The 72,089-nt window shown below is 48.8% G+C and overlaps 1 protein-coding gene across 1 annotated transcript; it reads right to left on the reverse strand.

Annotated features, from left to right (window-relative positions):
• Positions 1 to 14,397: 14,397 nt before the first annotated feature.
• Positions 14,398 to 40,579, reverse strand: NUP35 (nucleoporin 35). The gene is made up of 8 exons (XM_038751893.1): positions 40,332 to 40,579; positions 39,091 to 39,224; positions 37,580 to 37,640; positions 35,708 to 35,849; positions 24,950 to 25,019; positions 24,720 to 24,848; positions 18,289 to 18,453; positions 14,398 to 14,979 (listed from the first exon to the last, which is right to left on the reverse strand). The coding sequence occupies exons 1-8, from the start codon at positions 40,489 to 40,491 to the stop codon at positions 14,902 to 14,904; spliced, it is 939 nt and encodes a 312-aa protein (XP_038607821.1). The 5' UTR covers positions 40,492 to 40,579; the 3' UTR covers positions 14,398 to 14,901.
• Positions 40,580 to 72,089: the final 31,510 nt, after the last annotated feature.

Raw genomic sequence — 72,089 nt, forward strand, 5'->3', positions numbered from 1 at the left:
GCAGCCTCCAAGCCATGGGAGACAAAAGCACCGGGCTAATTTCCGAGACAAACCTCTACTCCATCTGAGCCAGCGGGTTCATTCATTCATACGTTCATTCAGTTGTATTTATTGAGCGCTTACTGTGTGCAGAGCACTGTACTAAGCGCTTGGGAGGTACAGTTCAGCAACAAATAGGGACGATCCCAGCCCACAACGGGCTTGCGGTCTAGAAGCGGGGAGAGACGTCAAAACAAGCAAACGGGCATCAGTAGCGTCATCATAAATAGGATTATAGCGGGTAATCAGTAATAATAATAATAATGACGATGGTATTTATTAAGGGCTTATTAAGAAGCAGCGCGGCTCAGTGGAAACAGTCCGGGCTTTGGAGCCAGAGGTCGTGGGTTCAAATTCCGGCTCCGCCGACCGTCAGCTGTGTGACTTCGGGCAACTCTGGGCCTCTGTAAAATGGGGATGAAGACCGTGAGCCCCCCGTGGGACAACCTGATCACCTTGTAACCTCCGCAGCGCTTAGGACAGTGCTTCGCACATAGTAGGCGCTTAATAAATACCATCATTATTATTATCAATCAGGTCCCACAGAGGGCTCACATTCTAAGTAGGAAGAAATACAGGTAGCGAATGGTCTCAAGATCATTGTGGGTAGGGAATATGTCTACTAATTCCGTTGTACTCGCCCAAGGATTTGGTACAGTGCTCGACGCATAGTAAGTACTCAATAAATACATACCATTGATTGATTGAGGGAACTGAGGCACAGAAAAGCTAAGTTAAGGACTTATCCAAGGTCATACAGCAGATAAGTAGTACGGTGCTCTGCACAAAGTAAGCAGCGTGGCTCAGTGGAAAGAGCCCGGGCTTTGAAGTCAGAGGTCGTGGGTTCTAATCCCGGCTCCGCCAATTGTCAGCTGTGTGACTTTGGGCAAGTCACTTCGCTTCTCTGTGCCTCAGTGACCTCATCTGGAAAATGGGGATGAAGACTGTGAGCCCCCCGTGGGACAACCTGATCACCTTGTAACCTCCCCAGCGCTTAGAACTCCTTTCGCTTCTCTGTGCCTCAGTTACCTCATCTGGAAAATGGGGATTAAGACTGTGCGCGCCTCATGGGACAACCTGATCACCTTGTAACCTCCCCAGCACTTAGAACAGTGCTTTGCACATAGCACTTAATAAATGCCATTCTTATTATTATTATTAAGGCAGGAAACCTGGGTTCTAATACCAGCCCTGCCACCTCCTGTTGCATAAATTGGGGAAGTTACTTAACTTCTCTCTGCCTCAGTTTCTTCATCCGGTCTCCCTTCCCTTTATCCTTTTTTAAATGGTAATTGTTAGGCACTTACTATGTGCCCGGCACTGTACTAAGTGATGGGGTAGCTACAAGCTAATCAGGTTCGACACAATCCCGGTCCCACACGGGGCTCACGATCTTAATCACAGCTTTACAGATGAGGTAACCGAGGCCCGGAGAAGCGAAGCGACTAGCCCAAGGTCACGCGGCGGACAAGGGGCGGAGGCGGAATTCGAACCCAGGTCTTCCTGACACCTCGGCCGCTGCTCTCTCTACTGGACCACCCTGCTTTTCGAGCCGCACCGCCTTGATGATTTTGTATCTACCCTAGCATTTAGTACCTTAGCACACAGCAGTTGGCAAATTCCATTATTATTATCGTTCTTTTTATTATTTCTGTGACCTAGATCATAATCTTGCAGAATTTTCTATAGCACCCAGAGGCTAGCCTCCAACCTCTTTCCCTTTTCCCGGAAAAGCCATTTCCCTTTTCCGCTTTCTTTATTTTCGGCGGCGATCCGAACAACTCAAAACAGCCTCAGACCTGATCCTCTCTGATGAAACCGCGCACTTGTAGAAAACGAAAAATGAAATCAAGCATCCAAGGTGGTTAGCAAGCATTTTTCTGTGGGCAGAGAGTCCTAACCAGGCTTTCGGGAGATATACGTTAGAAATTCATTCATCCAATCGTATTTATTGAGCGCTTACTGTGTGCGGGGCACTGTACTAAGCGCTTGGAAAGTACAATTCAGCAATAGAGAGATGATCCCTGCCCAGGTGCCGCCCCGTCCTCGAGGAGATTATAGTCAAAATGGAAAACCTTTCTCTTTTCAGGATGTTGTGAATTCAAAAGGAAAACAGTACGGCATTAATTGAGCTTTTCATCTTCCGGCCTTCATGCACTGAGCTATTATACGGTTCGAGAACTGGCGTCGTTATTCAATACCCTTCAAAACTTCATTTAAAATTCCCCACGGAGAAGACAATCTCGGCTATTAAATGGCAGGGGGTTACCCGCTTCGGTTTTCAGAAGACTGGCTATTAATATAAAGGCCGAGAACGATGAAAAACATTTTCGACTAAGTACTGGGTAACAGAGCAATTACGCACTAATAAAATGCCTCTGAATTACTTCTTTACTGGAAAGAATTAGATTTTTTTCCCCCGGTTAGAAAATCTTCAAAAAAAAAAAAAAAAAAACTTTCCAAATTCTTAAAAGTGTCTTTACACTTCCCTGTAATAATAATGATAATAATAATAATTGTAGCATTTGTTAAGCACTTACTACGTGCCAAGCACTGCACTAAGCAATGGAGAAGATATAAGAGAATAAGGTCCCACATGGGACATAGGAGGGGTGACGGATATTGAATTCCCATCTTAAATATGAGGGAACTGAGGCACAGAGAAGTTAAATGACTCGCCCAAGGTCACAGCAGACCAGTGGCAGAGCCGGGATTAGAACCCAGGTCCTCTGACTCCCAAGCTCACGATCTTTCCACAGGGTTGCACTGCTTTAAAGCGACCATTTCTGATGGCCTATTTAACCCACAAAAACTATTTAACCCACAAAACTGTAGAAAGATTTCGTTCTGAAAAAATACAGAAACGCAACATTCTTTCTCCTCTTCAGGAATCTCTCAGTTCTGACTGCAAACTGGTCCTCCAGACTGTAAACTCCTCGTGGGTAGGGAACGTGTCTACGAACTTCATTATCATCATCAATCGTATTTATTGAGCGCTTACTGTGTGCAGAGCACTGTACTAAGCGCTTGGGAAGTACAAGTTGGCAACATCTAGAGACGGTCCCTACCCAACAGTGGGCTCACAGTCTAAAAGGGGGAGACAGAGAAGAAAACCAAACATACTGACAAAATAAAATAAATAGAATAGATATGTACAAGTAAAATAAATAAATAAATAAATAAATAAATAAATAAATAAATAAATAAATAAATAGAGTAACAAATATAGCGTGGCTCAGAGGAAAGAGCCTGGGATTTGGAGTCAGAGGCCATGGGTTCAAATCCCGGCTCCGCCAATTGCCAGCTGTGTGACTTTGGGCAAGTCACTTCACTTCTCTGGGCCTCAGTTGCCTCATCTGGAAAACGGGGATTAAGACTGTGAGCCCCCCGTGAGACAACCTGATCACCTTGTAACCTCCCCAGCGCTTAGAACAGTGCTTGGCACATAGTAAACGCTTAATAAATACCACCATAATTATTATTATTATTGTATTGTACTCTCCCAAGTATTTAGTACAGTCCTCTGCCCACAAGAAGCGTTCAATAAATATCATGAATTGATTATTGACTTGACAGCTCATTCATTCAATCGTATTTATTGAGCGCTTACTGTGTGCAGAGCACTGTACTAAGCGCTTGGGAAGTACAAGACGGTTGTTTGAAACACCGTACCAAATACCCTGTGAAGGCTGAAATACCAGTAACGAGAGTTACCATCCATTTTAATCTGAGAAGGCTGAAATACTAATAACGAGAGTTACGGGGAAGTCAAAAGAATTCCAAATTTCAAAATTTAGTGCCTTGGCTCAAACTATCGACTTTAGTGTTTTGCCTGGAGGAACGAGTAAAATGGCATTAAAAATTGATCACAATCCACAATGTGACTTTTTTAAATTTTGCAGTTGGCATCATTGTCTCCTTCCAGAGTGCCTTCCCTTAGATCCAAGGACTGACGATCTAACGCATTCACTTTGAGAAGTAGAACTCACTTCATAATTAATCGTGGTATTTGTTAAGCGCTTACTGAGTGCCACGCACTATACTAAGCGCAGGGGTGGATATGAGCAAATCGGGGTGGACACAGTCCCTGTCCCACGTGGGGCTCGCAGTCTCAATCCCCATTGTACAGATGAGGAAACTGAGGCACAGAGAAGTGAAGTGACTGGCCCAAGGTCACACAGCAGACAAGTGGTAGAGCTGGGATTAGAACCCATGACCTTCGGACTCTCAGGCCTACGATGACGATGATGACGGCATTCGTTCTGATCTATCCTCTCTACGCATCTAAGCGTGGCTCAGTGGGTAGAGCCCGGGCTTGGGAGTCAGAGGTCATGGGTTCAAATCCCGGCTCCGCCACTTGTCCGCTGTGTGACTTTGGGCAAGCCACTTCACTTCTCTGGGCCTCAGTTCCCTCATCTGGAAAATGGGGATGAAGACTGTGAGCCCCCCGTGGGACAACCTGATCACCTGGTATCCTCCCCAGCGCTTAGAACAGTGCTTGGTAGATAGTAAGCACTTAAATGTCATTATTATTATTATTATTATTATTATTCTGCACCTTTCACATTATTCTTTCTAGTCATCAATCCCTTGCCCACATCCCACAGAGAAGCAGCGAGGTTCAGTGGAAAGAGCCCGGGTTTTGGAGTCAGAGGTCATGGGTTCAAATCCCGGCTCCGCCACTTGTCAGCTGTGTGACTTTGGGCAAGTCACTTCACTTCTCTGGGCCTCAGTTCCCTCATCTGGAAAATGGGGAATAAGACTGTGAGCCCCATGTGGGACAATGTGATCACCTTGTATCCCCCCAGCGCTTAGAACAGTGCTTGGAACATAGTAAGTACTTAACAAATGTTATTATTATTATTATTATTATTATTATCCTGCACCTTTCACATTCTTCCATCTAGTCATCAATCCCTTGTCCACATCCTCCCACGGGTCCAGAATTCCCACTCCCATCTTATTTTAACAGATCATCACCATTCTCTCCGCACCTTCCAATCCTCCTAAAATCAAATCTCCTCCAAGAGGCCCTCATTCTATGTCCTCTTCTTCTGCATTACGTATATATGTGGCTCTGTAATAAAAATAATGATGGCATTTGTTCATTCATTCTTTCATTCAGTCGTATTTATTGAGCGCTTACTGGGTGCGGAGCACTGGACTAAGCGCTTGGGAAGTAGAAGTTGGCAACATCTAGAGAACGGGCTCACAGTCTAGGAGGGGGAGACGGACAACAAAACAGAACATGTGGTTGGGTGTCAAGTCATCAGAATAAATAGAAATAAAGCTAGATGCATTCATTCATTCAATCGTATTTATTGAGCGCTTACTGTGTGCGGAGCACTGGACTAAGCGCTTCCCAAGCGCTTAGTCCAGTGCTCCGCACACAGTAAGCGCTCAATAAATACGATTGATTGATTGATTGACTGATTAACCCACAGCCCTGAATCGCCTCCACCATCCACTCTGTTCACTCCTGGGCAAGAACTGCAGAGGGCTGCTGACAGAAATGTGGATGTAATAATAATAATAATAATAATAATAATAATAATAATATTAATAATGGCATTTGTTAGGTGCTTACTATGTGCAACGCACTGTTCTAAGCACTGGGAGATACAATAATAATAATAATAATAATAATAATGGCATTTATTAAGCGCTTACTATGGGCAACGCAATGTTCTAAGCACTGGGGGATACAATAACAATAATAATAATAATGGCATTTATTAAGCGCTTACTATGTGCAAAGCACTGTTCTAAGCGTGGGGAGGTTACAAGGAGATCAGGTTGTCCCACGGGGGCTCACAGTCTTCATCCCCATTTTCCAAATGAGGGAACTGAGGCACAGAGAAGTGACTTGCCCAAAGCCACACAGTTCTTCCTTGCCTGCTTTAATTCTGTCCTCGCCTCGGAAGAATTATTTCTCCATCCTTATTGGCACCCGCACAGACTGCCCACCCCTGTTAATAATAATAATAACGGTATGTGTTAAGCACTTGCTATGGGCAAAGCACTGTTCTAAGCACTGGGGGATACGAGGTGATGAGGTCCCACTGGGGGCTCACAGTCTTAATCCCCATTTTCCAGATGAGGGAACTGAGGCCCAGAGAAGTTAAGTGGCTTGCCCGAGGTCACAGAGCTGACAAGTGGGGGAGCTGGGATTCGAACCAGTGACCTCTGAGTCCCAATAATAATAATAATAATGGCATTTATTTAGCGCTTACTACGTGCAAAGCACTGTTCTAAGCACTGGGGAGGTTACAAGGTGATCAGGTTGTCCCATGGGGGGGCTCACAGTTTTCATCCCCATTTTACAGATGAGGGAACTGAGGCCCAGAGAAGTGAAGTGACTTGCCCAAAGTCACACAGCTGACAATTGGCGGAGTCGGGATTCGAACCAATGACCTCTGAGTCCCAAGCCCGGGCTCCTTCCACTGAGCCACGCTGCCCGTTGTTTCGGATGTTTAATTCCTCCTCAAACCCTTCGCCTCCCCATCTCTTGCCCCTAATGCCCAGGCCGGTATTTCATCGAGAACCCTGACTCCATCAGGGGGGATCTCTCGAAAATCTCCTCTGCTCCTCCAAAGCCCCTCCACTTTCCTGCCCCTTCTTCAACTTTCCCATCTTTCCCGGCAGGATCTGAAGAGGAGCTCTTCTGCCTTCTCTCAAAATCCATCTCCTCTAACCCTTTATCAAAGCTCTGGCCCCTTCCCGTCTTCCCTCCCTGACGGCCATCTTCAAACGTTCGCTCTCCGATGGTTTTTTCTCCGCTGCTTTCAAACACGCTCGTGTCTCTACTGTCCAAAAAAAAAAACCCTCCCATGACTACACAAGTGCTTAGTACAGTGCTCTGCACACAGTAAGCGCTCAATAAATACGATTGAATGAATGAATGAATGAATACCCATCTCCCTCCTACCATTTCCCTCCAAATTCCTACATTTACTTCCTCCTCTTCCCTTCCTCCCTTCCCTAACCTTGACTTCCTTCGATCTGGCTTCTGCCCCCTTCACTCCACAGAAACTGCCCTCTCGAAGGTCACCAATGATTCCAGGAGCAGCGTGGCTCAGTGGAAGGAGCCCCCGCTTCGGAGCCAGGGGTCCTGGGTTCGAATCCCGGCTCCGCCACACGTCTGCTGGGTGACCGTGGGCAAGTCACTCCATTTCTCTGTGCCTCAGTTACCTCATCTGTACAATGGGGATTAAGATTATGAGCCCAACGTGGGACAACCTGATTACCTTGTATCCCCCCCGCCGGTGATTAGCACATAGTAAGCGCTTAACAACTATCATTATTATCAACAAATATCATTTTTAAAAATCAGCAGCATCGCGATTAGGCACGTTTTCTCCTTAAAGTAGAGCAGTACTCTATATGTTGCCAACTTGTACTTCCCAAGCGCTTAGATCAATGCTCTGCACACATTAAGAGCTCAATAAATATGATTGACTGAATGAATGAAAACGATACCTTCTTGTGAGCCCCGCAATTATAAAAATGTTCTCTGAGAATACCCGCGTGAGGTGATCTCGAAATGTCTGCCTGAACCTGAATTAAGAGCGATAATTTAGCGGTACGGAGAGGAAAATAAAATCTCGTTCCACAAGTCCGTACGTTCTGGGGACATTTGGAAATTTCGTAGCACACCGAGGTCTCCATCGAGCAGACGATAAACTTGAGTGAATATGTGCTTTCGGTCCAGAGCTCATTTCAATCACAGAGAAATTGAAAATACTTTAGAGTGGGCAGTTTCAATTCCCTTCCCTCTATTAAAGTGTGGAGATCTCTTTTTATACGCTTGGAAATGCCTAGGTGAGGAATGCCACACCTCTGATTAGACTTCAGTAGAATACAGAGGAAACCGAGTCATAGAAACGCAAAAAACTCCACAACTGTTCTAAGCCCTGGGGAGGTTACAGGGTGATCAGGTTGTCTCACGGGGGCTCACAGTCTTCATCCCCATTTTACAGATGATAATAATGATGATGACACTTATGAAGTGCTTACTATGTGCAAAGCGCTGTTCTAGGCACTGGGGAGGTTATAGGGTGATCAGGTTGTCCCACGGGGGGCTCACAGTCTTCATCCCCATTTTACAGATAATAATAATATTAATGATGGCATTTGTTAAGCACTTAGTATGTGCCCAGCACTGTCTAAGCGCTGGGGAGGTTACAAGGTGATCAAGTTGTCCCCCGGGGGGCTCACGGTCTTCATCCCCATTTTACAGATAATAATAATGATGCATTTGTTAAGCGCTTACTATGTGCAAAGCCCTGTTCTAAGCGCTGGGGAGGTTACAAGGTGATCAAGTTGTCCCCCGGGGGGCTCCCGGTCTTCATCCCCATTTTACAGAGGAGGGAACTGAGGCCCAGAGAAGTGAAGTGACTTGCCCTGAGTCACACAGCCGACAGTTGGCGGAGCCAGGATTTGAACCCATGACTCCAAAGCCCGGGCTGTTTCCACTGAGCCACGCCGCTTCTCTGCCTTCCTCCTCATATCCGATAATCTCTCCCCAACTTCAAAGCCTTATTGAAGGCCCATCTCCTCCAAGAGGCCTTCCCTGATTCAGCCCTCCTTTCCTCCTCTCCCGCTCCCTCCTCCGTCGCCCTGACTCACTCCCTTTCCTCACGCCCCACCCCGCTTACGTCCGCATCTGTCATTTCTTTAGATTAATGTCACTCCATCCCTATAGTAATAATAATAATAATAATAATAATCCTGGCATTTATTAAGCACTTACTATGTGCAAAGCACTGTTCTAAGCGCTGGGGAGGGGGGGATACAAGGTGACCAGGTTGTCCCATGAGGGGCTCAGTCTTTAGGGGAAGCACTGTGGCTCAGTGGAAAGAGCCCGGGTTTGGGAGTCCGAGGTCATGAGTTCGAATCCCGGCTCCGCCACTTGTCAGCTGGGTGACCTTGGGCAAGCCACTTAACATCTCTGGGCCTCAGTGACCTCATCTGGAAAATGGGGATGAAGACTGTGAGCCCCAAGTGGGACAACCTGATCACCTTGTAGCCCCCGCAGCGCTTAGAACAGTGCTTGGCACATAGTAAGCGCTTAACAAATGCCATCATTATTATTGCTTTGCACATAATGAGCGCTTAACAAATGCCATCATTATTATTATTATTATCATTATTATCATTATTAATAAGCATTTTTGACAAACTACCACCAGGTGGCGATATTAATCTAAAGTCGAAGCTGGATGTGTTTTAAAGTAGTCATTCATTCATTCATTCATTCCATCGTATTTATTGAGCGCTTACTGTGTGCAGAGCACTGTACTAAGCGCTTGGAAAGCACAAGTCGGCAACAGATAGAGCCGGTCCCTACCCAACAACGGGCTCACAGTCTAGAAGTCAAGGAAAAATATTCACTTTTAGTAAAAAAGACACAACATTCCATTTAAGATCCCAGTGTTTCAATTAACGCTCAAAAATTCCGGCCTTAACTCCTCTAACTGGCTGCATATGAGCCCGTTGTTGGGTTATAATAATAGTAATAATAATAATGTTGGTATTTGTTCATTCATTCATTCATTCAATCGTATTTATTGAGCGCTTACTGTGCGCAGAGCACTGTACTAAGTGCTTGGGAAGTACAAGACGGCAACAGATAGGGACGGTCCCTACCCAACAACAGGCTCACAGTCTAGAAGTCAAGGAAATAATATTCTTTTTTTAGTAAAAAAGAAATTTAACATTTCATTTGTTAAGATCCCAGTGTTCCAACTAACGCTCTTAATTTGTGCCACAAAAATTCCAGCCTTAACTCCTCTAATGGGCTGCACGTGAGCCTGCTGTTGGGTAATAATAATAATAATGTTGGTATTTGTTCATTCATTCACTCAATCATATTTATTGAGTGCTTACTGTGTGCAGAGCACTGTACTAAGCGCTTGGGAAGTACAAGCCGACAATATCTAGAGATGGTCCCTACCCACCAATGGACTCACAGTCCACTGGCAAAGCTCTCTCCACAGCCTCCAACGCCCTCCCGCCTATCAAATCATTCAATCAACAAATCATATTTATTGAGTGCTTACTACCTGCAAAGCACTACTCCAAAAAACTGCCCCCACTCCACCTCACTGCTCTCCTCCTCCTCCTAGAGAAGCAGCGTGGCTCGGTGGAAAGAGCCTGGGCTTTAGAGTCAGAGGTCCTGGGTTCAAATCCCGGCTCTGCCGCTTGTCCGCTGGGTGACTGGGCAAGTCGCTTCACTTCTCTGGGCTGAGGTTCCCTCATCTGGAAAATGGGGATGAAGACTGGGAGCCCCCCGTGGGACAACCTGATCACCTTTTATCCTCCCCGGCGCTTAGAACAGTGTTTGGCACATAGTAAGCACTTAACAAATACCATCATCATTATTATAATTATTATTCTCTGGGCCTCAGTTCCCTCATCTGGAAAATGGGGATGAAGACTGTGAGCCCCCCGTGGGACAACCTGATCGCCTTTTATCCTCCCCGGCGCTTAGAACAGTGCTTGGCACATAGTAAGCGCTTAACAAATACCACCATTATTATTATAATTATTATTCTCTGGGCCTCAGTTCCCTCATCTGGAAATTGGGGATGAAGACTGGGAGCCTCCCGTGGGACAACCTGATCTCCTTGTATCCTCCCCGGCGCTTAGAACAGTGCTTGGCACATAGTAAGCGCTTAACAAATACCATTATTATTTTTATTATTCTCTGGGCCTCAGTTCCCTCATCTGGAAAATGGGGATGAAGACTGTGAGCCCCCCGTGGGACTACCTGGTCACCTCCCCGGCGCTTAGAACAGTGCCTGGCACATAGTAAGCGCTTAATAAATGCCATCATCATTATTATGATGATGATTACAACCCAGACCACACAGTTCGCTCCAACACTAACCATCTCACTGTACCTCAATCTTCTCTATCTCGCCCCCATCCCGCCTCTGGACTGGACGCCTCCCACCCTCCTCCTATTTGATAGACAATTATTCTCCCCCTCTTTCCAAGGCTTATTGAAGGCCCACCTCCTTCAGGTGGCCTTCCCTAAGTAAGCCCTCCTTTCTTCTCCCCCGACACCCTCCTCCATCGCCTTCGCTCCCTCCATTCATCCCCTCTCCCAGCCCCACAGCGCTTCAGTAAATAAATCTAAAACGGATTTATTTATTGTGCGCCTCCCCCTCTAGACGTTAAACTCATAGTGAGCGAAGAGGGTGTGTTTACTGTTGTATCATCAGGCTCTCCCGAGTGATTAATCCAGTGCTCTGCACACAGTAAAGCGTGGCTCAGTGGAAAGAGCCCGGGCTTTGGAGTCCGAGGTCACGGGTTCCAATCCCGGCTCCGCCGCTTGTCAGCTGTGTGACTTTGGACAAGTCGCTTCACATCTCTGGGCCTCAGTTCCCTCAACTGGAAAATGGGGATTAAAACTGTGAGCCCCTCGTGGGACAACCTGATCACCTCGTAAACTCCCCAGCGCTTAGAACAGTGCTTGGCACATAGTAAGCGCTTAATAAATGCCATCATTATTATTATTATTATTATTCTCTGGGCCTCAGTTACCTCATCTGGAAAATGGGGATTAAAACTGTGAGCCTCTCGTGGGACAAGCTGATCACCTTGTAACCTCCCCAGTGCTTAGAACAGTGCTTGGCACATAGTAAGTGCTTAATAAATGCCATCATCATTATTATTATTATTATTCTCTGGGCCTCAGTTACCTCATCTGGAAAATAGGGATGAAGATTTTGAGCCCCTCATGGGACAACCTGATCACCTTGTAACCTCCCCAGTGCTTAGAACTAGTGCTTTGCACATAGTAAGCGCTTAATAAACGCCATCATAATTATTATCATTCTCTGGGCCTCAGTTACCTCATCTGGAAAATGGGGATGAAGACTGTGAGCCCCCCGTGGGACAACCTGATTGCCTTGTAGCCTCCCCAGAGCTTAGAACAGTGCTTTGCACAGAGTAAGCGCTTAATAAATTCCATTATTAGTATTATTATTATTCATTAAATATGATTGACTGACTACAAAGCCCTAGTGGGAGCTCACCTCCTCCAAGAGGCCTTCCCAGACTGAGCCCCCTCCTTTCTCTCCCCCTTCTCCCCACCTCCTTCCCCTCCCCACAGTACCTGCATATATGTATATATGTTTGTACAGATTTATTACTCTATTTTATTTGTACATATTTATTCTATTTATTTTATTTTGTCGATACGTTTTATTTTGATCTCTGTCTCCCCCTTCTAGACTGTGAGCCCGCTGTTGGGTACATATTCATTACTCTATTTATTTATTTTACTTGTACATTTCTATCCTATTTATTTTATTTTGTTGGTATGTTTGGTTTTGTTCTCTGTCTCCCCCTTTTAGACTGTGAGCCCACTGTTGGGTAGGGACTGTCTCTATGTGTTGCCAATTTGTACTTCCCAAGCGCTTAGTACAGTGCTCTGCACATAGTAAGCGCTCAATAAATACGACTGATTGATTGATTGATTGGGTAGGCTCTGCACACAGTAAGCGCTCAATAAATACAATGGAATGAATGAATGGGTGGCCCTAGACTGTGAGTCCACTGTTGGGTAGGGACCGTCTCTATATGTTGCCAATTTGTTTTTCCCAAGCGCTTAGTACAGTGCTCTGCACACAGTAAGCGCTCAATAAATACGACTGAATGAATGAATGAATGAATGAGCGCGCTTTTTCCTCTCCTCCTCCCCACCCACCTGCCCTATCTCCTTCCCCTCCCCACAGCACCTGTATATATGTTGTACAGATTTATGACTATTTATTTTACTTGTCCACATTTACTATTCTATTTATTTTGTTAATGATGTGCGTCTAGCTTTACTTCTATTTATTCTGATGACTTGACGCCCATCCACGTGTCTTGTTTTGTCGTCCGCCTCCCCCTTCTAGACCGTGAGCCCGTTGTTGGGTAGGGACCGGCTCTCGATGTTGCCGACTTGGACTTCCCAAGCGCTTAGTCCAGTGCAGAGTAAGCGCTCAATAAATACGATTGAATGGATACAATATAGCAGAGTTGGTAGACGCATTCCCTGCCCGTAAGGAGCTGACAACCTAGAGGGGGAAGCAGACAGTAACCTATAGTTTGGCTACGTATATCCGTGCTATGGGGCTGAGCATTGGGTGAATAAAAGGAGCAAATCCAAACACAAGCCTGGATTTGCCAACTTGTACTTCCCCAGCGCTTAGTACAGTGCTCTGCACACAGTAAGCGCTCAATAAATACAATTGACACGATTGACTGAATGAATACCTCTTTCCCCTCCCTACAGCACCTGTATATATGTCCAGATTATTTTACTTGTCCGTATTTACTATTCTATTTATTTTGTTAATGATGCACATTTAGCTTTAATTCTATTTGTTCGGACGACTTGACACCCGTCTCCATGTTTGGTTTTGTCGTCTGTCTCCCCCTTCTAGCCTGTGAGCCCGCTTTTGGGTAGGGACCGTCTCTAGATGTTGCCAAGCGCGGAGTCCAGTGCTCCGCACACAGTAAGCACTCAATAAATACGATTGAATGAATAAATTCAACCTTATCAACCCCTCGCGAGCCCGTCCCCTCAAGGTTATCGACTCTCCCCTCTCTCATTCGGCCCACGTACCCAATCCCGTCGGTTCCACCTTCCCAGCGCGGCTAAAATCCACGCTTTCCTCTCCAACCGAACTGCTCCCGCACGAATCCAAGCGCTCATCCGTGTCCGGCCTTGATTCCCACTCCGGCTTCCTCCCTGCTCCCGTCTCCACTGGGGTCCGTACTTGGCTCCGCTGCCTGGATCGGTCTTCCAGGAAACCGTCCCGTCCGCGTCACCCCGCTCCCCGGGAACCTCCGAGGGTCGCCGGCTCATCTGTGCTTCCATCAGAAACTCCTTACCGTGTCGCTCACAAACACACTGGTCCCCTCCTAACTCACCTCGCCATTCTTCTCACGACGCACCGCGCTCGTCTAACGCCAACGGGCCGCTGTCCTCTCCCCCGTGTCCCGTCTCTGGCCTGGAATACCCTCCCTTTTCAACAACAAACCATCGCTCTCCCCACCTTCGCGGCGCGGGGTGTGCTTTTGGGTGGGGGGACGGGGAGAAAACCGATGTTTCTGGGCTTCAATCTTCAGGGGTGGCGAGTTTCGCACTACTTAACCACTTTGAAAGCCCCTAACTTGGGACAAAAGCGCGATTCTTCGGCCAACGGGCGACCACTCATTCATATCACAAGCGCTTAGTGCAGTGCTCTGCACACCGTAAGCGCTCAATAAATACGACTGAACGAATGAATGACCGGTTGCCCCGCCACGGAGCGCTGTACGAGGGACTGAACCGCGTCTCCAAAAGAGGCCAAGAGCCCACCTTCGAAAGTTTATTGGGAAATCTGAATAAAACGTTTTGAAAAAGAGCCGTTCCCCCTCTCGCGGGAATGAGAATTCGCGCCGAGAGAGGCGGGATACCGAGTCTCGGAGTGACGCCTCTTAATTTGGCGACATTCAGGACGGACGGTTTTCATTCTGCACAGACAGAAGCCGTTCGGACGTCTCGCTAGAAACTCCGTTTCAGGAGGCGCGGAAGTCTGGGACGCGTCTTTCGTGCTTAGAGAGCACGCGCCACCGGAGCGCAGAACGCACCGGAACCGTTCTTACTTAAGATTTCTGCGGTTTCTTCCAAACCTGGTACGGTCCGTCGTTTAAAGCGTTTGTGCTTTAAAAAGGCATCGATGGGGATGTCGAGTCCGAACGCCGCCCAGAACGGTTATACAACTAACCAAGGGAAGCGGGGGGGATATTCCGGGCGGGACCGCGTCCTGGCGGCAACGCCCGTCTCTTTCCGCCGATTCCCGTTTTCTCGACTCGACGCTACCAGCCGAACACGTACTCCATCGCTTTAGAGATGAGACTTTCATCCTTCCGCGGGGTCTGTCTGTCTGAAACCACCTGAAAGGAAGAAAGGGAAAACTCAACAACGGACCGTATCTTCGGGACCGGACTTCGGTTCTCTGGCCTAGATGTGGCCAACTTGGACTTCCCAAGCGCTTAGTACAGTGCTCTGCACACAGTAAGCGCTCAATAAATACGATTGAATGAATGAATGGAGACTATGTAGTGAATTGGAACGAGCCCGGCCAAAATGCCACTTCCCCTTCTGCCAGCCCCACGGCGATTACTCACATATCAGTAATTTATTTCTATTAAGGCCCGCGTCCCACCCCTCGGACTGTAAGCTCGTTGTGGGCAGGGAATATGTCCGTTTACTGTTACAGCCCACTCTCCCGAGCACTTAGAACAGTGCTCTGCCCACAGCAAATGCAAAATAATCATTAATGATAAACGTGGTATTTGATAAGCGCTTACTATGTGCAAGGCACCGTACTAAGCACCGGGGTAACCGGGTTGGACACAGCGCTCGCCGTCTTAATCCCCGTTTTCCAGATGAGGCCACCGAGGCACAAAGAATCAATCAATCAATCAGTCGTATTTATTGAGCGCTTACTGTGTGCAGAGCACTGTACTAAGCGCTTGGGAAGTCCAAGTTGGCAACATATAGAGACAGTCCCTACCCAACCGTGGGCTCACAGTCTAGAAGGGGGAGACAGAGAACAAAACCAAACATATTAACAAAATAAAATAAAAATTAAATTAAATTAAAATAAAAAAAATAAATTAAATTAAATCAAAATAAAATTAAATTAAAACGAAATAAAATTAAAATTAAATTAAATTAAATTAAATTAAAATAAAATAAAATAAAATAAAATAAAATAAAAATGAAAATAAAAGAAAAGAAAAGAAGAAACGTGACTTGCCCACGGTCCCGCAGCGGAGCCGAGATGAGAAGCCGGGTCATTTGCTGTTATTATTCCTGTTACTCCGGCTTAAGATTCGTTCCCTTGCCTCAGAATCATTTATCCATGGCCAGATACGAATTTAGACAAATGATTCTCCTCCCGCTCCCCAGGGCTTCCACCATTTACCCGAAAACCAGACTGAACAATCGTTCCCGTTGGTATACTGAGCGTTGATGAAGATTCCTTCCTAGAGAGCTCGGCCCCTCGACGATAATTTGCTGCCGTGGGACCCACAGTGCCGGACTACAAGGCCTAGCTACTCGAGAAGCAGCGTGGCCTACTATTGTGTGACTTTGGGCAAGTCACCTAACTTTTCTGGGCCTCGGTTACCTCATCTGCAAAATGGGGATTAAGACTGTGAGCCCCCCGTGGGACAACCTGATCATCTTGTAACCTCCCCAGCGCTTAGAATGGTGCTTTGCACATAGTAAGCGCTTAATAAATGCCATTATTATTATCATCATTATTACTATGGGTTCAAATCCCAGCTCCGCCAACTGTCAGCTGTGTGACTTTGGGCAAGTCACTTAACTTTTCTGGGCCTCAGTTCCCTAACCTGGAAAATGGGGGTGAAGAGTGGGAGCCCCCCTGGGGACAACCTAATCACCTTGTAACCTCCCCAGCGCTTAGAACAGTGCTTTGCACATAGTATGCGCTTAATAAATGCCATTATGGGTTCAAATCCCGGCTCCGCCAACTGTCAGCTGTGTGACTTTGGGCAAGTCACTTAACTTTTCTGGGCCTCAGTTATCTCATCTGTCAAATGGGGATTACGACTGTGAGCCCCGTGTGGGACAACCTGATCACCTTGTAACCTCCCCAGCGTTTGGAATGGTGCTTTGCACATAGTAAGCACTTAATAAATGCCATTATTATTATCATTATTATTACTATGGGTTCAAATCCCAGCTCCGCCAACTGTTGGCTGTGTGACTTTGGGCAAGTCACCTAACTTTTCTGGGCCTCAGTTATCTCATCTGTAAAATGGGGGTTATGACTGGGAGCCCCCCAGGGGACAACCTGATCACCTTGTAACCTCCCCGGCGCTTAGAACAGTGCTTTGCACATAGTATGCGCTTAATAAATGCCATTATCATTATGGGTTCAAATCCCGGCTCCGCCAACTGTCAGCTGTGTGACTTTGGGCAAGTCACTTAACTTTTCTGGGCCACAGTTATCTCATCTGTAAAATGGGGGTTACGACTGGGAGCCCCCCAGGGGACAACCTGATCACCTTGTAACCTCCCCAGCGCTTAGAACGGCGCTTTGCACATAGTAAGTGCTTAATAAATGCCATCATTATTATCATTATTATTACTACGGGTTCAAATCCCGGCTCCGCCAACTGTCAGCTGTGTGACTTTGGGCAAGTCACTTCACTTTTCTGGGCCTCAGTTCCCTCCTCTGTAAAATGGGGATTAAGATTGGGAGCCCCCCTGGGGACAACCTGATCACCTTGTAACCTCCCCGGAGCTTAGAACGGTGCTTTGCACATAGTAAGCGCTTAATAAATGCCATCATTATCAATATTATTACTATGGGTTCAAATCCCGGCTCCGCCAACTGTCAGCTGTGTGACTTTGGGCAAGTCACTTCACTTTTCTGGGCCTCAGTTATCTCATCTGTAAAATGGGGGTTATGACTGGGAGCCCCCCATGGGACAACCTGATCACCTTGAACTTCCCCAGCACTTAGAACGGTGCTTTGCACATAGTAAGTGCTTAATAAATGCCATCATTATCAATATTATTACTATGGGTTCAAATCCCGGCTCTGAGAACTGTCAGCTGTGTGACTCTGGGCAAGTCACTTCACTTTTCTGGGCCTCAGTTCCCTCCTCTGTAAAATGGGGATTAAGACTGGGAGCCCCCCGGGGGACAACCTGATCACCTTGTAACCTCCCCGGCGCTTAGAACAGTGCTTTGCACATAGTAAGTGCTTAAGAAATACCATTATTATTATTATTATTCTGATTCGCAGGCCCGTGCCCTAACCGCTAAGCGACGCCGCTTCGCGTCATACGGCCGTCCGAGCCGGGGTCGTTCCGCGCGGGATTTCCCGTCGGCCTTCCTCCAGGAGAGGCACCTCTCCGTCAGATCCCGGGGACCCATCGGCCTCGAGACGCGTTCGCTTCCTCAAGCCGCAGAGGGACAGCGGTCTCGGGAACCCAACGGGCTCAGAGATTGACGCTTGAATAGCGACTGCCACCCGCTTCTCCGCATCCCGGCAACGCTCCGATACCGCGGACTGACTGAGCTCTCTCTCCTCAGGAAAAATCTCCTTCGGGCGGGAAAGACCTCCACCGACCCCAATGGCCGGGTCGCCTGGGCCCGCGATCTTTTCCACGTCCCTCCCTTCGCGAGACCCACCCGTTCCCCCGCCTCCCCTCGGAAATTACCTGGTAGTCGCTGGCAGAGGTTTTGTACGCAGTGGCGAGGGGCCTCATGGTGGAGATTCTGGGCGCGCTGGTCGGTTGCAAGGGGGTTCCCAAGGTTTTGATCGGTGGGGTGAAATTTGAGGGCGGGGGGGACGCGGCGCTTCTGTCGGAGCTCTCCATCACGCTCTGGAAAAAATCACAGGACGCGTCTTCCTCCCGTCATCCCCGAAGCCCAAAGCCCCAGCGGCAGAAATGTCACGTTTTTCAAAATCGCTTTGACTGCAGTAGGGTCTCCGGTTGACTGTTTTAGAGGGTATCCCAAGCGCTTAGTACAGTGCTCTGCACACAGTAAGCGCTCAATAAATACGATTGAATGAATGAATGAATCTGCTGAAAATCTTTAACGTGGGGATTAAGACTGGGAGCCTCCCGTGGAACGGAACCGATAAATAAAAGCGCCTGCTACGTGTTAAACACTTTGGATGGATACAGGTGAATTCGGTTGGACACGGTCCCTGCCCCGCATTCATTCATTCAATCGCATTTATTGAGCGCTGACTGTGGGCAGAGCACTGTACTAAGCGCCTGGGAAGTCCAAGTCGGCAACATCTAGAGACGGTCCCCACCCAACAGCGGGCTCACCGTCTAGAAGGGGGAGACAGACAACAAAACAAAACATGCAGCTCACGGTCTAAGGAGGAGGGAGAACAGGAGAACTGAGACACGGGGCTGATAAAAATAACGAGGCTAATAATTGCGGTATTTGTTCAGTGCCTACTATGTGCCAGGCACTGTACTATTATTATTATTTTATGATTATATATATGTAGATAGAGATATGCACATTGCATATATGTATATGTGTATGCACAGCAACATATGTATGCCTGTGTGTGCATTTGCATGAATGTGTGTATACGTATGCATGGGTGTACATGTGCATATGCATGTATATATGTATATGCATATTACATATGTGTATATATGCATACATAGATGGATGTATGTATGCATAGATAGGCAAATATACCTAAACAGTTCCCTCATCTGTAAAATGGGGATGAAGACTCTGAGCTCCCGGTGGGACAACCTGATCGCCTTGTATCCTCCCCAACGCTTAGAACAGTGCTTTGCACATAGTAAGCGCTTAATAAGTGCCATTATTATTATTATTATTATTATTATTATTACTAAGCGCTGGGGTGGACGCAGTCCCTGTAGATGGAGTCGATAAATAAAATAAAAATCAAGAATGGTATCTGTTAAGTGCTTACTATGTGCCGAGCACCGTTCTGAGCACTGGGGAGGTTACAAGGTGATCAGGTGGTCCCACGGGGGGCTCACGGTCTTCATCCCCATTTTCCAGATGAGGCAACTGAGGCTCAGAGAAGTGAAGGGACTTGACCAGAGTCACAGAGCTGACAACCTCCCCAGTGCTTAGAACAGCGCTTTGCACATAGTAAGCGCTTAAAAAATGCCATTTAAAAAAAAAGGGGGGGGTGGCATCAGGATTAGAACCCATGACCAATAGAATCAGGTTAGGGACAAACTTTTCCTGCGTGGGGCTCCCAGTCTAAGCAGGAGGTAGATTAGCCACTGACTCTCCATCGTACAGACGAGGAAACTGAGGCACAGAAGAGCCTGGCCACATAGCAGGCAAGTGGCAAATCTGCGATTAAAACCCAGGACCTCCAACTCCCCGGTCCACACGCTTTCTACTAGACCCCGCTGCTTTCTGAGTAATTGACGGTATTTATTGAGCACCTACTCTGTGTCAAGCGCTCAGAGAAGCCGCATGGCTCAGAGGAAAGAGCCCGGGCTTTGGAGTCAGATGTCATGGGTTCAAATCCCGGCTCGGCCATGTGTCAGCTGTGTGACTTTGGGCAAGTCGCTTCACTTCTCTGGGCCTCAGTGACCTCATCTGTCAAATGGGGATGAAGACTGTGAGCCCCAGGTGGGACAACCTGATCACCTTGTTTCCTCCCCAGCGTTTAGAACAGCGCTTTGCACATAGTAGGCACTTAACAAATATCACTATTATTATTACTATTATTAAGCGCTGAGCACTTGGGAGGATACCAAGGTGTGGCTCAGTGGAAAGAGCCCCAGCTTGGGAGTCAGAGGTCGTGGGTTCTAATCCCGGCTCCGCCCCTTGTCAGCTGTGTGACTCTGGGCAAGTCACTTCACTTCTCTGGGCCTCAGTTCCCTCATCTGGAAAATGGGGATGAAGACTGGGAGCCCCACGTGGGACAACCTGATCACCCTGTGTCTATCCCAGCGCTCAGAACAGTGCTTGGCACATGTGAGCCCGTTGCTGGGTGGGGACCGTCTCTATAGGTTGCCAACTTGTACTTCCCAAGCGCTTAGTACAGTGCTCTGCACACAGTAAGCGCTCAATAAATACGATGGAATGAATGAATGAATGCCGGTCCCCCTGCCACCAACCAATCTTCCCCACACTAGTCCATTATGTTGCCAACTTGTACTTCTCAAGCACTTAGTACAGTGCTCTGCACACAGTAAGCGCTCAATAAATACGATTGAATGAATGAGTACTTCTCAAGCACCTAGTACAGTGCTCTGCACACAGTAAGCGCTCAATAAGTACGATTGAATGAATGAATAGTAAGCGCTCAACGAATACCATCATTATTATTATTACCACAGAGACGGAAGATCCAATTCTTAGCATCAAGGAACCTCATCACCTTAATAGTGACAGTGGCATTTGTTAAGCGCTTACTATGTGCCAAGCGATGGAGGGATAGAGAAGCAGCATGGCTCAGTGGAAAGAGCCCGGGCTTTGGAGTCAGGGTCATGGGTTCAAATCCCAGCTTGGCCAATTCAATCATTCATTCATTCATTCAGTTGTATTTATTGAGCACTGACTGGGTGCAGAGCACTGTACTAAGCGCTTGGGAAGTACAAGTTGGTGACATATAGAGACGGTCCCTACCCAACAGCGGGCTCACAGTCTAGAAATTGTCCGCTGTGTGACTTTGGGCAAGTGAGTTCACTTCTCTGGGCCTCAGTTCCCTCATCTGGAAAATGGGGATGAAGACTGTGAGCCCCACCATGGGACAACCTCATCACCTTGTAACCTCCCCAGTGCTTAGAACAGTGCTTGGCACATAGTAAGTGCTTAATAAATATTGTCATTATTGTTATTATTATTATACAAGGTGATCAGGCGGTCCCACATTGGGCTCCCAGTCTTCATCCCCATTTCCCAGATGAGGGAACTGAGGCCCAGAGAAGTGACTTGCCCAGAGTCACCCAGCTGACGTGGCGGAGCCGGGATTCGAACCCACGACCTCTGGACTCTCAAGCCCGTGCTCTTTCCACTGAGCCACGCTGCTTCTCTACCTTACCCCCTCCCACCTCACTACTCTCCTAGCGCTTAGAACAGTGCTTTGCACATAGTAAGCGCTTAAAAAATGCCATCATTATTATTCCAGTGCTTAGAACAGTGCTCTGCACATAGTAAGCGCTTAACAAATGCCATTATCACTATTATTATGATTATTATTATGATTATTATTATTATTACAGTGCTCCGCACACAGTAAGCGCTCAATAAGTACGACTGAATGAACGCAGCCCCCACGCCTCACACCTCTTAGGCTAATATTGTGACTGTACCTCGATCTCGTCGCCAACGCCTCACTTCCTCCTTCATCCATCCTCCCTCCCACCCCACGGCACATCCGCCCGCATCTGGAATTAATTAATTAATTGATTGATATTAATGTCCGCCTCCCCCTCTAGACCGTGAGCCCGTTGTGGGCAGGAACGCGTCCGCTGTTGTACCGCACTCTCTGAGGTGATTAGTACACCTAAGCGGCGCGGCTCAGTGGAAAGAGCCCCGGGCTTTGGAGTCAGAGGTCATGGGTTCAAATCCCGGCTCCGCCACTTGTCGGCTGGGTGACCTGGGGCAAGTCGCTTCACTTCTCTGGGCCTCAGTGACCTCATCTGGAAAATGGGGATAAGGACTGTGAGCCCCCCGTGGGACAACCTGATCACTCTGTAACCTCCCCGGCGCTTCGAACGGTGCTTTGCACACAGCCAGCGCTTAATAAATGCCGTCATTATTATTATTACTACAGTGCTTTGCACACAGTAAGCGCTCAATAAATGCGAATGAATGAATGTCAGCTGTGTGACTTTGGACAAGTCACTTCACTTCTCTGGGCCTCAGTTCCCTCATCTGTAAAATGGGGATTAAGACCATGAGCGCCCCGTGGGACAACCTGATCACCTTGTAACCTCCCCAGCGCTTAGAACAGTGCTTTGCACTGAGTAAGTGCTTAATAAATGCCATTATTATTATTATTTGGTATCTCCCAAGCGCTTACTACAGTACCCTGCACACAGTTAGCGTTCAATAAATCCATCTGGATGAACTGAACGACCTGAATCTTTCTTCAGGTGATCTTAAATAACCGCACTCGGGCTTTGCTCCCCTACACAAACTCCTTGAAATGTAGACAGGGGACAAATATACTAGTTTTACTGCAAAATGAAGGTCAGTGTGACTGGCCCCAACTATTTCATCTGTAAAATGGGGATTGAGACCATGAGCCCCCCGTGGGACAACCTGATCACCTTGGATCCTCCCCAGTGCTTAGAACGGTGCTGGGCACATAGTAAGTGCTTAATAAGTGCCATTATTATTATTTGGTATCTCCCAAGCGCTTACTGTAGTGCTCTGCACACAGTTAGCGTTCAATAAATCCATCTGGATGAACTGAACGACCTGAATCTTTCTTCAGGTGATCTTAAATAACCGCACTTGGGTTTTGCTCCCCTACACAAACTCCCTGAAAAGTAGAGAGGGGACAAACATATTAGTTTTACTGTAAAATGAAAGTGAGTGAGACTGGCCCCAACTATTTCATCTGTAAAATGGGGATTGAGACCGTGAGCGCCCCATGGGACAACCTGATCACCTTGTAACCTCCCCAGCGCTTAGAACAGTGCTTTGCACAGAATAAGTGCTTAATAAATGCCATTATTATTATTTGGTATTTCCCAAGCGCTTACTACAGTACCCTGCACACAGTTAGTGTTCAATAAATCCATCTGGATGAACTGAACAACCTGAATCGTTCTTCAGGTGATCTTAAATAACCGCACTCGGGCTTTACGCCTCTACACAAACTCCCTGAAAAGTAGACGGGGGACAAATATATTAGTTTTACTGTAAAATGAAGGTCAGTGTGACTGGCCCCAACTATTTCATCTGTAAAATGGGGATTGAGACCCCAGTTAGCGTTCAATAAATCCATCTGAATGAACTGAACGACCTGAATCTTTCTTCAGGTGATCTTAACCGCACTCGGGCTTTGCTCCCCTACACAAACTCCTTGAAATGTAGACAGGGGATAAATATACTAGTTTTACTGTAAAATGAAGGTCAGTGTGACTGGCCCCAACTATTTCATCTGTAAAATGGGGATTGAGACCGTGAGCCCCCCGTGCGACAACCTGATCACCTTGTAACCTCCCCAGCGCTTAGAACAGTGCTTGGAACATAGTAAGTGCTTAGTAAGTGCCATTATTATTATTTGGTGTCTCCCAAGTGCTTACTACAGTACTCTGCACACAGTTAGCGTTCAATAAATCCATCTGGATGAATTGAACGACCTGAATCTTTCTTCAGGTGATCTTAAATAACCGCACTTGGGCTTTGCTCCCCTACACAAACTCCCTGAAAAGTAGACAGGGGACAAATATATTAGTTTTACTGTAAAATGAAGGTAAGCGTGACTGGCCCCAACTATTTCATCTGTAAAATGGGGATTGAGAATGTGAGCCCCCCGTGGGACAACCTAATCACCTTGTAACCTCCCCAGTGCTTAGAACAGTGCTTGGCACATAGTAAGCGCTTAATAAGTGCCATTATTATTATTTGGTATCTCCCAAGCGCTTACTATAGTGCTCTGCACACAGGTAGCGTCCAATAAACCCGTCTGAATGAACTGAACGACCTGAATCTTTCTTCAGGTGATCTTAAAATAACCGCACTCAGGCTTTGCTCCCCTACACAAACTCCCTGAAAAGTAGAGAGGGGACAAATATATTAGTTTTACTGTAAAATGAAAGTGAGTGAGACTGGCCAACCATTTCATCTGTAAAATGGGGACTGAGACTGTGAGCGCCCCGTGGGACAGCCTCATCACCTTGTAACCTCCCCAGTGCTTAGTAAGCGCTTAATAAGTGCCATTATTATTATTATTATTATTATTATTATTATTATTATTATTACAGCTAGTCTTTAGGAAGCCCTGGACCGGGCAATCTAGGATTGCCCAACTCCGAGTAGTGATAGTAATTTTTTTAATGGCATTTATTAAGCGTTTATTATGTGCAAAGCACTGTTCTAAGCGCTGGACTCTTTATGCGCTTCGCCTGGACCCCCGCCAACGGTCTCGCCACCCGCGAGAACTCACTTTGTCGATACAAGGCTTCACTCCGATCATGATGGACTCGCCAAAAATCCGCCCATCCTTGCTTAGGGCCTTCCGGGCCTGCAGCTTGGACTGGTAATGGATGTGCATCCAATTCCCCGTGTTGGACATCTGTCGGGATTTCAAGGGCAGAGAGGGCGGCCCGTTGAGCGCGGAAAACGCGGGGAGAAACGGGCGCGCCCGGGCCCCGAGCCGGGTTTTCCCTCCCTTACCACGTGCTTGAGGATGTTTCCGTACTGGGCGAACTGGAGGAGGATGTAGGAAGCGGATGCCTGAGGGAACCTGGAAGACACACACGCCACGCTCACCGAAACACGCCGGGCCCCCCCCCCCCACCGAGACCGTACGCTCGTCGCGGGCCGGGAGCGGGTCCTCTCCCGGGCGCCGAGTGCGTGAGGAGCGTCCAATAGGTAGCGCCGACTCATCGACGGATCACCTGAAACGTCCAAGGGAGAGCGGACGTGTCGCTGAAGGTGATGGAGGGTCACTTGGGTGACTCTGGGCAAGTCACGTCACTTCCCTGGGCCTCAGTTCCCTCATCTGTCAAATGGGGATGAAGACTGTGAGCCCCACGCGGGACAACCTGATCACCCCGTATCCCCCCCAGCGCTTAGAACAGTGCTTGGCACATAGTAGACTGTGAGCCCACTGTTGGGTAGGGACCGTCTCTATCTGTTGCCATCTTGTACTTCCCAAGCGCTTAGTACAGTGCTCTGCACGCAGGAAGCGCTCAATAAATACGATTGATTGATTGATTGATAGTAAGCACTTAACAGATACCATCATTATTATTATTATTATTATTATTTGTGGGGAAACAGAGGTTTGGGGAAGATGAGAGATTTAACAGGGAAGACCTCTTGGAGGAAAAGGAGAAGCAGCGCGGCTCAGTGGAAAGAGCCCGGGCTTTGGAGTCCGAGGTCACGGGTTCAAATCCCGGCTCCACCACCTGTCAGCTGGGTGGCTTTGGGCAAGTCACTTCATTCATTCATTCATTCATTCAATCGTATTTATTGAGCGCTTACTGTGTGCAGAGCACTGGACTAAGCGCTGGGGAAGTACAAGTCGGCAACATATAGAGATGGTCCCTACCCAACAGTGGGCTCACTTCACTTCTCCGGGCCTCAGTTCCCTCATCTGGAAAATGGGGGTGAAGACTGTGAGCCCCCCCGTGGGACAACCTGATCCCAGTGCTTAAAACAGTGCTTGGTACATAGCAGGCGCTTAAGAAATGCCGTCGTCATTATTATTATTATTATTATTATTATTATTATTATTATTACCAGAAGCAATATCAGACGTGCTTTTAAGATGGGCTCGCTGGATGTGAAGGGGGGAACGAGGGAGGTTGGGAGCGAGAGGAGGCTATTGCTTCCAGCCCCCTTTAAAATAAATGTCTGGTTAGGAAATTATCAGCAGGCGGGAAGCAAAAGGGAAAATTCCCAAAGCCATGCTGATTTCCATGTGGAGAAAAATAATTAGGATAAGTGGTGAGTATTTTACCAAATAAGCCGTGCGGAGGACACGCGAAACTTTCACTTGACGTTGAGGAAATCAAATGCGATATTCTGTTAATATACTGTTATTCATTATACTGCAATGATAATAGTAATCATGATAATAATAAAATAATAATACTGTAAACGAAGTCAATTTTAGTGTGGGGCTTTTCAACATTCTTGGGAATCCCATCTGTAGATCAGAGAAGGGTCTGGTACTTGCGATCAATCAAGCAGTGGTATTTATTGAGCACTTACTTCGTGCAGAGCGCTGTATTCGTTCATTCATTCAATCGTATCTATTGAGCGCTTACTGGGTACAGAGCACCGTACTAAGCGCTTGGGAAGTACAAGTACAAGTCGCCTTCATCGTCCGCGCCCGCGGCCGAGCACTGAGTGCGGAGCACTGTCCTAAACCCCGGGGGGAGCGCCGCACGTCCCGCCGTACGCTCCCTTCCCGGGGGAGCCGGGCACATATCGGTTTCCCAATAGTGGAAACGGTAGTGATGGTAATAATAATAATAATAATAATAATAATGATGACGATGATGGCATATGTTAAGCGCTTACTACGTGCAAAGCACCTTTCTAAGCGCTGGGGGGATACAAGGTGACCAGGTTGTCCCACGTGGGGCTCGCGGTCTTCATCCCCATTTTCCAGATGCGGGGACTGAGGCCCGGAGAGGTGAAGCGACTCGCCCGAGGCCACGTGGCGGAGCCAGGATTCGAACCCATGACCTCTGACTCCCAAGCCCGGGATCTTTCCACTGAGCCACGCTGCTTCTATGGTACTTGCTAAGTGCTTCTAGACTGTGAGCCCACTGTCGGGTAGGGACCGTCTCTATATGTTGCCAACTTGTACTTCCCAAGCGCTTAGTACAGTGCTCTCTGCACACAGTGAGCGCTCAATAAATACGATTGATTGATTGCTTCTTGTAATAATAATAATAGTAATGGTGGTATTTGATGAGCGCTTACTATGTGCAAAGCACCGTTCTAAGCACTGGGGGGGGGCTACAAGGTGATCAGGTTTTTCCACTTGGGGCTCACAGTCTTAATCCCCATTTTACAGATGAGGGAACTGAGGCACAGAGAAGTTAAGTGGCTTGCCCAAGGTATGCGCTGCAAAAGAATCCACGGGGGGGAATTGGGACACTTCACTCAATCAATCGTACTTACTGAGCGCTTACTGTGGGCAGAGCACTGTACTAAGCTGTTGGGAAACATGGAGACGGTTCCTACCCAACAACGGGCTCGCAGTCTAGAAGGGGGAGACAGACGACAAAACCAAACACGTGGACGGGTGTCAAGTCGTCGGAATAAATAGGATTAAAGCTAAAGGCGCATCGTTAACAAAATCAATAGAAGAGTAAATATGGACAAGTCAAATAAATAGAGGAATAAATCTGGACAAACCCCTATACAGGTGCTGTGGGGAGGGGGAGGAGGTAGGGCGGAGGCGAGGAAAAAGGGGGCTCGGTCTGGGAAGGCCTCCTGGAGGCGGTGAGCTCGGGAAAAGGGGGACCGGGAAGAATGAGGAAATCAAACGAGTACAGATGAATCGGGATGGAAACACTGAAAAATGGAACATACACACAGAAAAAAGCACTGTTTTTTTGCAGAGAAGCAGTGCGGCTCAGTGGAAAGAGCCCGGGCTTTGGAGTCAGAGGTCATGGGTTCAAATCCCTGCTCCGCCAATTGTCGGCTGGGTGACTTTGGGCAAGTCGCTTCACTTCTCTGGACCTCAGTTACCTCATCTGTAAAATGGGGATTCATTCACTCATTCAACGTTGGGTAGGGACTGTATATGTTGCCAACCTGTACTTCCCAGGCACTTAGTACAGTGCTCTGCACACAGTAAGTGCTCAATATGACTGATTAATTTATTGAGCACTTACTGTGTGCAGAGCACTGTACTAAGCGCTTGGGAAGGACAAGTTGGCAACATATAGAGACGGTCCCTACCCAACAGTAGGCTCACAGTCTACAAAGGGATGAAGACTGTGAGCCCCCCGTGCGACAACCTGATCACCTCGTAACCTCCCCAGTGCTTAGAACGGGGCTTTGCACAGAGTAGGCGCTTTATAAATGCCATCACTATTATTTTTATTATTATTCTCCCCGTGAAATAAGTCTGCAGCGCTTAGAGTCCTGAAGGACGCTACTTGAAAAATCGTCCCCTGCAAACCCAGAGGGGCACCCACGGAAACGCTTACACGTGCCCAAGAATGCTGAAGAGATGCCCCATCATTATCAATCAATCAATCAATCGTATTTATTGAGCACTTACTGTGTGCAGAGCACTGTACTAAGCGCTTGGGAAGTACAAGTGGGCAACATACAGAGACGGTCCCTACCCAACAGCGGGCTCACAGTCTAGAGAGGGGAGACAGAGAACAAAACAAAACATATTAACAAAATAAAATAAATAGAATACATTATGATTATGATATATGATATGATATATATTATGATACATATGATGGGGCACCTCTTCAGCATTCTATATATAATGGCATTTATTAAGCGCTTACTATATGCAGAGCACTGTTCTAAGCGCTGGGGTGTTTACAAGAATATATATATATAATGGCATTTTATTAAGGACTTACTAAGTGCAGAGCACCGTTCTAAGCGCTGGGGAGGTTATAAGGATATATATATATAATGGCATTTATTAAGCGCTTACTATGTGCAGAGCACTGTTCTAAGCGCTGGGGAGGTTACAAGGTGAACAGGGTTGTCTCATGGGGGGCTCACAGTATTTATCCCATTTACAGATGAGGGAACTGAGGAGAAGTGAAGCGACTTTGTTACTCTATTTATTCATTTATTTTACTTGTACATATCTATTCTATTTATTTTATTTTGTTAATATGTTTTGTTTTGTTGTCTGTCTCCCCCTTTTAGACTGTGAGCCCGCTGTTGGGTAGGGACCGTCTCTATATGTTGCCAACTTGTACTTCCCAAGCGCTTAGTACAGTAAGCGCTCAATAAATATGATTGACTGATTGACTGATCTGACAGATGAGGGAACCGAGGCCCAGGGGGTTTTAACTCTAGCCGTAATTTCAAGCGTTCTTGAAATAACAGTAGCCGCTTCCCTGTGCGTTTTGAAGAAAAGGCGTTTTCAGATGACCTTGTTGCCAGCTTGTACTTCCCAAGCGCTCAGTACAGTGCTCTGCACACAGTAAGCGCTCAAGAAATAGGAATGAATGAATGGAGCGACTTGCCCAAAGTCACACAGCTGACAAGTGGCAGAGCCGGGGGTGCAAGATCGGAGCGGAAGGGGTGACCGGGGGAACGCCGATACACGCCACTGCTGAAGAGCTGGACCAGGGGACTTCTGAATTGCCTCTCTTGGTCAACTGCCCCTCTCTGGTTCACCCCTCACTCATCATCATCATCATCAATCGTATTTATTGAGCGCTTACTATGTGCAGAGCACTGGACTAAGCGCTTGGGAAGTACAAATTGGCAACATATAGAGACGGTCCCTACATATAGAGACGGTCCTGTATTGGTTGTTTGGGAAAAGCCCAGCAGAAGCAGGGGACACGCTAACGGGGAAGACGGTACAGAAAAATACTCACAGATAGGATGATAATCAGGATAAACTAAAGACTGGGGAATAATAATAATAATGATGGCATTTATTAAGCGCTTACTATGTGCAAAGCACTGTTCTAAGCGCTGGGGAGGTGACCAGGTGATCAGGTCGTCCCACGGGGGGCTCACGGTCTTAATCCCCATTTTACAGATGAGGGAACTGAAGCACAGAGAAGTGAAGTGACCTGCCCAAAGTCAAAGTGGCGGAGCCGGGATTTGAACCCATGACCTCTGGCTTCAAAGCCCGGGCTCTTTCCACTGAGCCACGCTGCTTCTCTAACTGATCGTACCTGGTGCGTGTGGGGGGGTCTGTGAAACCATCGTCAACGGTATAGCGCTGCATTCATTCGTTCAATCATATATACTGAGCACTTACTGTGTGCAGAGCACTGTACTAAGCACTTGGGAAGTCCAAGTTGGCTGTAATAATAATAATAATAATAATAATAATAATGGCATTTATTAAGTGCTTACTATGTGCAAAGCACTGTTCTAAGCACTGGGGAGGTGACAAGGTGATCAGGTCGCCCCACGGGGGGCTCACGGTCTTCATTCCCATTTTACAGATGAGGGAACTGAGGTGCAGAGAAGTGAAGTGACCCGCCTAAAGTCACACAGTCGACAAGTGGCGGAGCCGGGATTTGAACCCACAACCTCCGACTCCAAAGCCCGGGCTCTTTCCACTGAGTCACGCTGCTTCTCTAACCGATCGTACCTGGCGCGTGGTGGGGGGGTCTGCAAAACCATCATCAACGGTTTTTACTGAGTACTTCCTGTGTGCAGAGCGCTGTATTCATTCACTGCTTCTGCTGGGCTTTTCCCAAACAACCAATACAGCGAATTGCACCTTTTATTCATTCATTCAATCGTATTTATTGAGCGCTTACTGTGTGCAGAGCACTGCACTAAGCGCTTGGGAAGTACAAGTTGGCGACATATAGAGACGGTCCCTACACAACAGCGGGCTCACGGTGTAGAACCAGTATTAACAGTATTCATTAAATTAAATTCTGTTCGGAACCGCAAACTAAAGACTGTGAGCCCACTGTTGGGTAGGGACCGTCTCTATATGTTGCCAACTTGTACTTCCCAAGCGCTTAGTACAGTGCTCTGCACACAGTAAGCGCTCAATAAATACAATTGATTGATTGATTGAGAATACAGTGGGACTAAAGAGATGATGTGCTAGACGGGAAAAAGCCTTTACAGCAATTACAGGGAAGGGGAAGGAACGGAATAAACAGAAATGCTACGAGCGAGGGTGTACGGGAATTTAAATTAAAACAGGGTGATGAAGGGTCATTTGTGGGGAGGATGAGAGATTTAACAGGAAACGGGAAAAACCATTTCCGAGGTGCTTTGAAGACGGTCCCGCTGGAGGTGAAGGGGGCAAGAGGGAGGCCGGGAGGAGGAGGAGGCTACGGGATATGACAGCCAGGGAAAATATGGCAACCTGGGCTGCAGTCGGGGAAGAGAGAGAAGATAATCAATCAATCAATCGTATTTATTGAGCGCTTACTGTGTGCAGAGCACTGGACTAAGTGCTTGGGAAGTACAAGTTGGCAACATAGAGAGACAGTCCCTACCCAACAGTGGGCTCACAGTCTAAAAGGGGGAGACAGAAAACAAAACCAAACATACTAATAAAATAAATAGAATAGATATGTACAAGTAAAATAAATACATATATAGAGTAATAATAATAATGGCATTTGTTAAGCGCTTACTATGTGCAAAGTACTGTTCTAAGCGCTGGGGGGGATACAATGTGATCGGATTGTCCCACAGGGGGCTCACAGTCAATCCCCATTTTACAGATGAGGTAACTGAGGCTCAGAGAAGTTAAGTGACTTGCCCGAGGTCACCCAGCAGACATGTGGCGGAGCCGGGATTTGAACCCATGACCTCTTAACTCCAAAGCCCAGGCTCTTTCCACTGAGCCACGCTGCTTCTCTAATAAAGTAATAAATATGTACAAACATATATGCATATATGCAGGTGCTGTGGGGAAGGGAAGGAGGTAAGATGGGGGGGATGGAGAGGGGGACGAGGGGGAGAGGAAGGAAGGGGCTCAGTCTGGGAAGGCCTCCTGGAGGAGGTGAGCTCTCAGCAGGGCCTTGAAGGGAGGAAGAGGGCTAGCTTGGCGGATGGGCAGAGGGAGGGCATTCCAGGCCCGGGGGATGACGTGGGCCGGGGGTCGATGGATAAGGATAAGTAATGGGAAGAGAGGTGAGTCGAGTTTTACTTGTACATATCTATCCTATTTATTTTATTTTGTTAGTATGTTTGGTTTTGTTCTCTGTCTCCCCCTTTCAGACTGTGAGCCTACTGTTGGGTAGGGACCGTCTCTATATGTTGCCAATTTGTACTTCCCAAGCGCTTAGTCCAGTGCTCTGCACATAGTAAGCGCTCAATAAATACGATTGATGATGATGATGATGAGTGAGGGGTGAACCAGAGAGGGGCAGTTGACCAAGAGAGGCAATTCAGAAGTCCCCTGGTCCAGCTCTTCAGCAGTGGCGTGTATCGGCATTCCCCCGGTCACCCCTTCCGCTCCGATCTTGCACCCCCCGGCTCTGCCACTTGTCAGCTGTGTGACTTTGGGCAAGTCGCTCCATTCATTCATTCCTATTTCTTGAGCGCTTACTGTGTGCAGAGCACTGTACTGAGCGCTTGGGAAGTACAAGCTGGCAACAAGGTCATCTGAAAACGCCTTTTCTTCAAAACGCACAGGGAAGCGGCTACTGTTATTTCAAGAACGCTTGAAATTACGGCTAGAGTTAAAACCCCCTGGGCCTCGGTTCCCTCATCTGTCAGATCAGTCAATCAGTCAATCATATTTATTGAGCGCTTACTGTACTAAGCGCTTGGGAAGTACAAGTTGGCTGTACTAAGCATTCGGGAGAGTACGCTCAATCGGCTGCTTTTACGGAGCGCCCGCTACGTGCAGAGCGCTGTACTAAGCGCTTGGGAAGTCCAAGTTGGCTGTACTAAGCATTAGGGAGAGTATGCTCAATCGGCTGCATTTACTGAGCGCCCGCTACGCGCAGAGCGCTGTACTAAGCGCTTGGGAAGCCCAAGTTGGCTGTACTAAGCACTCGGGAGAGTACGCTCAATCGGCTGCATTTACTGAGCGCCCGCTATGCGCAGAGCACTGTACTAAGCGCTTGGGAAGCCCAAGTTGGCTGTACTAAGCACTCGGGAGAGTACGATCAATCGGCTGCATTTACTGAGCGCCCGCTACGCGCAAAGCGCTGTACTAAGCGCTCGGGAAGCCCAAGCTGGCTGTACTAAGCACTCGGGAGAGTACGCTCAATCGGCTGCATTGACTGAGTGCCCACTAGGCGCAGAGTGCTGTACTAAGCGCTTGGGAAGTCCAAGTTGGCTGTACTAAGCACTCGGGAGAGTACGATCAATCGGCTGCTTTTACTGAGCGCCCGCTACGCGCAGAGCGCTGTACTAAGCGCTTGGGAAGTCCAAGTTGCCTGTACTAAGCATTCGGGAGAGTACGATCAATCGGCTGCTTTTACTGAGCGCCTGCTACGTGCAGAGCGCTGTACTAAGCGCTTGGGAAGTCCAAGCTGGCTGTACTAAGCACTCGGGAGAGTACGCTCAATCGGCTGCATTGACTGAGCGCCCGCTAGGCGCAGAGCACTGTACTAAGCGCTTGGGAAGTCCAAGTTGGCTGTACTAAGCACTTGGGAGAGTACGCTCAATCGGCTGCATTTACTGAGTACCCGCTACGCGCAGAGCGCTGTACTAAGCGCTTGGGAAGTCCAAGCTGGCTGTACTAAGCACTTGGGAGAGTACACTCTATCGGCTGCATTTACTGAGCGCCCGCTACGCGCAGAGCGCTGTACTAAGCGCTTGGGAAGTCCAAGTTGGCTGTACTAAGCACTCAGCAGAGTACGCTCAATCGGTTGCATTTACCGAGCGCCCGCAACGCGCAGAGCACTGTACTAAGCGCTTGGGAAGTCCAAGTTGGCTGTACTAAGCACTCGGGAGAGTACGCTCAATCGGCTGCATTTACTGAGCGCCCGCTACGCGCACAGCACTGTACTAAGCGCTTGGGAAGTCCAAGTTGGCTGTACTAAGCACTCGGGAGAGTACGCTCAATCGGCTGCATTTACTGAGTGCCCGCAACGCGCAGAGCACTGTACTAAGCGCTTGGGAAGTCCAAGCTGGCTGTACTAAGCACTCGGGAGAGTACGCTCAATCGGCTGCATTGACTGAGCGCCCGCTACGCACAGAGCACTGTACTAAGCGCTTGGGAAGTCCAAGCTGGCTGTACTAAGCACTCGGGAGAGTACGATCAATCGGCTGCATTTACCGAGCGCCCGCTACGCACAGAGCGCTGTACTAAGCGCTTGGGAAGCCCAAGCTGGCTGTACTAAGCACTCGGGAGAGTACGCTCAATCGGCTGCTTTTACTGAGCGCCCGCTATGCGCAGAGCGCTGTACTAAGCGCTTGGGAAGTCCAAGTTGGCTGTACTAAGCACTCGGGAGAGTACGATCAATCGGCTGCATTGACTGAGCACCCGCTACGCGCAGAGCGCCGTACTAAGCGCTTGGGAAGTCCAAGCTGGCTGTACTAAGCACTCGGGAGAGTACGATCAATCGGCTGCATTGACTGAGCGCCCGCTACGCACAGAGCACTGTACTAAGCGCTTGGGAAGTCCATGTTGCCTGTGCTAAGCATTCGGGAGAGTACGATCAATCGGTTGCATTTACTGAGCGCCCGCTACGCGCAGAGCACTGTACTAAGCGCTTGGGAAGCCCAAGCTGGCTGTACTAAGCACTCGGGAGAGTACGCTCAGTCGGCTGCATTGACTGAGCGCCTGCTACGCGCAGAGCGCTGTACTAAGCGCTTGGGAAGTCCAAGCTGGCTGTACTAAGCACTTGGGAGAGTACGCTCAATCAGCTGCATTTACTGAGCGCCCGCTACGCGCAGAGCACTGTACTAAGCGCTTGGGAAGTCCAAGTTGGCTGTACTAAGCACTCGGGAGAGTACGCTCAATCGGCTGCATTGACTGAGTGCCCGCTAGGCGCAGAGCACTGTACTAAGCGCTTGGGAAGTCCAAGCTGGCTGTACTAAGCACTCGGGAGAGTACAATCAATTGGTTGCATTTACCGAGTGCCTGCAACGCGCAGAGCACTGTACTAAGCGCTTGGGAAGTCCAAGCTGGCTGTACTAAGCACTCGGGAGAGTACGCTCAATCGGCTGCTTTTACTGAGCGCCCGCTATGCGCAGAGCGCTGTACTAAGCGCTTGGGAAGTCCAAGCTGGCTGTACTAAGCATTCGGGAGAGTACGATCAATCGGCTGCTTTTACTGAGCGCCCGCTACGCACAGAGCGCTGTACTAAGCGCTTGGGAAGCCCAAGTTGGCTGTACTAAGCACTCAGCAGAGTATGCTCAATCGGCTGCATTTACTGAGCGCCCGCTACACACAGAGCACTGTACTAAGCGCTTGGGAAGTCCAAGTTGCCTGTATTAAGCATTCGGGAAAGTACGATCAATCGGCTGCTTTTACTGAGCGCCCGCTACACGCAGAGCGCTGTACTAAGCGCTTGGGAAGTCCAAGTTGGCTGTACTAAGCACTCGGCAGAGTACGCTCAATCGGTTGCATTTACCGAGCGCCCGCAACCCGCAGAGCACTGTACTAAGCGCTTGGGAAGTCCAAGCTGGCTGTACTAAGCACTCGGGAGAGTACGATCAATCGGCTGCATTGACTGAGCGCCCGCTACGCGCAAAGCGCTGTACTAAGCGCTCGGGAAGCCCAAGTTGGCTGTACTAAGCACTCGGGAGAGTTCGCTCAATCGGCTGCATTGACTGAGCGCCCGCTAGGCGCGCATCATCACCTACCCGAACACGGTTACCCAAGTGTCATCCAGGTGGTCTTCGGAAGTCAGCGCGTCGCCCTGGGTGAAGAAGGGGTCCAGCTGGGCCGGGGACAGCGTCGTCTTCCGGGGCTGCCCGACGCCGGCGGGGCTGAACACCCCCGCGCCTGCCGGGAGAATACGATAATAATAATAATGCCGTTTATTAAGCGCTTACTATGTGCTAAGCGTCACTTTCCCCGCACCTTGTGGAAAGCTTAACTCCGTTTTCCAAAACCTCCACCCACTAGGATGACCCGATCGCCCCAATGTGACTTGGCGGGAGGACCTTTAAATCAGAGAGTCCCTTTTAGACTGTGAGCCCACCGTTGGGTAGGGACCGTCTCTATATGTTGCCAACTTGTACTTCCCAAGCGCTTAGTACAGTGCTCTGCACACAGTAAGCGCTCAGTAAATATGATTGATTGACTGATTGACCGTCACGACCGCTCAACCAAGAGTCACAATGGAAGGAGCCTGAAGAACGGAATCGCTCCTCCGTCATTTAAAACCGGTTCCATCACTTCGGCATCATCTGCCTTCTTTTTCATTATTCCACCGATTCCACCTCCTTGCAGACTTTCGTCACTCGCATAGGCTACTCTTCATGACGATTAAAAATTAAGAATATCTAGTTTTACCGGTGGGACAGTCACGTATCGCTTGTTAGATAATAATAATAATAATAATGGCATTTATTAAGCGCTTACTATGTGCCAAGCACTGTTCAAAGCGCTTGGGGAGGTTACAAGGTGATCAGGTTGTCCCACGGGGGACTCACGGTCTTAATCCCCACTTTCCAGATGAGGGAACTGAGGCGCAGAGAAGTGAAGCGACTTGCCCAAAGTCACACAGCTGACAATTGGCGGAGCCGAGATTTGAACCCATGACCTCTGACTCCAAAGCTCGTGCTCTTTCCACTGAGCCACGCTGCTTCTCTATAATAATGATGGCATCTGTTAAGCGCTTACTAGGTGCGAAGCACTGTTCTAAGCGCTGGGGGGGATACGAGGTGATCAGGTTGTCCCACGGGGGGCCTCACAGTCTTTAATCTCCATTTTTAGATGAGGTAACAGAGGCCCAGAGAAGCTAAGTGACTTGCCCAAGGTCACACAGCCCCCTCTCCATCCCCCCGTCTCCCCCTCTCCATCCCCCCATCTTACTTCCTTCCCTTCCCCACAGCACCTGCATATATGTATATATGGTTGTACATATTTATTACTCTATTTATTTATTTATTTTACTTGTACATTTCTATCCTACTTATTTTATTTTGTTGGTATGTTTGGTTCTGTTCTCTGTCTCCCCCTTTTAGACTGTGAGCCCACTGTTGGGTAGGGCCTGTCTCTATGTGATGCCAATTTGTACTTCCCAAGCGCTTAGTACAGTGCTCTGCACATAGTAAGCGCTCAATAAATATGATTGATTGATTGATTGACATGAGGGGGAGGCGGAATTCGTACCCATGACCTCCGGCTCCCAAGCCCGGGCTCTTTCCGCTGAGCCACGCTGCTTCACTTGTCAGCTGTGTGACTCGGGGCAAGTCGCTTCACTTCTCTGGGCCTCAATTCCCTCATCCGTAAAAAGGGGATTAAGACTGTGAGCCCCACGTGGGACAACCTTGAATCACCCCAGCGCTTAGGACGGTGCTTGGCACGTAGTAAGCGCTTAACAAATACCAACATTATTATTATTATTATTATTATTCACAACTGCACATCAGAATGGCACATGAAAACAGACAGCTGAAGACTAGATACTCAATCTGTGGGGAAATAGTGAGGTTGATTTTACCGAGCAGGAAAACAAACCCCCCCGAAAAGCCCGGGGCCGCGGAGCGGGTCGGCCTGCCGCTTACCCGACCCTGACGCCGCGGGGATGGGCCCGCTCACAGGACTCTGCGCGACCGAAACGCCGGGCTGGAAGGAAACAGAACGACGTGCTGAGGCCCGCGACGAGGCCCTTTCCCGATCCACGTCTCCGACATCACGATCCCAAAGGACTCCGAAATAACCCCGTGCCGGACACCGCGACGTCCCCCCGATTCGAGTGACGCGCTGAAAACCTAACCCGTTTCTGAGCGGGGCTTCCCAAGCTATTTCCAGCTCCTCAACCGGGAGGGTCGTCCGGTCTTTAAATCCAACGGAAAGAGACGGGATCCCCGCCGACGTCTCTGTGAGGTGCTGCTCTTCTACCGGGTTCGACTTAAAAAATCGCAAACTCGTGGCCGTTGTCCCCTGGGGCTCGCTGGATGTATTCTAGACCGTGAGCCCGCTGTCGGGTCAGGACCGTCTCTATACGTGGCTAACTTGTACTTCCCAAGCGCTTAGTACAGTGCAGTAAGTGCTCAATAAACACGACTGAATGAATGGATTCGAGAGAACGGTCCTCCGATTCACCCTGGAGAAGGAACGTGAGGATAAAAACCCACCAAGGTGGATTCTGGAGGAATTGTTAAGACTGTGGACGTCAGCAGCCCCGGGTGGGGTGGGAGAATCAATCAATCGTATTTATTGAGCGCTGACTGCGTGCAGAGCACTGTACTAAGCGCTTGGGAAGTACCAGTTGGCAACCCTGATCCTCTCGGGCCTGCCCCTCCGAGAGTCAGGAGAAGGGGACAGAATAAGAGAGACGTGAGAGAGGAAACCTCAGCAGCTACAGAACAGGTAAAATATTGACGCAGCAGCTACGTTTGGTCGGGAGGAAGGGTTCGGAATCACCTGGATTTTTGCCTACGGAGACGTTCTTTTCGGGAACATCATTTGGAATTACCGACCAACTCGGATGTATCGTGCTCTCCCAAGCACCGTACGGGAAAGCCTCAAATGCCGTGCCCGGCTGACTGCGATAAATCACAGGAGCGGTTTCGAGGAAGACCGTTTGATGTTTATATATAATCGACCCATCGCTCAACCTTATTAATAATAATAATAATAATGGCATTTATTAAGCTCTTACGATGTGCAAGGCACTGTTCTAAGCGCTGGGGATATACAAGGTGATCAGGTTGTCCCACAGGGGGGCTCCCAGTCTTCATCCCCATTTTCCAGATGAGGGAACTGAGGCCCAGAGAAGTGAAGTGACTTGCCAAAGTCACCCAGCTGACAAGCGGCAGAGCCGGGATTCGAACCCATGACCTCTGACTCCAAAGTCCATGCTCTTTCCACTGAGCCACGCTGCTTCCCTAATGAGGAAGTCCAGCTCCTCAACGGGGAGGGTCATACTTGTACTTCCCAAGCGCTTAGTACAGTGCTCTGCACACAGTAAGTGCTCAATAAATACGATTGATTGATTGATTGATTGAGGACGTGGGTTACTTCTGGGGTCCCCGGGACCCCGTTCCTAAGCCCCGTGACCCATCGCTGTTACCCCTTGTCTCCTGGAAGAAGTCAGAGGCGTGGATCGGAGGCCGGGGCCCGACAGCTCGTCGTAGATGCTCCTCACCGGCGGGGCACCGCTTTTGTCCTTGGGGGCCGGCATGACGGGCTGGGGCGGGGATCCGCCTGCAAAGAGGAAAACGGGAAAGATGCAGGGAGGAGGAGAGGAAAAGGACAGGTGGCGGGAGCCCGCGTCACAGACGCTCCCAGGCTGCGGCCCCGGCTTAGTTTGCCTCCGGAGCGGAGGGTCCCGGCCATCGGCTCCCCACGGACGGTTCGGCTCCAGCGCAACCTGCGCCAGACCGTTACCGTGCGTGAGGGAGACGCGGGGTTCCTTTTTCTGGCCCGGGATCAAAGCCGAATTTAAATAGCGATTTTTGTCTGCTGGCAACCACGGTTTGCAGAAGAGCTGGCTTCCTCAAAACCCTGCGCGTAGGAAACTTGACTCTCTTTTGGAAGAAAATCTAGGCTCCCAATTCCTCTCCTCCCACTCCCTTCTGCGATGCGAACGCACCGGGATCTGAAACCCTTCCTCCGCCCACCCTCGGCCCCGCTGCGCTCGCGGGCGGATCGCCGCTCGTTTATCCGTTTATATTCAGCGACCACGGCTAACGGCTCTGTCGTACTGTAACCTACGAAGCGGTACAGCGCGCAATAAATACAAACGGCCGACGTCTACGGCAGGGGGTCAAATTCTGTCCCGGGCGACTGTAAGCCTCCTAAAGCTAGGGGTTATGACGTCTTTTATTTTTGAGGTAGTAGCGGTGAGCACTTACTGCTCACAGAGCACTGTACCAAGAGCTGGGAAAGACTACAGGTGGGAATTAGCCCGGGACTTGACGCCTGGGGGGAGTCACGATCCCAGAATAAAGAGGAGCAGAGGGGATTGGCGACGGGAAACGTTCTCCTCTCCCTGTGGGCCAATTCTACGGATCGCACCCGCCGTCCGCTTGCTAAATCCCACCCCGCGAGTAGGCGGACGCCACCGGGCCCAGAAATCACACTGGACCGCTCCAGGTTGGCGCTCATCGGTCCGTTTTCATTTTAATTAGCGTCCCGTTTGGGGCCAGCGGTGGCCCTTCTCTGACCGACTCGGAATCTTCACTCATCCGTTACAGCGGCTTGGACTTCCACGAGAAGACTCGGCAAAGACTGAAAAGACGTTCGACCATCACCCCTCCGAAAAGCAAACCGTCCTTTCGGTCCCCAAAGCATCTGAGAGCGGTTACCTACCGGCAAGCAGAGGAGACCTCATTTCCATGACGCCTACCGAGGGAACGCTGAAAGAGCGCGGTTGCGGGGTGGTCGGGGCTGGCAGATCCCCCATTAAAAACCCAGGTAAAAACTGGGCGCTTGCTCCCGGCTTCGGGGAGGTGGGCGAGCCTAGCATCATCGGCTCGGCTCCTGGATCGTGGAGAGGCAGAGAAAAAAATAGATCAGAAACCGCCTCGCTTCGGACGACGGAGACGGAGGTTTCTGCCAGAGCGGAGAGGGGCGGGAGCGCCCCGGGAAAATGTGTTCCGACGATGACGCGCGTCAAGCCGGAGGAAAAGCACTTGTCAATTTGTTTTTTAGAAATGACTGCAGCAGATTGCCGCCTGGAAGGCTCTGAGGAGTAAGGCGGGGGGAAAGGGGGTGTCCCTGTCCATCTTAGAGAAGCAGCGTGGCTCAGTGGAAACAGTGCGTGGGCTTAATAATAACAATAATGATGGCATTTATTAAGCGCTTACTATGTGCAAAGCACTGTTCTAAGCGCTGGGGAGGTTGCAAGGCAATCAGGTTGTCCCACAAGGGGTTCACGGTCTTCATCCCCATTTTCCAGATGAGGTAACTGAGGCCCAGAGAAGTGAAGTGAGTTGCCCCAAGCCACACAGCTGACAACTGGCGGAGCCGGGATTCGAACCCATGAACTCTGACTCCAAAGCCCGGGCTCTTTCCACTGAGGGCTTGGGAGTCAGAGGTGGTGGGTTCGAATCCCGACTCCGCCACTTAGCTGTGGGACCTTGGGCAAGCCACTTCTCTGGGCCTCGGTTCCTTCATCTGTCAAATGGGGATGAAGACTGCGTGCCCCACGGGGGACAACCTGATTCCCTTGTATCTCCCCCGGCGCTTAAAACTGCGTTGTACATAGTAACGCGGGGGACAACCTGATTCCTTGTATCTCCCCCAGCGCTTAAAGCAGTGTGTTGCACATAGTAAGCGCTTAACAAATGCCATTATTATTATTATTATTATTATTATTATCTCGGCCTCCCCTCCCTTCTCTTCCCCTCGCTCTCTCCCTCCCCAACCCACCCAGTGGGAGGAGGAAGAGCGGGGCCGGATAGAAACGGCCCGTCTCCCGGGCCCAGGAAGTCTCGTCGCCGGGACGTCCCGGTCCGTAAGCGGGGAGCCAATTCCGCACACGCAGGCGCACGTATGCAGACGTGCCAAGTCCCACCCCGTCCCCCCTTCTCTGGCACCACGGCCGGTGGGAACCCGCTCACGGCCTGCCAAAACTGGAGTGGGCAGGGAGCCGGCCCGGGGGAGCCGCTGAATTCCCCGGATTGCCCAACCTGCACAGAGGCGGCGGCGGAGGAGGAAGAGGAGGAGGGATACAGAGTCAAACGCCAAGTCCAGCCCCCTGTACCTCACCAAATGGGGTGTGCCCCCCTTCTTCCCTACCTCCCCACTCCGGAGGGAAAAAGGAGACTGGCGAGGAAAAGAAAAAGGATCGTCAGAGAGGCTGCTCGACCTCATGGAAAAATCATGGGCCCGGAAGTCCGAAGGACTCGTCAGCTGGGTGACTTTGGGCGAGTCGCTTCACTTCTCTGGGCCTCGGTTCCCTCATCTGGAAAATGGTGGGAGCCCCATAGGGGACAACCTGATTATCTTGTATCTACCCTCATCTGGAAAATGGGGGGCCCCCCATGGGACAACCTGATCACCTTGTATCCTCCCTGGCGCTTAGAACAGTGCTTTGCACATAGTAAGTGCTTAATAAATGCTATCATTATTACCCCAGTGCTTAGAACAGCACTTGGCACATAGTAAACGCTTAGCAAAGACCGTTATTATTATTACAGGGAGTCTCTCTCTCTCTCTCTTCCCCTCCCTCCCGTCCCGCGGTCTCCTGCCAAGGAGAAGGAAGGATGAGGGGGCACGGAAAGTCGGAGGAACTCAAGAGTGGCGGGAGAAAGAGAACCAGGAGACGAGAGGGCCTGCGTGGTAATCGAACTGCAGGATGAATAAGTGGAGAGCGGTGTAAGTTAGGAGGAAGAAACAAACACCAACATAAAGCAGGAGGGGCAGAACGGCAGGGAGAAAGTGACCAGAAGAACTGTGTAAGCTAGGAGGAAGAAATAAACAGACCGACATGAAGCAGGAGGAGCAGAATGGCAGGGAGAAAGTGACCAGAAGAACTGTGTAAGCTAGGAGGAAGAAACAAACAGACCGACATAAAGCAGGAGGGGCAGAACAGCCGGGAAAAAGTGATAAGAAGAATTTTGTAAGCTAGGAGGAAGAAACAAACAGACCGACATAAAGCAGGAGGGGCAGAACGGCCGGGAAAAAGTGATAAGAAGAATTTTGTAAGCTAGGAGGAAGAAACAAACAGACCGACATAAAGCAGGAGGCGCAGAACGGCAGGGAAAAAGTGACCAGAAGAACTGTGTAGGCTAGGAGGAAGAAACAAACAGACCAACATAAAGCAGGAGGGGCAGAATGGCAGGGAAAAAGTGATAAGAAGTAAGCGCTTAATAAATGTCATTGTTATTATCATTACTTGCCTTCATCCCAGCTCTCAGTCCAGGTGCCTGGCACAAAGTAAGCGTTTAATAAATACCGCAATTATTGTTATCATTTTTAATATTATTATTTTGGCAGCGCTGGACGCATAGTAAGAACTTAATGATATATATATAACCTGTATATATGTTTGTACACATTTATTACTCTATTTATTTTACTTGTACATATCTATTCTATTTATTTTGTTAGTATGTTTGGTTTTGTTCTCTGTCTCCCCCTTTTAGACTGTGAGCCCACTGTTGGGTAGGGACCGATCTCTGTATGTTGCCAACTTGGACTTCCCAAGCGCTTAGTACAGTGCTCTGCACACAGTAAGCGCTCCATAAATACGACTGATTGACTGATTGATTGATAAGAAGAATTTTGTAAGCCAGGAGGAAGAAACAAACAGAACGACATAAAGCAGGAGGGGCAGAAGGGCAGGGAGAAAGTGACAAGAAGAAATGGGGTGGGGGGGGGGGGGAGAATAAAGAGTACGGGCCTAATAAAACAAAGATTTAGCACTAATCATCCCCAAAAAAGTGTTTGGACTAATCTCCACGGATGGAAAGCAAAGATTCGCTTTCTTCCCTTGGATCTAAACGAAACAAAGAAGCGACGGCCGCGACGGCTGAGAATTTTGTAACGGGCCAGTCGGGACTCTATTTACTCTATTTATTTATTTATTTTGCTTGTACATATCTATTCTATTTATTTTATTTTGTTAGTATGTTTGGTTTTGTTCTCTGCCTCCCCCTTTTAGACTGTGAGCCCACTGTTGGGTAGGGACTGTCTTATATGTTGCCAATTTGTACTTCCCAAGCGCTTGGTACAGTGCTCTGCACATACTAAGTGCTCAATAAATATGATTGATGATGATTGATGATGACTCCGCTCCCCGCCGCCGCGGCCTCCATCGGTTGTTTCTCGAGAGGCCGAGCGGTTCGGAAGAGAAACCCCGACGGGGCGAACCCAGATGGTCGGAGCTGGGCCGAAAGATGAAGGCCCCGCAGCCCGGTGAAACCGGAGGGTCGGGAAATTTCACGTCAGGACGGGCTCGTTGGTACGGAGAGGAAGTCGGAGGGCATGGGTTCTAATCCCGGCTCGGCCACTCGTCTGCTGTGTGACCCTGCGCCAGCCGCTTAACTTCTCTGGGCCTCGGTTACCTCCTCGGAAAAACGGGGATTAAGACCGTGAGCCCCACGTGGGGCGACCTGATCACCTTGTATCCGTTCCAGCGCTTGGCACAGAGTAAGTGCTTAACAAATAATAATAATAATAATAATAATGGCATTTATTAAGCGCTTACTATGTGCAAAGCACTGGTCAAAACGCTGGGGAGGTTACAAGGTGATCAGGTTGTCCCACAGGAGGCTCACATTTTTCTTTATGGCATTTATTAAGCGCTATGTGCAAAGCACCGTTCTAAGCGCTGGGGAGGTTACAAGGTGATCAGGTTGTCCCACGGGGGGCTCATAGTCTTCATCCCCGTTTTTAAAGATGAGGTCACTGAGGCCCAGAGAAGTGAAGCGACTTGCCCAAAGTCACACAGCTAAGTGGAGGAGGTGGGATTTGAACCCATGACCTCCGGCTCCCAAGCCCGGGCTCTTTCCACTGAGCCACGCTGCTTCTCTGTTTTCATCCCCATTTTCCAGATGAGGTAACCGAGGCCCAGAGAAGTGAAGCGACTTGCCCAAAGTCACACCGCTGACAGCTGGCGGAGCCAGGATTTGAACCCATGAACTCTGACTCCGAAGCCCGGGCTCTTTCCACTGAGCCACGCTGCTTCTCTAAATACCATCATTATCATTAATTATTATTATTATTATTATTATTATTATCCCACCCGGGCTTGCACTGAGCCTTGATAAACGTTAGTGTTGAGAGGTGTTTGAGCACGATCGTTAGCCTCGGTCACGACCATTAAAAGGTTCGGCCCACTCGAAAGAGCCCGGGCTTTGGAGTCAGAGGTCATGGGTTTGAATCTCGGCTCCTCCAATTGTCAGCTGTGTGACTTTGGGCAAGTCACTTCACTTCTCTGGGCCTCAGTGACCTCATCTGGAAAATGGGGATGAAGACTGGGAGCCCCCGGTGGGGCAACCTGATCACCTTGGAACCTTCCCAGCGCTTAGAACAGTGCTCTGCTTGTAGTAAGTGCTTAATAAATGCCATCGTTATTATTATTATTCCTTCCCCAACGATGCCTTGGTGGTCTCTTAAAACGCGTCACAGGCCTGTTCCCCAGTGCTTTGCACATAGTAAGCGCTTAACAAATGCCATCATTATTATTATTATTATTTTATTATTATTATTAGGTACTCTAAGTTCCCTCCTGAGCCAGGGGCCGAGTCGTTTTTACCCTTTATCGCCTCCATCTCCAGCATTCAGCGCAGTGCTTTGTTCCCCAGTAGGAGCCAAAAAAATGAATGGTCCAAGTCTCATCCACGGGAAATGCCCGGGATTCAAAAGTCCTAGTCAATGGGATCCGCGGAATGCTCGCACGGGGAAAGGATGTCGGTTTGGAAAAGCCGGAGTCGCTGGAATAGCCCTATCTTTAGTTCTTCTGATTATCAGAAGAAAGCAAGTCACTTCTCCATTCCTCAGTTACCTCCTCTGAAAAATAATAATAATAATAATAATAATAATAATAATAATATTTGTTAAGCACTTATGCGCAAAGCACCGCTCTAAGCACTGGGGAATTACAAGGTGATGAGGTTGTCCCACGGGGGCGGGGGGGCTCACAATCTTCACCCCCATTTTCCAGATGAGGGAACTGAGGCCCAGAGAAGCGAAGCAACTTGCCCAAGGTAACACAGCCGATAAGGGGTGGAGCCGGGATTCGAACCCGTGACCCCGGGCTCTTCCCACTGAGCCATGCTGCTTCTCGCCCAGCGCTTGGCACATAGTATGGCGCCCAACAAATATCCTATTAACGACCTAAAGCGGAGGGCGAACCGGGTCTCCAGCCCCATTTTGCGGGCGAGGGGAAGTCACGCGCCAATTCAGCGCTCACCATGCGCGCGGTGCTGTACTAAGCGCTTGGGAGAGTCCAATGCAACAATATCCCGTCCGCCACGAGCTTACGGACGACGAGACAAATTCATAAATGACAGATCTGCACCCAAGTGCTGGGAGGGGGGATCAATCAATCAATCGTATTTATTGAGCGCTTACGGTGTGCAGAGCACTGTACTAAGCGCTTGGGAAGTACAAGTTGGCAACATATAGAGACAGTCCCTACCCAACAGTGGGCTCACAGTCTAGAAATAATAATAATAGCATTTATTAAGTGCTTACTATATGCAAAGCACTGTTCTAAGGGATGAAAAAAGGGAGTAATTTAGGCAGGGCGGAAGGGGGTGGGAGATGCGTTCGTTCCTTCTATTTACTGAGCGCTTCACCGTGGGCAGAGCACTGTACTGAGCGCTTGGGAAGTACAAGTTGGCAATGAATAGAGACGGTAGAAGGGGGAAACGGATGACAACATAAAACGTATTAACAAAATAAAATAAATAAAATAGTAAATATGGACAATAAATAGACTAATACATTCTATCGTATTTACTGAGCGAGCGCTTCACTGTGGGCAGAGCACTGTACTGAGCGCTTGGGAAGTACAAGTTGGCAATGAATGAGAGAGTCTAGAAGGGGGAGACGGATGACAACATAAAACGTATTAACAAAATAAAATAAATAAAATAGTAAATATGGACAATAGACTAATACATTCTATCGTATTTACTGAGCGCTTCACTGTGGGCAGAGCACTGTACTAAGCGCTTGGGAAGTCCAAGTCGGCAACATCTAGAGACAGTCCCTACCCAACAGCGGGCTCACCGTCTAGAAGGGGGAGACGGACGACAAAATAAAATGCATTAACAAAATAAAATAAATAGAATAGTAAATATGCACAATAAATAGAGTAATAAATTCTATCGTATTTACTGAGCGCTTCACCGTGTGCACAGCACTGTACTAAGCGCTTGGGAAGTCCAAGTCGGCAACATCTAGAGACGGTCCCTACCCAACAGCGGGCTCACGGTCTAGAAGGGGGAGACGGACGACAAAATAAAACGTATTAACAAAATAAAATAAATAGAAGAGTAAATATGTACAATAAAGAGAGTAATAAATTTTATCGTATTTACTGAGCGCTTCACCGTGTGCACAGCACTGTACTAAGTGCTTGGGGAATACAAGTCGGCAACATCTAGAGCCGGTCCCTTACCAAACAGCGGGCTCACAGTCTGCAAGGGGGACGGATGACAACATAAAACATATTAACAAAATAAAATAAATAGAATAGTAAATATGCACAATAGAGTAATAAATTCTATCCTATTTACTGAGCGTTTCACTGTGGGCAGAGCACTGTACTGAGCGCTTGGGAAGTACAAGTCGGCAACATGTAGAGATGGTCCCGACCCAACAGCGGGCTCATGGTCTACAAGAGGGAGACGGACGACAAAATAAAACGTATTAACAAAATAAAATAAAATGAATAGTAAATATGGACAAGTAAAATAGAGTAATAAATTATACTGTATTTACTGAGCCCTTCACTGTGTGCAGAGCACTGTACTAAGCGCTTAGGAAGTACAAGTCGGCAGCATAAAGAGAGGGTTCCTCCTCAACAGCGGACACACAGTCTACAAGGGGGAGATGGACAACAACATAAAACATATTAACAAAATAAAATAAGTAGAATAGTAAATATGGACGAGTAAAATGGAGTAATAAATTCTAACCGTATTTACTTAGCGCTTCACCGTGTGCAGAGCACTGTACTAAGCGCTTGGGAAGTACAAGCCGGCAACATCTAGAGCCGGTCCCTTACCCAACAGCAGGCTCACGGGGGACGACAAAACGAAACATATTAACAAAATAAAATAAATAGAATAGTAAATATGGATAAGTTAAATAGAATAATAAATTCTATAGTATTTACTGAGCGCTTCACCGTGTGCAGAGCACTGTACTAAGCGCTCGGGAAGTCCAAGTCGGCAACATCTAGAGCCGGCCGGTCCCTTACCAAACAGCGGGCTCACGGGGGACGACAAAACGAAACATATTAACAAAATAAATAGACTGGTAAATATGTACAAGTAAAATAGAGTAATAAATCCTATCCTACTTACTGAGCGCTTCACCATGTGCAGAGCACTGTACTAAACGCTTGGGAAGTCCAAGTCGGCAACATATAGGGCCGGTCCCTGCCCACAACGGGCTCACAGTCTAGAAGGGGGAGACAGGCAACAAAACAAGCTTGGGAGCCAGCTGTGTGACCTTGGGTAAGTCACTTCACTTCTCTGGGCCTCAGTTCCCTCAGCTGTGAAATGGGGATGAAAACCGTGAGCACCACGTGGGACAACCTGATTACCTTGGGCCTCTTAGCGCTTGGCACACAGTAAGCGCTTAACAGATACATACACACACCAGTGCTTGGCGCCTAATAGATACCCCCCCGGCGCTTAGAACAGTGTTTGGCACATAGTAAGCGCTTAACAGATACCCACCCCCCAGCGCTTAGAACAGTGCTTGGCACATAGTAAGCGCTTAACAGATACCCACCCTACCCCAGCACTTAGAACAGTGATTGGCATATAGTAAGCGCTTAACAGATACCCGCCCCCCGGGCGCTTAGAACAGTGTTTGGCACATAGTAAGCGCTTAACAGATACCCCCCCCGAGCGCTTAGAACAGTGTTTGGCACATAGTAAGCGCTTAACAGATACCCACCCCCCCAGCGCTTAGAACAGTGCTTGGCACATAGTAAGCGCTTAACAGATACCCACCCTACCCCAGCGCTTAGAACAGTGATTGGCATATAGTAAGCGCTTAACAGATACCCGCCCCCCGGGCGCTTAGAACAGTGTTTGGCACATAGTAAGCGCTTAACAGATACCCCCCCCCGAGCGCTTAGAACAGTGTTTGGCACATAGTAAGCGCTTAACAGATACCCACCCCCCCAGCGCTTAGAACAGTGATTGGCACATAGTAGGCGCTTAACAGATACCCCCCACCCGAGCGCTTAGAACAGTGATTGGCACATAGTAAGCGCTTAACAGATACACCCCCCCACCCCCAGCGTTTAAAACAGTGCCTGGCACACAGTGAAAGCTTTCATCATCATTATTATTATTATTATTATTAATCCCGGTTCCACCACTTATCATCGTATTGTTAATCGTATCTATTGAGCGCCTACCGCGTGCAAAGCACTGTACTGAGCGCTTGGGGGGAAATGCAATAATAATAATGAAGGCATTTAAGCGCGTAGTACGTGACCTCTGACTCCAAAGCCTGGGTTCCTTCCTATTTAAGCGCTTACTACGTGCCAAGCACGTGCTGGGCGCTTGGGAGAACGCAGTGATCATAATGCTGGCACCTGTTCGGCGCTTAGTACGTGACCTCCGACTCCAAAGCCTGGGCTCTTTCCAATTTAAGCGCTTACTACGTGCCAAGCACGTGCTGGGCGCTTGGGAGAACGCAGTGATAATAATGGCGGCACCTGTTCGGCGCTTAGTACGTGACCTCCGCCTCCAAAGCCTGGGCTCTTTCCACTGGGCCGCGACACCCAAGGGGCAGAATTAGAACCCGGGACCTCGGACTCCCAAGCGGCCGCCCCTGAGCCACGCGGCTTCCCACATAATCATTACCCTTTAATCAGCGCATTACTGAACGCTTCCGGGGCACGGGGCGACCACTACAGCCCCTCACCACGTGTGGGGCGCAGAGACTAAACGCCCCCCCACCGCGGTGAGGTCTTGGGCAGGTCACTTCCCTCCTCCGAGAAAATAGGAGAACTAAAGGCGGGAAAACTAAGGAGGCCGCAAAGTTGAGGAGGAGAAGGAGGAAGAGTCCGGTTGCGGTTAGGGTGAGGAGAGGGAGGCTAGTGGAGGAAGCCGGGAGGTACCTGAGGGAGGCGGCTGCGGCTCGGGGGCGAAGGCGGCCATGGCGGGCGAGGGGGGACCGGCCTCCTCCCTCTTCCTCCCCGCTTTTCAAAAATGGAGGCGGTGCTGTCAACCCCCGCGGCCGCGGGGCATCATGGGCCCGCCCCACCTCCGCGCTGACGTCACTTCCGCTCCCCCTCCCACTCGGAGCCCCGGCCGGCCCGGCTCCGCGCATGCGCGCTGCGGGCGGGCGTAAGGGCGGGCGTGCGTGCGTCGTGACGCAAGCCTTCCCCGTTCCTGTCAATCAACCCAACGTATTGAGCGCCTTCTGGGTGCAGAGAATAACAATGATAACGACATTCGCTCATTCCGTCGTATTTATTGAGCGCTTACTGTCTGCGTTCATTCATTCATTCAGTCGTATTGATTGAGCGCTCACTGTGTGCATTCATTCACTCATTCAGTCGTATTTATTGAGCGCTTACTGTGTGCGCTCATTCACTCATTCAATCATATTTATTGAGCGCTCACTGTGTGCGTTCATTCACTCATTCAATCGTATTTATTGAGCGCTTACTGTGTGCGTTCATTCATTCAGTCGTATTGATTGAGCGCTCACTGTGCATTCATTCACTCATTCAGTCGTATTTATTGAGCGCTTACTGTGTGCGCTCATTCACTCATTCAATCATATTTATTGAGCGCTTACTGTGTGCATTCATTCACTCATTCAATCGTATTTATTGAGCGCTTACTGTGTGCATTCATTCATTCACTCAGTCGTATTTATTGAGCGCTTACTGGGTGCATTCGTTCATTCACTCAGTCGTATTTATTGAGCACTTACTGTGTGCATTCATTCACTCAGTCGTATTTATTGAGCGCTTACTGTGTGCGTTCACTCATTCAATCGTATTTATTAAGCGCTTACTGTGTGCGTTCACTCAATCGTATTGAGCGCTTACTGTGTGCATTCATTCACTCATTCAGTCGTATTTGTTGAGCACTCACTGTGTGCATTCATTCACTCATTCAATCGCATTTATTGAGCGCTTACCGTGTGCATTCATTCACTCATTCAATCGTATTTGTTGAGCACACTGTGTACATTCATTCATTCACTCAGTCGTATTTATTGAGCGCTTACTGTGTGCGTTCACTCATTCAATCGTATTTATTGAGCGCTTACTGTGTACATTCATTCATTCACTCAGTTGTATTTATTGAGCGCTTACTGTGTGCGTTCACTCATTCAATCGTATTTATTGAGCGCTTACTGTGTGCTTTCACTCATTCAATAGTATTTATTGAGTGCTTACTGTGTGCGTTCAGTCGTATTTATTGAGCGCTTACTGTGTGCATTCATTCATTCACTCAGTCGTATTTATTGAGCGTTTTGCTGTGTGCATTCATTCACTCATTCAGTTGTATTTATTGAGTGCTTACTGTGTGCGTTCACTCATTCAATCGTATTTATTGAGCGCTTACTGCGTGCGTTCACTCATTCAATCGTATTGAGCGCTTACTGTGTGCATTCACTCATTCAATCGTATTGAGCGCTTACTGTGTGCATTCATTCACTCATTCAGTCGTATTTATTGAGCGCTTACTGTGTGCGTTCACTCATTCAATCGTATTTATTAAGCGCTTACTGTGTGCGTTCACTCAATCGTATTGAGCGCTTACTGTGTGCATTCATTCATTCACTCAGTCGTATTTATTGAGCGCTTACTGTGTGCATTCATTCACTCATTCAATCACATTTATTGAGCGCTTACCGTGTGCATTCATTCACTCATTCAATCGTATTTGTTGAGCACACTGTGTACATTCATTCATTCACTCAGTCGTATTTATTGAGCGCTTACTGTGTGCGTTCACTCATTCAATCGTATTTATCGAGCGCTTACTGTGTGCGCTCACTCATTCAATCGTATTTATTGAGTGCTTACTGTGTGCGTTCCTTTATTCAATCGTATTTATTGAGCGCTTACTGTGTGCAGAGCACTGTACTGAGCGCTTCGGAAGTACAAGTTGGCAACATACAGAGACGGTCCCTACCCACCAGTGGGCTCACAGTCTAGGGCCACCCATTCATTCAGTTGTATTTATCGAGCGCTTACTGTGTGCAGAGCACTGTACTGAGCGCTTGGGAAGTACAAGTCAGCCACATATAGAGACGGCCCCTACCCAACGACGGGCTCACAGTCTAGAAGGGGGAGACAGACAACAAAACAAAACCATAATAATAATAATAATAATGGCAACAACAATAATAATAGCAATAGCAGCACTAATAATAATAATGATGGAATTTCATAAGCGCTTACTATGTGCCAAGCACTGTTCTAAGCGCTGGGGAGGTTACAAGGTGATCAGGTTGTCCCACGAGGGGCTCACGGTCCTCATCCCCATTTTACAGATGAGGGAACTGAGGCACAGAGAAGTGAAGTGACTTGCCCAAAGTCACACAGCCGACACATTCATTCATTTGTATTTATTGAGCGCTTACTGCGTGTAAATCACTGTCATAATAATAATGATGGCATTTATGAAGCGCTTACTGTGTGCCAAGCACTGTTCTAAGCACTGGGGAGGTTACAAGGTGATCAGGTTGTCCCACGGGGGGCTCACAGTCTTAACCCCCATTTTACAGATGAGGGAACTGAGGCCCAGAGAAATAATAATAATAATAATAATGGCATTTATTAAGCGCTTACTATGTGCAAGCACTGTTCTAGGCGCTGGGGAGGTTACAAGGTGATGAGGTTGTCCCACGTGGGGCTTACGGTCTTCATCCCCATTTTCCAGATGAGGGAACTGAGGCCCAGAGAATTGAAGTGACTCTCCCAAAGACACACAGCTGACAGTCGGCGGAGCCGGGATTAGAACCCATGATCTCTGACTCCAAAGCCTGGGCCCTTTCCACTGAGCCACGCTGTTTCTCTACTAATAGCAATAACAACAACAATAATCATAATAATGATGGCATTTGTGAAGCGCTTACTATGTGCCAAGCACTGTTTTAAGCGCTGAGGGGGATTACGAGGTGATCGGGTTGTCCCACGAGGGGCTCACGGTCTTCATCCCCATTTTACAGACGAGGGAACTGAGGCCCAGTGAAGTGACTTGCCCCAAATCACCCAGCTGACAGTAATCCTAATAACGATGTTGGTATTTGTTCTGCGCTTACTAGGTGCCAAGCCCTGTTCTGAGCGCTGAGGGGGGCGGATACGAGGTGATCGGGTTGTCACCGTCTTCATCCCCATTTTCCAGGTGAGGGAACTGAGGCCCAGAGAAGTCAAATGACTTGCCCAAAGTCACCCAGCTGACGCGTGGTGGAGGCGGGATTAGAACCCATAACCTCTGGCTCCCCAGCCCGGGCTCTTTCCACTGAGCCACGCTGCACTTGTCTTGTGCGCGACCCTGGGCATGTGACTTCACTTCTCTGTGCCTCAGTTTCCTCACCTGTAAAATGGGGATTAAGACCGTGAGCCCCACGTGGGACAACCTGATTACCTGGTATCTACCCCAGTTTTTAGAACAGTGCTTGGCACATAGTAAGTGCTTCACAAATACTATCATTTTTATTATTATTATTATCCCCAACCCCAGTTCACCCCCAGCCCTAGACTGTCCCATCAATCAATCAATCAATCGTATTTATTGAGCGCTTACTGTGTGCAGAGCACTGTACTAAGCGCTTGGGAAGTACAAGTCGGCAACATATAGAGACGGTCCCTACCCAACAGTGGGCTCACAGTCTAAAAGAAACAAATACAACTGTATCAGGCTTAAACAAATTTAATTCTGAAAGGCTACTTTCCTGCAGATTGGCGAGTGGGTTCACTTGGGGGGAGGATTTGAACCCGTGACCTCTGACTCCAAAGCTCATGCTCTATCCACAGAGCCACGTATCCCCACCCCAGCCCGTTCGCAGGCTCTCCCGAGCCCCTGCGGAAGAAAATTTCCCGGATTCTGCCTTGTGTTCAAAAGGTTATGTCGGAAATGAATTTATTTCTACTGGAGCTTCTTCCAACGCTAGTAGGGAGCAGTGGGATTCGGGATTTTCTTTATATAAGGTTATATAATAGAGAAGCGGCGTGGCTCAGTGGAAAGAGCCCGGGCTTTGGAGTCAGAAGTCACGGGTTCGTATACCGGCTCCGCTAATTGTCAGCAGTGTGACCTTGGGCAAGTCACTTCACTTCTCTGAGCCTCAGTTCCCTCATCTGGAAAATGGGGGCTAATCAATCAATCAATCAATCGTATTTATTGAGCACTTACTGTGTGCAGAGCACTGGACTGTTAAAATGGGGGTTAAGAGTGTGAGCCCCCCGGGGGACAACCTGATCACCTTGTAACCTCCCCAGTGCTTAGAACAGTGCTTTGCACATAGTAAGCGCTTAATAAATGCCATTATTATTATTATATTATTGTTTCAGCAGCTTCGCTTCACACGTGATCAAAGAGCACAAATCAGTGCATATACCTTAATACGAACAGCAGTAAATTCTACTTGGGGCAATTATTAGGCCTTGCCAGGTCACAGGTTCAAATCCCGGCACTGCCAACTGTCAGCTGTGTGACTTTGGGCAAGTCACTTCACTTCTCTGGGCCTCAGTTCCCTCATCTGTAAAATGGGGGTTAAGAGTGTGAGCCCCCCCCCCAGGGGACAACCTGATCACCTTGTAACCTCCCCAGTGCTTAGAACAGTGCTTTGCACATAGTAAGCGCTTAATAAATGCCATTATTATTATTATTATTATTTCAGCAGCCTCGCTTCACACGTGATCAAGAAGCACAAATCAGCGCATATACCTTAATACGAACAGCAGTAAATTCTACTAGGGGCAATTATTAGGCCTTGCCAGGTCATGGGTTCAAATCCCGGCACCGCCAACTGTCAGCTGTGTGACTTTCGGCAAGTCACTTCACTTCTCTGGGCCTCAGTTCCCTAATCTGGAAAATGGGGGCTAATCAATCAATCGATCGTATTTATTGAGCACTTACTGTGCGCAGAGCACTGTACTAAGCACTTGGGAAGTACAAGTTGGCAACATATAGACTGTGAGCCCCCCGTGGGACAACCTGATCACCTTGTAACCTCCCCAGCGCTTAGAACAGTGCTTTGCACATAGTAAGTGCTTAATAAATGCCATCATTATTATTATTATTAGAAGGACCCAGTGGCCAAAGATTATCGATCAGCAGGTTAGAAGTCCCGACCCGGCTTCTTCCCGTCTCAAGACACTGTCAAACCAAACTTCCTCGTGAATAGACAGATAAGACAGAATAAAGAAGAGAAGAGGAAATGTGACGTTCCCACGTCTAGTCGGTGGCGGCTCGGCCAGACGAAACAGAGTCCGGGCCTAAAGGCCCCTCACGGTCCGACTTTGGTAATTCCACCACTTCTAGGGATTCTGGTTACTGGCGTTACTCTTCTTCACTTAATCAATCAATCAATCGTATTTATTGAGCGCTTACTGTGTGCAGAACACCGTACTAAGCGCTTGGGAAGTACAAGTTGGCAACATATAGAGACAATCAATCAATCAATCGTATTTATTGAGCGCTTACCTGTGTGCAGAGCACTGTACTAAGCATTGGGAAGTACAAGTTGGCAACATATAGAGACAGTCCCTACCCAACAGTGGGCTCACAGTCTAGAAGGGGGAGACAGAACAAAACCAAACATATTAACAAAATAAATAGAATAGATATGTACAAGTAAAATAAATAGAGTAATAAATATGTACAAACACATATACATATATACAGGTGCTGTGGGGAAGAGAAGGAGGCAAGACGGGGGGATGGAGAGGGGGACGAGGGGGAGAGGAAGGAGGGGGCTCAGTCTGGGAAGGCCTCCTGGAGGAGGTGAGCTCTCAGCAGGGCCTTGAAGGGAGGAAGAGAGCTAGCTTGGCGGATGGGCAGAGGGAGGGCATTCCGGGCCCGGGGGATGATGTGGGCCGGGGGTTGACGGCGGGACAGGCGAGAATGAGACACGGTGAGGAGATTAGCGGCAGAGGAGCGGAGGGTGCGGGCTGGGCTGGAGAAGGAGAGAAGGGAGGTGAGGTAGGAGGGGGCGAGGTGATGGACAGCCTTCGGTCAAACGATAATTAAAGGCCCTTTATAAAGAAGCAGGCAAACATCGCCGTTTCCCAGATACAAGAATGCGTGGACGGTGCCCCAGGACACTGGGGTCATCGCCCAGACACAAAAGTCAACCATCCAAATGTGAGGTTGCAGTCCACAGGACCACATAATGGATGGGTGGTCTTTATAGCTTCTCTAAATCAGAGAGTAATTCTTGTTTTCTAAATAAGCCTTCGTAAAAATCCAAGTCTTTCTGGCGTATCGACGGTCACACGTTCACTAGGGATTTCACAAAGTCCCTACCCAGTAGTGGGCTCACAGTCTAAAACAGGTTATCAAACAGTCCTGGAAGCAAAATGATTGAGAAGGGGCTGAGGCCAAGCCCGGTGGGCTGCCACATCCCCCTTTTCATGCTTTTAGGACAACAAAGATGAAGTCGGAGAGCCCCGTGTCCGGGACTCACACTGCTCCGGATTCCCTACACGTATCGCCTTTGCGCAGTCGGACCTCAAGGCTTGGGCAACTAATAAAAGGAGACCATTTTGACATCGGGGTTGGAAGTCTTATGGTCTCATTCCCATCATTCCCCAACCTTCCCTATCCAACCTCTCTTCCTCCTCGAGTCCTTCGCTCTAGGCTAGCTTGAAGCCCCTCATTGTCTTGATGCCTCAGTTAATTCAGCGCTTTAAGAGCATCTAATCAATCAATCATATTTACTGAGCGCTTACTATGTGCAGAGCACTGTACTAAGCGCTTGGGAAGTACAAATTGGCAACATATAGAGACAGTCCCTACCCAACAGTGGGCTCACAGTCTAAAAGGGGGATCTAAGATCCCCTCGCCATCTAAGGGGGTCCTTGATTGGGTGGTTCGAGGGGCCGAGCTACCTCTCCTCCGTCCTCCGCCGCGCGCTTTATGGCACCTCGGCTCTCGCTGCGGATTTCAGCTAAGGCCGAACGGGAATGCGGAGAAGGGCATCGTTTAGGACGGTAAAGGCAAACAATATCGTCAACAAGCCACCGAAATCTCATCCCCGTGTTTTCAACAGTCCCGTCAGCTAGGCCCAGAAGTCGTCAGTGTTGGCATCGCGGACGACGCTCAATGCGTTGCGTATCCTAGTCGTGTTGCCTGCACGCTCGGGAAGGTAAGTGCCTCATTTTGGGGTTTTTTTTTGCATAACCCACCATAGCCAGCTATGGTGTAATCCAAAGCCATCCGCTTCGCAGTCCTTCCGGCATCCCGTTCGCCCGCCGGCATTCCCGAAGCGTCGGCTGTGGCTTTCGCTTCTTCCTCCGGCATTGTTGCGCGGAGCCTAACCTCTTTAATAGTTGGGGCAGTCCCATAGTTTGAACAGCATCGCTCAGTTTCCGGCATCGCCCGGCGATTCCCTAGTTTTCCCAAAGGAAGTGTGCATAGGTGAGGTCTGGCAGTTATCCTGAGGAGGAACTGACCGACCACTTTCCTGGCAACTGCCTGATCTGCACAGATAGAATCGGTCCCATTACTGCTTTTTTTGTCTCATTCCCACAGTAATAATAATGATTGCATTTGTTAAGCGCTTAATATAATAATAATAATAGTAATGGTATTTGTTAAGCGCTTACTATGTGCAAAGCACGGTTCTAGGCGCCGGGGAGGTTACAAGGTGATCAGGTTGTCCCACGGGGGGCTCACAGTCTTCACCCCCATTTTACAGATGAGGGAACTGAGGCCCAGAGAAGTGAAGTGACTTGCCCAAAGTCACACAGCTGACAGTTGGCGGAGCGGGGATTTGAACCCATGACCTCTGACTCCAAAGCCCCGGCTCTTTTCATTAATATGTGCAAAGCACTGTTCTAAGCGCTGAGGCCCCATACGCAAGAGAAGCAGCGTGGTTTAGTGGAAAGAGCCCGGGCTTGGGAGTCAGAGGTCATGGGTTCTAATCCCGGCACCGCCCCTTGTCTGCTGTGTGACCTTGGGTAATAATGATAGCATTTATTAAGCCCTTACTATGTGCATTGCACCGTTCTAAGCGCTGGGGAGGTTATAAGGTGATCGGGTTGTCCCACAGGGGGCTCACAGTCTTCATCCCCATTTTACAGATGAGGGGATTGAGGCACAGAGAAGTGAAGTGACTCACCCAAAGTCTCACAGCTGACAATTGGAGAATAATAATAACAATAATGACGGTATTTGTGAAGCGCTTACTATGTGCCAAGCACTAGGGGAGATACAAGGTAATGAGGTCGTCCCCCTTGGGGCTCACAGTCTTAATCCCCATTTTACAGATGAGGGAACTGAGGCACAGAGCAGTCAAGTGACTCACCCAAAGTCAACAGAGAAGTGAAGTGACTCACCCAAAGTCACCCAGCTGACAATCGGAGAATAATAATAACAATAATGACGGTATTTGTGAAGCGCTTCCTATGTGCCGAGCACTGGGGGAGATACAAGGTAATGAGGTCGTCCCCCTTGGGGCTCACAGTCTTCATCCCCATTTTACAGATGAGGGAACTGAGGCACAGAGAAGTGAAGTGACTCACCCAAAGTCACACAGCTGACAATCGGAGAATAATAATAACAATAATGACGGTTTTTGTTAAGCGCTTACTATGTGCCGAGCACTGGGGGAGATACAAGGTAATCAGGTCGTCCGCCTTGGGGCTAACAGTCTTAATCCCCATTTTACAGAGGAGGTAACTGAGGCCTAGAGAAGTCAAATGACTCGCCCAAAGTCACATGGCTGATAAGTGGCGGGGCCGGAATCAGAACCCACGCCCTCTGACTCCCAACCCCGGGCTCTTTCTACTAAACCACACAGTCTTCTAGACTGTGAGCCCACTGTTGGGTAGGGACTGGCTCTATTTGTTGCCAACTTGTACTTCTCAAGCACTTAGTACAGTGCTCTGCACACAGTAAGTGCTCTATAAATACGATTGAATGAATGAATGAATGCTTCTCGCTTCGCCTCTCTGTGCCTCAGTTCCCTCATCTGTAAAATGGGGATTAAGACCGTGAGCCCCACGTGGGACAACCTGATTACCTTGGATCTACCCCAAGGCTCAGAACAGGGCTTGGCACATAGTACGAACTTAACAAATACCGTCATTATTTCATTCATTCATTCCTTCAATCGTATTTATTGAGCGCTTACTGTGTGCAGAGCACTGGACTAAGCGCTTGGGAAGTACAAGTTGCCAACATATAGAGACGGTCCCTACCAAACAACGGGTAGGCCTGGACTCCATTTCGTCCGGCCAAGCCGCCGTTCACGTGAAGCGGGCCCAGTACATATCCTCTGTTTCGCTCTGTCTATTTTACCGGGAAGTTTGGCGACAGATACTATGGTTATTATATAGGTATAATCAATCAATCAATCGTATTTATTGAGCGCTTACTGTGTGCAGAGCACTGTACTAAGCGCTTGGGAAGTACAAGTTGGCAACATATAGGGACGGTCTCTACCCAACAGTGGGCTGACAGTCTAAAAGGGGGGATAATTGGTGACGGAGTTTCAGTCTTCACCCTGGACCGTACGGTCCATTGTGGTGGCAGTTAATATTAGATGGAAGCGTCCAAATGCTTTCCTACGATGTTATCATCATCAATCGTATTTGGACGACTATTTGGACGTATTTGGACGTGTGTGTGTTGTAGCACACACGTCCAAGTCCGGGAGCAGTGAACTGGAGCCAGACTTTCCGGGAGGGGTGGATTTGGCGGGGATTTTCTCCGGTCCCCAGTGTCTGCTCGTTGCAGCCTCGATACTGCCGATCACCTCGTTAGTACTCATTCATTCCTTCATTCAGTCAAATTTATTGAGCGCTAACTGTGTGCAGAGCACTGTACTAAGCGCTTGGGAAGCACAATTCGGCAACAAATAGAGACGACCCCTGCCCACAACGGGCTCACGGTCTAGAACGGGGGAAGACAGACGTTGTGTTTCATATTTAAACCTGCAGAGAACATTAAATCCCAGAAGAAAACGAGTCGACTGTCAAAGAAAAGCCACCCGCCCTTTCTATACCGCAATCAGGAAGAGAAGATGCCTGGGAGACTTTTTTTGGTAAAACCGAAGGCGACGAGGAAGGAAAAAAAAAGAAAACAACACCATGAGGAGCAACAACCGTAACAACGCGACAAGCAGTGTTTTTCGTGGGCTTGGACAGATCCTTTTGACTGTTTATTGTTGTAGTGTACCTTCCCAAGCGCTTAGTACAGTGCTCTGCACACAGTAAGAGCTTAACAAATACGACAGAATGAGCGAATGAATGAAAACCAGTAATCAGGCATCGGTCGCAACGTTATAAAGAAAAAGAATTATAGACAAGCACATCATGAATAAAAATAAATAGGATGATAATTAGGAATATGCATATATAGACATATATATGTATATATATGGGCATATAGAGAGAGGGGGGTAGAACCAAAGGAGCGAAGTGGGTTCCAAGGAATTGCAAGGAAGGGTATTCCGCTGCACTGTGGTGACTCAGGTATCTGAGCATATTCCCAACGGTGGCTGCTATTTATTTATAATAATAATAATATTTTTGGTATTTGTTAAGCATCCCCTCTGTGCCAGCACTGTACTGAGCGCTGGGATGGATACAAGCCAATCGGACTGGACCCGGTTCCTGTCCCACTTGGGGCTCACGGTCTCATTTTCCAGATGAGGCCCAGAGAAGTGAAGTGACCTGCCCAAAGTCGCACAGCAGCCAAGTGGCAGGACCGAGATTAGAACCCATGACCTTCTGGTTCCCGGGCCCGTGCTCTATCCATAATAATAATGATGGTATTTGTTAAGCGCTTGCTATGTGCAAAGCACTGTTCTAAGCGCTGGGGAGGTTACAAGGTGAACGGGTTGTCCCGCGGGGGGCTCACGGTTTTAATCCCCATTTTACAGATGAGGGAACTGAGGCACAGAGAAGTTGTGACTTGCCCAAAGTCACACAGCTGACGGTTGGCAGAGCCGGGACTTGAACCTGTGACCTCTGACTCCAAAGCCCGGGCTCTTTCCACTGAGCCACGCTGCTCACGGCGTGCAGAGCACCTCAATACGGCAGTAAGCGCTCAATAAATACGACTGGACGAACCAATGAATGAATTTTTGCTCAATGTGGCCCCATCCGGGGGTCAGGTGAGCGAGATACGGGAGTTCAACGAACGGGCGGCGAGGAGGCCCTCGGCCTAAAAGGGAACGGGGGCATCCCTGAGGCCGAGACAGCGTCCCGCAAAGGAATCGAGTCATCCATACTCCCAAAAGATCCGTACAGATTTATGACTCTATTTATTTTACTTGTCCATATTTACTTTTCTAATTATTTTGCTAATGATGTGCATCTAGCTTTAATTCTATCTGTTCTGACGACTTGACACCCGTCCACGTGTTTTGTGTTGTTGTCTGTCTCCCCCTTCTAGACTGTGAGCCCGCTGTTGGGTAGGGACCGTCTCTAGATGTTGCCGACTTGTACTTCCCAAGCGCTCAGTACAGTGCTCTGCACACAGTAAGCGCTCGATAAATACGACTGAATGAATGAATCCGTGGGTGGCAGAGAAATCTCCGGCCTCAGCAGCAGAAGAAAGGGCTCGTCTCTGCAGGCAATATCGGCAGCAGCTCCTCAGGTAACGTCACCAATAATCAGTCAATCAATCAATCGTATTTATTGAGCGCTGACTGTGTGCAGGGCACTGTACTAAGCGCTTGGGAAGTACAAGTTGGCAACATATAGAGACGGTCCCTACCCAACAGTGGGCTCACAGTCTAGAAAACCGACTGCTTTCAGCGTAGGGTACGCGCTGCTAGGGGGAGAACCCAAAAGGATCATCTCCTAATTTGTTAAACAGGACAGTGAAGGAAGTTGGGTTGCACATAGTAAGCACTTTATAAATGTCATCATCATCATCATCATCATCATCATCATCATCATTGGGTCTTTTTTACTTAAGTGGACGGCCACGACAGCGATGGGGATGGCAACGGAGAGGGGAGAGTTGAAGGCCGAGATGGTTGACGCTCCCGCTGCACGGGTGGCGGCTATTGCACGCAGGAAAGGCCCGTTACCACAGGGCCCAGAGCTGGGCTGATAATAATAATCATTCATTCATTCATTCATTCATTCATTCAATCATATTTATTGAGCGCTTACTGTGTACAGAGCACTGGACTAGCGCTTGGGAAGGACAAGTCGGGAATATATAGAGACGGTCCCTACCCAACAGTGGGCTCACAGTCTAGAAGGGGGAGACAGAGAACAAAACCAAACATATTAACAAAATAAAATAAATAGAATAAATATGCACAAATTAAATAAATAGAGTAATAAATACGTACAAACTTATATACATATATACAGGTGCTGCGGGGAGGGGAAGGAGGTAAGGGGGGGGAAGAGGAGAGGAAGGAGGGGGAGAGGAAGGAGGGGGCTCAGTCTGGGAGCCCCAGAATAATATTATTATTATAATAACAATAATAATAATAATAACAATGATAATGATGGTATTCGTTAAGCGCTTACTATGTGCCAGGCTCCATACTACTACTAATAATAATGGTATTTGTTAAGCACTTACTATGTGCAAAGCACTGTTCTAAGCACTGGGTGGTTACAAGGTGATCAGGTTGGCCCACAGGGGACTCACAGTTTTCATCCCCATTTTACAGATGAGGTCACCGAGGCACAGAAAAGTTAAGTGACTTACCCAAAGTCACACAGCTGGACAGTTGGCTAAGCGCTGGAGTGGATCCAAGCAAATCGAGCTGGGAACGGTCCCTGTCCCATGTGGGTCTCACAGTCTCAATCCCCACTTTACGAGGGAACTGAGGCACAGAAAAGTAAATAATCATAATAATTATGGCGTTGGTTAAGCGCTTACTACGTGCCAGGCACCGTTCTAAGTGCTGGGGGAGATACCCAGTGATCAGGTTGTCCCACGCGGGGCTCACAGTCTTAATCCCCATTTGGCAGATGAGGTCACCGCGGCCCAGAGAAGCAAAGTGACGCATCCAAGGTCACACAGCAGACGAGTGGCGGAGACAGGATTAGAACCCGCGACCTTCTGACTCCCAGGACCGTGCTCTAGGCGATGGGGAAAACGCGGTCTCTAGTAGTCCCTGTGCTTTTGAACTCACACAACTTGAGCAAACCCAGTCCTCTCGTGAGCGAGCCTCCTCGGCTGCCCTCTGGGAGCCAAAAAAATGAGTCAATACTAGGCAGGGGTTTCATCATTTTCACTCTTTATCATAGTGGACGTTTTCTATTAAAGCCCATTTTGAACCAAAGTAATAATAATAATAATAATAATGGTATTTGTTAAGCGCTTACTATGCGCAAAGCACTGTTCTAAGCGCTGGGGGGGATACAAGGTGATCAGTTTGTCCCACGTGGGGCTCACAGTCTTCATCCCCATTTTACAGATGAGGGAACTGAGGCTCAGAGAAGTTAAGTGACTTGCCCAAAGTCACACAGCAGACATGTGACAGAGCCGGAATTCGAACCATGACCTCCGACTCCCAAGCCCGGGCTCTTTCCACTGAGCCACGCTGCTTCTCGATATAACGATACGAACTGATATACCTCATTTTTAAGGTACTTAATCTGTAACGCTCAGCGACTCAATTTTTCCCAGTGGGCCTCTGCCCCCTTATCACAGACTTTTTCATTCATATTAATGGACTTAATCTGTAACGCTCAGCGACTCCTCAATTTTTCCCCGTGGGCCGCTGCCCCCTTATCACAGACTTTTTCGTTCATGGCTGACAAAGTTTCTCAGCCTTAGCCTATTCCAGTTAATTCGTTTTGATGGCTGAGATTTTAGATGGCCCAAAAATTCCCTGTCAAATAAGAGGTCCCACTCTTAGGTCCTTTCCCTAATCAATTTGGGCAATCCCAGTGTCCAAGATGTATTCCTTAGATTCTCCATTTTTTTCCCATTTATGAAAAAATCCAAAGTCAATTATCATTCCAAAATCCCCCTTCCCCTGTTTTTGGTATTGCCTTTTTAAACAAAACAACGTTTCCTTAGATCAATTTCCGTATTCCCTTACGTTATATAAGGAACACATGTCTTTTCTTTACATTTTTTTCACCACACATTCACTTAGTTCCACAGCGAACATATCAAGGCAATTTCTTTTAGTCATACCATCAAGGCAATTTCTTTTAGTCATACCATAACGGTCATACCAGCTGGATATAAAGATTTCCGTCTGTATTCCACTCGCTCGTATACCCCCTTTTTGTCAAAGGAGCAAAATCGGCAGTTGAATTTCGGGCATTGTAATTCCGGCCTGGGAGCAATTGTAAATTCTCCTCTCCCAATTACCTTTGCATTCTTACCCCTAACCAGTTGAGAATCCGCTTTCCCCCACTTTCCCCAACTGTGAAGATATCCACACTTCACGATAAAGCGCGTTTTATTTTCTCAAACAGACAAATTTTCTCTGGAACTCATAATTCCAGCCTTCTGTGGTTTTTTTTTTAATTTTTATTTGTATTCCCAATAAGGCCCTTAAAAAGGTTGGTTAGTTTTCCCGCCCTCGTGCCTCAGTGGTGAATTCCTTGTAAAACAACCAGGTGAGTTCAAGATTTGCTGAGGGAAGGAAAACATTAAACCATCAGACCAAAAAGGCGAATCTCAATCCGCGGAGCTACCCAGATTCCGTTAGGAATTTCTCCCACAGTGCCCATTTTCACAACTCCGACCAGTTCATTTGAACTTTACCCGCTCCCGTACTCTCATCAGATGAGACGGCGTCAATTTCCATCCCCCCAAATAAATGCCTAAATCTTTATTCAGGTACAGATTCCCGCTCTACCTATATTCATCCCTCCACTATCTCTTCAGAGATAGATGATTCCTCAAGTCTTTCACTCTTTCCCATCTTCACAACTTTCCTCAGTCCTTCTCCATCCACATCCGCGGATGTCATCTCTCCATCGGCATCATCTCGAATCTCTGCTCCTTGGCCTTCCCAAAACATCCTCCGTAACCATTCTACACACACACACACATGAGGGGAACCTTAATCGCTCAAACCTGAATCTCAACACACCTGTACATCGCCTTAAAACAGAACAGAGATATTCTCAAGTCACCTTAGGAGCTTCTCTTCATTTGGGTGAGGCTACAATAGCGGCTAACGCTCTTCCTGATTGTTGGGTTACCACGCAGAACTGTCTTTCTCAGAGAAACACCGATCTTGATTAAACTTGGTAACTTATGGATAGTTTAAACATACGCACAGGAAGATTTCCTAGCGAGTTAGGTCGTTATTTGCTCAGAGGTCTCACTGGGTCCCTTTCTTCCTGATAACGAGCGCTGTTCTAAGTCACCTGGAAGGCTGAATGTCGAGCACGGACTTTCTTCCAGACGCACATATAGTATAAACCAGAAAGAAGTGTAGGGCAGAGTCAGCTGAAGTGACGTGCCAGTCAGAAGTACAGAGATAGAAAAGTAGAGAGGCATGGAAAAATGACCAAAAAAACCCCCTTTTCTGACTGATAAACCCTAAATTCCACTGACCCTGGTCATGCTTCCTTCCTTTAGACTCCAATGCTCCACGGAAGTAAACTATTTTATCCAGACTATAAGTTCTTTCCGTGAGGAATTGTTTGGTAGTGATACTGTGGTACAAAATTCCATTTATCTAAGAACTTTCAAGTTTTAGGTCCTTAATGAATGTACGTTTAGGAAGCCAGAGTTCCTTTTGCCAGGAGAGGTATCTCTTCGGACTCTCCCTTTTTCATTTTCTGAAGACTACTGTACTTTGACGCCGTGCGTCTATCCAACGTATTCATTCCATCATTTTTATTGAGCGCCTACTGTGTGTAAGAGCCCTGTACTAGGCGCTTGAGATGTACAAATCAACAATGTATAGAGACCGTCTCTACCCAACGACGGGCTCACGGTCTAGAAGGGGAGATGGACAACGAAACAAAACAAGTAGACAGGCGTCAATACCCTCAGAATAAATAGCATGATAGCTACATACGCATCATTAATAAAATGGAGTACTAAATATGTGCCTACAGCATATTTTGCAGTTTGGGTCCCCTGTGCTCTATGACATCCTGCATTCACTCAGTCAGGAGAGACATAGAAGGGATACTATTATTATTATTATTATTATTATTATTATTATTATTATTATTATTATTAACAATGGTATTTGTTAAGCACTTACTATGTGCCAGGCACAGTAATAATAATAATGCTAATGATGGCATTTGTTAAGCGCTTACTATGTGCAAAGCACTGTTCTAAGCGCTGGGGAGGATACAAGGTGATCAGGTTGTCCCACATGAGGCTCACAGTCTTCCCATTTTTAAATGAGGTAACTGAGGCACAGAGAACTAAAGCGACTTGCCCGAGGTCACACAGCTGACTAGCGGCAGAGCCGGGATTAGAATCCATGACCTCTGACTCCCGAGCCCGGGCTCTTTCCAGTGAGCCGCGTTGCTTCTCAGTACTAAGCACTGGGGTGGATACAAGTGAATAGGGCTGGACGCAGCCCCCGTCCCACATGGGGCTCGCAGTTTGGATCACCATTCTACAGATGAGGTAACTGAGGCGCCCAGGGAAGCGAAGTGACTCGCCCAAGGTCACCCATTAAGAGGATTCAGCCGCGAGTCAATATCAGCAGACCAGACCGGACAGAAGAGAGGTGGCCACTGTTGGGGTCACGCGTTCCACGAGTCTCAGTCGCTTAATTGTTGCACAAAGCGCTCATGGGGTGTCTTGACTCCGTTTCAGTCTCAAAACTGGCGAGACGGCTTTATAAACAGACAGTGAGAGAGGAAGACACAAGGGAACGCTTTCAAAAACAGCGCTTTGCGCGTAGTAAGCGCTTAACAAATGCCATCATTATTATTATTATTATTATTATTATTATTATTATTATTATTAATTGGTTTCACAAGATTTCACCAAGCCCCCGGACTATTGCAACGTGTCAGCTAGAGTGGTTGCGGTGCAATTAGACTTGGTTTAAGCCCCGGGACTTGTGCGGTGATCCGTAAACCATCAGTCGGGGCCACCTTCATCTCGTCAGTCACACGGTAACCGGGAGCCCTGCTCCACTCCCTCGCTCTCAGTAGTCAGAAAACTCTAAATTCTGCCTGTTATTACATAGACCATATCACTTATTTGTTTCTAATTCACTTTCCACCAAGCGGCTGAATGGCACGAGACCATCTGGTGGGATGGCCGCTGTCCTTCTCTCTCTGAGCCCCGGTAGAAATATCAGAAGGGATCTAACCTCTCTGGCTGGGGCCCGGGGGTCACCGAGAGGAGGGACCACTTCGGAGAGCACTGCCATCCCCGTCGCAGGTTGTGGAAAAAAGCTTCTCGGGCTCTGAGTTGTGTTCATCAGGGGATGTTAGAGACAAGTTCATTACTACCGGCGCGTCTTCATTCATTCAATCACATTTATTGAGCGCTTACTGTGTGCAGAGCACTGGACTAAGCGCTTGGGAAGTACAAGTCGGTAACGTATAGAGACGGTCCCTACCCAACAATGGGCTCACAGTCTAGACGGGGGAGACGGACGACAAAACAAAACGTGAGGACGGGTGTCAAGTTGTCAGAATAAGTAGAAATAAAGCTAGATTCACATCATTAACCAAATAAATAGACTAGTAAATATGTACAAGTAAAATAAATAGAGTAATAAATCCGTACAAACGTATATACAGGTGCTGTGGGGAGGGGAAGGAGGGAGGGACGGAGGGGATGAGGAGGAGAGGAAAAATGCTTCTTCTAGCATTGGTTGACGGGCCGAGTTTCTTCTGCTAGTCAAGTCAAACTCAACTTTGAGCAAGACGGAGTTTCTTTATATACGGGTTGGTTCAAGCAGCGAGCTTCACACGTGTTCGAACAGCGCAGATCGTCGTCTACGCTTTAATATAAACCGCAGTCAATTCTACTTGACCCTGACTGGTAAGCAGGTTCGGAATCCTGACCTGGTTTCTTCCTGATTCAAGACGCTGACAAACCAAACTTCCTAATGAACGGATAGAGAGATGCCTAGGAAGGACAGAACAAAGGAGAGAGGAGGATACGTGACATGTCTGCTTCGGATAAATAATAATAGCGACGATGGTTTAGCGCTTCCTATGCGCCCAGTACCGTTTTAAGCACCGGGGTTGGACAAAAATCCCCGTCCCACATGGGGCTCACCGTCTTAATCCTCATTTTACCGATGAGGTAACAGGCACAGAGGAGTTAAGTGAAGCGACCTGCCCAAGGTCATAGAGCGGACAAGTGGCAGAGCCGGAATTAGAACCCAGGTCCCTCCGAACCCCAAGCCCGTGCTGTCTCCTCTAGGCATTTGACCAGACAAAATGGAGCCCGGGCCTAAAGGTCCATCATGTTCCGTCTCTTGGTTTTCCACCACTCCTAAGGATTCTAGTCTCTGGAGTTACTACGAAGTGTTTAGGAGACAATCAAACAGGCCTAGAAACAAAACAGCTCGGAGTTGTTTGAGAAGGGGCTCATCGCAGGCCTAGACCCAAGCCCCAAACCCGCCCCAGAGAGGAAGGCGTCACGGGGTTTCTGGCAGAAAAAAGGGAGCCCACCTGCTTCTGCCCAGGAATTAGGGGGGAAAAGGTCCAGGTTTCCGGGCTTTGATTGAACAGCCGCACGGTGGAGGCGAGGGCGGGAAGTAGGAGGGAGGGAATTGCTTTCTCTGTAGGGATTGGAGGTAAGGTCAGGCTATGCCGCCGATTAACCCGTGACAAATCTCTAAATTTTACGTGGTTCAGAACCGGAGGTAGACGTCTATAAATCTGTGTAGGATTCATTATTTATCTGATTATTCAGATAAGGGACTCGTGTATTCATTTTATTTTTAATCATTTGAATCTAGACTTCTTCTCTTGGTAATGTGCACTTATTTCTCCCTCATTAAATTGCAAGCTCCCTTGAATGCAGGGAGGCCCTTTCTAATGTCTCCTGCACATTGCCAAGCATCCAGTATGGTCTCCCGCGCACGGGAGCCATTTGCTTGGCTTGGGAGCCAAGAAGGACGTAAAAAATACACCGGGCACGCCAAGAACCATGACGGCAGCCCTTGTGTGTGCTCGTCTTTTTCAGTCATCCCTGACCTGAATGATGACTTTCAACTGTCCGCTGTGTCTCCTACTAACGGAGACGGGCGCCAGCCAACCCCAGGGCTCCGCCACCTGCAGACCCACCCTCAATCCATTCATTTAATCATATTTATTGAGCGCCGAGACGCGTGCCTCGGACAGACGCAGAGGCTGGGTGAAACGGCCACCTCTGTATTGGGAACGTGGCATCCTTTTTTGTCCAGAAAGAGGGGCCCCTCTGGTATCTATCACCCATGGTGCCCTTGGCCACAACAACGTCCACCCTTAGCGCTGAAGTTTGGAAGGAGGAGACGATGAAGGAGGGGAAACTGTAGCGGGGCCTCCCGCCCGCGCTCCTGAGAGCGCCATTGGTTTGACCAACAAATGGACCTCATGGATGCAGAATTCCAGGCAGCCGAGGGGCAGAGGCAACTTATCCCGCCCCAAGGTAGCCTGACCGGGAATCGGACCCCGAGGAAGGGCGGGCAGGAAGACGTCCTGGGGGACCAGTCAGGGGACGACACGGTGCCTTCCGCGGGAGGGCCCGGGAACCGACCTTGGGCCCCCAGGCTTGGAGCCGGCTGACGGACTCCCCACCTTCCTCAGGGGACCCCCACAGAAGCTGCTCGACTGCTCTTTGAGTTGGGGCAAACAGCAGGAAGTGGGGAAGCCGGGACAGCGCACTCCACTGTTGCAGGGGAATTTCTCCCCGAGCTAATGATAATCATAATAACAATGGCATTTGTTAAGCACTTACTATGTGCCCGGCGCTGTTCTAAGCGCTGGGGGATATACTAGCTAATCAGGTCCTCCCACGTGGGGCTCACGGTCTCCATCCCCATTTTACAGATGAGGGAACTGAGGCACAGAGAAGTCAAGCGACCGCGTGGCCCAGAGTCACCCAGCTGACGAGCGGCGGAGCCGGGGTTGGAAGCCACGACCTCCGACTCCAAAGCCGAGGCTCTTGCCACTGAGCCACGCTGCTTCTCCGGGTTGCCAGAAGTTCGGGCGCCCCGGGCCAGGGGAGCCCAACCAGGACTGGAGCCACTCAGGTGAAGGGATGTCGGTAAGCCCGCTGTCTGCCACTCCAGAGCCCACACACGCTCAGGCCTCGGAGTAAATAGACGTCTATATGTGCATTTCACACTTTTGCGCCCATATAAGAGGGCCTGGGGGGCAGTCTGTCTTCTACCTGTCACCGTGACCTCGGAGGGGTCTCGCTGCCAACCCGTCCGTGGGACTGAATCAACTGGCTTCCTTTCCCGGCCGGTTACCGGATTAAACCCCCAGATCTTCCGGGAGCCGGGAGAGGGTCGGAGGAGGGTCGGGGGCGACCCTCACAAGCTAGTGGCCGAGGGCAAGCGTTTCAAGCGTCCTTGAACCTGGGAAGGCCGGCCTGGAGGGTGGGAGCGCTCTGGCCCGGCCCAAGCATCCAGTCTGGGGGTCCACAGCTCCACGGCTGTGCGGCGCTGCTTGGGTGAGGAGCTCAGAGTTCAACCCGGGGTCTGTGTCCCCTCAATGCACCCCAAAACCCCGGAGGTCCAGGATGGGGGGAGGGAAGTCTGAGATTCCTCAGGCTTGAGGTAAAGTTTGGAGGGGGAGACTGGAGAGAGCCTCGTCTCCTGCGAGCCAGAAGTCGGTCGGAGTGTGAGGGTGGGATTGGGGGTGCTCTGGGCCCCATCTCTCCGGGGACCCGACTCGCAGCGAGAGGCTCTCCACTGGTAAGGAGGGCGGGCGGGCAACACGTACGGGCCTTTGCCCAGTCCGTGAGCCTCGGCTGAGTGACCGAGGAAAGACCGGGAGATTTTTTTCTACTTCCTTATAAGAAACCAAGAGAAGCGCAGAAACAAAACCAGGAAACTAAATGGAGAACAACAAAAACCAGGAGCCAGGCTTCCCTGAGGTGACACCAGGCGGGCCAGAACTGGAAAACAGAGTGAGTCCAGGGGTTCGGGCGGGCCCAGGATCTGATTTCAGCGGGCAAATGTGGAAGGCTTCTGAAGGGCTTTGCCCCATGCAGCAAATAGGACTCCCATTGCCTCCCTCCTGGGAGCGGATGGGAGGTGGGAGATCGGCTCCTGCCGCCCCCCAGAAGTCCAGATCCTACTGATTCATGGAGATAGGTGAGTATGGCTACCGCGAACCAGATTGAAAAGTAGCTGCTTTCTCCCATCGGGTAACTTTTTACCATGGAAAGCGTCAGGAACGTTTGGTTGCCAAAGGCCCACGAAACCCAGTCCGAAAGAGCCACCAGCGGGACTAGTGGCTCCCCATTCCCCACCACAGAGGGGAGACCAAAAGGAGAAGGAAAGTGGTGCCAGCGGGAGAACGCCAAGGTGCCACCCACCCCCTCTCCTCTGCCCTTCTCCTCCCACCCCAGCAGCAATCTGGATCCCTCAAATTGGGTGGGTGCGTTCTCATTGCCCGCCGTCCGGGGCCACTGAGCGTTAGGCCCCAGGAGGGAGGCCTGGGGGAATTTGGCCAGGAGGACTCTCCTTCCCAACTGCTTTCACCCACAGAGAGCTCCAGGGGCGTTGGGGAAAAATGAGGCTTGGAACAGTTCCCAGAGGAGGACGCTGTGCTGGACAGGAGGAAGACGTGGTACGAAGAGGATGAGCGGCAGCCCAGAATGCCCAGCCTCTCAAAACGCCAGGTGGGCTGGGAAACGGGAAGCCCCCCCGAACGATGGGACACCAGTGAAGGCCAGAAATGTGCAGCAAAGTCGCTGCCGGGGAGCCCTCCACGACGGCTCAAAAATCTGAAACCCGAGAAGGCGGCCGGCGGCCTGTCTGATTCCACCCCAGCGGTCCCAAGCCTAGGACGTTTCTCCCTGTCAACCCGACCGTAGCCAAGTCTCCATCGCGACCGGACACCGGGTCCAAACTGTAGAAGTTGGCGGGACGGGCTGGGATGAGGGGCTGGGGGGAGTTGGGTGCTGGCAGTCAAAATCACGGTCAACGGAAAGCCCAAAGAGCCGTCCGATCCCGAAGCCATACTGGACAGTGAGAGCAATAATGGCATCACCGGGCCGTTCGTCAAATGCTGACTCTGTGACAAACTCCGTACTAACCGGCGGGGCAGTGACAGGGACAATCAGATCAGACACGATCCCTGGCCCACCTGGGGCTCGGTCTGAGTTGGAATCCCCAATTCGTAGCTGA

The sequence above is a fragment of the Tachyglossus aculeatus genome, chromosome 9, assembly GCF_015852505.1.
Source record: "Tachyglossus aculeatus isolate mTacAcu1 chromosome 9, mTacAcu1.pri, whole genome shotgun sequence".
NCBI lineage: Eukaryota > Metazoa > Chordata > Mammalia > Monotremata > Tachyglossidae > Tachyglossus > Tachyglossus aculeatus.

Bases quoted from the DNA above. Each gene is read 5' to 3' on its own strand.
- NUP35 (XM_038751893.1), bottom strand. From the start codon at position 40,491: ATGATGCTAGGCTCGCCCACCTCCCCGAAGCCGGGAGCAAGCGCCCAG. The intron at 39,225-40,331 runs GTAGGTAACCGC...TCCTCTTTGCAG, and splicing joins GAGGTCTCCTCTGCTTGCCG to GCGGATCCCCGCCCCAGCCC. The intron at 24,849-24,949 runs GTAAGGGAGGGA...AAATCCCGACAG, and splicing joins GAAACATCCTCAAGCACGTG to ATGTCCAACACGGGGAATTG.